The 59,412-nt window shown below is 37.6% G+C and overlaps 3 protein-coding genes and 2 pseudogenes across 3 annotated transcripts in view; 2 read left to right on the top strand and 3 right to left on the bottom strand.

The window, feature by feature from the left end:
• The window catches only part of LOC132344532 (RNA-binding motif protein, X chromosome-like), a 10,947-nt gene extending 406 nt beyond the window's left edge, over window positions 1-10,541 (bottom strand). Inside the window, exons 1-8 of the mRNA XM_059884220.1 lie at window positions 10,402-10,541; window positions 9,773-9,879; window positions 7,315-7,489; window positions 5,511-5,657; window positions 4,239-4,350; window positions 2,937-3,059; window positions 2,772-2,860; window positions 1-2,151 (exon numbers count right to left, since the gene is read on the bottom strand). The exon at window positions 1-2,151 is cut by the window's left edge and continues 406 nt beyond it. Of these exons, the coding sequence (XP_059740203.1) occupies window positions 1,847-2,151; window positions 2,772-2,860; window positions 2,937-3,059; window positions 4,239-4,350; window positions 5,511-5,657; window positions 7,315-7,489; window positions 9,773-9,879; window positions 10,402-10,510 (1,167 nt within the window). The 5' untranslated portion in view covers window positions 10,511-10,541 and the 3' untranslated portion in view covers window positions 1-1,846. The remainder of the gene's footprint in view (window positions 2,152-2,771; window positions 2,861-2,936; window positions 3,060-4,238; window positions 4,351-5,510; window positions 5,658-7,314; window positions 7,490-9,772; window positions 9,880-10,401) is intronic.
• A 4,823-nt stretch (window positions 10,542-15,364) lies between these two features.
• LOC132344563 (etoposide-induced protein 2.4 homolog) lies at window positions 15,365-16,317 on the top strand (annotated as a pseudogene).
• Window positions 16,318-23,533: 7,216 nt separating this feature from the next.
• On the bottom strand, window positions 23,534-36,888 carry LOC132344531 (RNA-binding motif protein, X chromosome-like). The gene is made up of 9 exons (XM_059884219.1): window positions 36,794-36,888; window positions 34,336-34,448; window positions 33,707-33,813; window positions 31,249-31,423; window positions 29,445-29,591; window positions 28,178-28,289; window positions 26,876-26,998; window positions 26,711-26,799; window positions 23,534-26,090 (listed from the first exon to the last, which is right to left on the bottom strand). Exons 2-9 carry the CDS (start codon window positions 34,442-34,444, stop codon window positions 25,786-25,788), a joined length of 1,167 nt encoding a protein of 388 aa, XP_059740202.1. The 5' UTR covers window positions 34,445-34,448; window positions 36,794-36,888; the 3' UTR covers window positions 23,534-25,785.
• A 2,411-nt stretch (window positions 36,889-39,299) lies between these two features.
• On the top strand, window positions 39,300-40,252 carry LOC132344562 (etoposide-induced protein 2.4 homolog; annotated as a pseudogene).
• Window positions 40,253-47,469: 7,217 nt separating this feature from the next.
• LOC132344530 (RNA-binding motif protein, X chromosome-like) lies at window positions 47,470-58,417 on the bottom strand. Its single transcript, XM_059884218.1, has 8 exons — window positions 58,278-58,417; window positions 57,649-57,755; window positions 55,191-55,365; window positions 53,387-53,533; window positions 52,114-52,225; window positions 50,812-50,934; window positions 50,647-50,735; window positions 47,470-50,026 (listed from the first exon to the last, which is right to left on the bottom strand). Exons 1-8 carry the CDS (start codon window positions 58,384-58,386, stop codon window positions 49,722-49,724), a joined length of 1,167 nt encoding a protein of 388 aa, XP_059740201.1. The 5' UTR covers window positions 58,387-58,417; the 3' UTR covers window positions 47,470-49,721.
• Between the last annotated feature and the right edge of the window lie 995 nt (window positions 58,418-59,412).

The following is a 59,412-nucleotide window of genomic DNA, read 5'->3' as shown; positions in this document are numbered from 1 at the left end:
ACAGGGAATTTTACATTTCTGGGTTAATTGCCATTTTCAAATTAAGCCAACTACAGGAACCTTCAGGTCAAACTGATTTTAAAAACAGTAACTCATTACACATAAACTGTAGAGAAATTTAGTTATAGTTGAAATTTACTTTTTATTCTCTGTACTACAGACAACAAATTCATTTTTGTCGAATGAACACTTTAACAGGACAGGCCTTTAACTTTGGTTATAATTTTCAGAGTTTACTCTTTAACATGCTCAAAAACAGAATCTTTATAGCAATGTTTGGGAGAAATTATTTTCTAGGTTGCCATTCTCATATACTCACGAATGTTGTCACTATTATAACAAGATATCCTGTCAAGGATCTTTCTGTTGCTCAAAGTTTCCAGGGTAGGTAATACAGACACTATCATAATGGATTCATAGGAAATAATTAGAAATTATGCTAGGAAGTTTATATTCTTATTCAGTCCTCACAAACACTACAGCACAACTAAATGAAAGTTATGCTTTCATAATGTCTAGCATCAAAATAGCCGTTTGAGATCTGGTTGCAATTTCAGAAGTTACCAATCTAACTACTTAAAAAATATCCTGTTCTTTCTCAGCTTTGTACTAGGATCAGTAACTTACTGCTTACTTTGTTCCTGCTTACCTGGACAGTGTTGCCTTGAACTTCATGTAAATATCAATGTCACTTTTATGCACTATCCTTTGTCTTGAAAATGTATTCAACTATGCCTTTGACTTCTAACATTTGGAACAATCCTAAGAAATTTCTTAATCTGTCTTCTGAGTTTGCCTCAAATATTGTTAATTGAACCTTTAAAAAGTAAATTTCCCCTAATTTGCTGTTACTTTAAAAGGAAATTGCAAATCTCTCCACTAATTTTGCCAATTCCATTTGTCCTGCAGCTCTTATACTTGTTTCTTAACAAAAAGTTGATGTATTATTATTGATACCTAAATCTACCTATAAAAACCCTTAACTTTCCTTATAGATAAGCCTATACTTTTGGGTTAGATCAAGTACTCCAAAATGAAGTTAAAATCATCATTACTTAAAACACTGCCTTTCCAACAAATCTAGAACTATTTACTTTCATTAAGATACATACTCAGAATACTTAACTAGTTCAATCTCAACTTAGGTACAAATTGTTTTCTTTTTAATCATGGCACTTTTGTCATTAGCCACTTGAATGGCTAAGAAAATTGATACTTAACTTTAGACTTAAACATTTTAGTCATATATCTAAATTTTCTTCTGATTTATACTATTGTTTTAAACAGTTGGACACAACATTTCAGTAAGGACGCAAACATCCCTTTCAGGTTTTTTAGAGACTTGTCAAACCTTTTATACACTGCTTTCAAAAATAGCATGTAATATTTGTTAACCTAAATAGAAAGCAGGTACAGCTTGCAATGGAGAAATACCGTATTGCTTAATTCTGAATGCATTCATGTGCAAAGACACAAAGGGAAACTTTAAGCAAACAGCACAATTCACCCTCCAAACAAGTGTTTTTATGCTTGTTTAACGCACCAGTAAAATAAACAGTGGCATTTCGCAAAACACACTCTGAAAATTTAGACATTAAATTAAAAATTTTTAACTTCTATTTTTCAATTAGCAGACAACTATGAAATTACTTTGAATAACTCTATTTTTCAACTTATCTGAATGATTCTATTTTTCAATTTATCTGAAAATTCATGGAGGGTAAAGTTTACAGCTCTTCCCTCCAAAGCCAATGCTTTTTCTTCAGCAGTACTCAAGTATGAATTAAAACAGAAACTCACACAAAATTTTCCCATGCCAACAAAACATGGTATGTGAGTATTATTTTTAGTATCTGTTTCGGCCTACTCTTTCAGATCGGTTTCCCCCATGACCTCCCCTGGAAGCCTCATAACCTGAGCTACTGTATGACTCATGAGGAGCAGGGTACACCCTATCCTTGGAGGATGGAAATCCTTGTTCTTGTCTTCCACCACGGTCACGACCACTTAAGTATGTATCACTTCGGCTGCATGAGTAACTTTTCTGCCCTCCTCCATTTCTATCTCTTGTACTGCTATAATCGTCATAGTGACGACCTCTGCCGTAACTCAGAGGTGGACCTCTTCCTGATACAGCACCGTGGGAGCCCCCTGTGAAATTAATAATTGATAAAATTATAAAATTTTCCCATTACTACTATAACATGACTATAAAGTACTAAATCTTTCAAAGGCTAGCCTTTATCTGCCTCTGTGGTGAAGATATGAACTAGTAGCCATGGTGAAGGGGCTTTCACATTTATTTAAAAAGAGCAGTATTTTTTAGCTCCAGTGGTTGAGAAGGCAATGGCAACCCACTCCAGTGTTCTTGCCTGGAGAATCCCAGGGACAGGGGAGCCTGGTGGGCTGCCATCTATGGGGTTGCACAGAGTCGGACGTGACTGAAATGACTCAGCAGCAGTTTAAAGTAAATATTAATTTTTTGGAAAAGACTAAAATTTTGAACTTCATAATGTTCCTATGCTTCATACTCTTAATAGCACTTTTGTTTTTAAAAATGTTACAGTAATTTTTGTGATTAAAAAATGTAAGCTGCCAAATTACCCTTCATATCATTTTAAATGACTGATCAAAACTAATTCAAACCAATCAATTAGGTAGAAATTACTTTTTTTTTCCCCTGAGAAATTAGAAGTAAACTTGAGTAAATGATGTAGATCTAGCATGTCAATTCTAATTCTGTCCTTTCTGAGTTGTAACTGTACTCTTACCATAACTCCTATATGAATCCCTGTAAGAGCCTCCACTTCGATGTTCAGAATAATCTCTATCACGGCTTCCACCATAGCCATCATGATCACTAAATTTAAGAGAATTAATGTTAAAGAAAAAATTTCCATAAGTTATTTGATTAGAAACAGAATTGTTTATAGTACCTATGTCCTCTAGAGGAATGATCATCCCAAGAACTTGAATGGCCGTAATCATGGTATGCATAGTCTCTAGATGGTGGAGCATAATTCTTGGTGTCTCGCGAACTTGGATCTCTGCCTGAGTAACTTAAAACAAACAAACAAAAATAAATGAAAAGAATTCATACTGAATTCATACAGACAAAAAAAGTTTTAAATTCAGAGGATCTCAATATACTTTTCTTCAAGGAAGATATATAATGATGAACAAGAATGTAAAACACTGCTTAACATCATTATTTTTTTAGGAAGAAAAAAAGTTTTTCAATCTGAATGAGACACCTACTCTGCACCTAGTAGACAGGCTAACCCTAATATAAAGCATCAGGTGTTGGTGAGCATGCAGAAATCCTGTGTGTGCACAGTAAATAGAAAGCTGTGTCAGACTCTTAGTGACCTTGTGGACTGTAGCCCACCAGGCCCCTCTATTGATGGGATTTTTCAAGCAAGAATATGGAGTAAATTGCTGTTTTCTCATCCAGGGTATCTTCCCCACCTTGGGATTGAATCTGAGTCTCTTGCGTTGGCAGGTGGGCTCTTAGCACTGCACCACCAGTGCAGTTATGGAGAAGATGAATGGTTCCTTAAAATACTGAAAATACTGTATGACCCAGGAATTCCAATTCAGAGTTTACACTCTGAATTGAAAGCAGGTACTCCAATGTTTGTACGCTTTAACCATAAAGATGGATAAACAAACAATGTTAACTATACATATAATGGTAGTTTAACCCCCACTCAAAAACTGAAGTACTGATTCATGCTTCAGCAAGGATTATCTTTGAAAACACTCACACTAATGGAAAAGCCACATATTAAAGGTCACATATTGTTAAGGCTTCCATGTGGCTCAGTTGGTAAAGCATCTGACTGCAATATGGAAGACCAGGGTCCAATCCCTCAGGAAGATCCTCTGGAGAATGGAATGGCTACCCACTACAGTATTCTGGCCTGGAGAACTCCATGGGCAGTGGGGCCTGGCAGGCTACAGTGAACGTATGATATATTCAGGATTAGGTAAATTTACAGACACATGACGTAGGTGGGTGTCTCCTAGGGACACGGGGGGATAAAAATGGGAGCAACTGCTTATAGATTTTGTTTTGGGGTGATGAAATGTTTTGGAACTGAACAGAGATAGCGGTTGCAGAATTCTGAGTAGTTTAAATGCTACTGAACTGTTCACTTTTAAAATTTTGTTAGATACATTTTACCTCAACAAAATTAACTATGACTTAAAAATTCATGTATTTTATTTTTCTTTACCTGTCTTTAGTAGCATAACCATAATCTCTTGGTGACACATAGTTATCTCTCCGAGAAGACACTGGCTGTCTACGAGGACCTCCTCTGTAATTTTCTCTCCGCAATACTGGACCTTTAATTTAAAAATGCTCACATAAGTATCTCAGAATTGAGAGTAATATTTCAAAGAAAAATTCGAAAGACTGGTGTGTCTCCTCTCTCCAAAACAATTGAAAAAAAATACTTATAAAATCCGATTCATGCACATTTAGCTTGCTTTATAAATGTAATTTCTGAACATTTTATTTCCTGACATCTTCTGCTCCCTGTACATTTTGGATAATCTTTAAATTACAAGTAATAGAATCTCTCAAACTTTGAGTAAAGTCTAATTATTTTTTTGAAACTATTTTCACAGGTTCAATCACAAAGTACTTGATTTTTTCCTAATGTTGATAAATTTAACATAAACTGCAACCTGAATTACTGACCTTTCCAAATGATAGTACTATTGAGTTCAACTACTTATTAGCAATAAAGGGCTCATTTGAAAAATGCTACCTCTTCCAAAACAGGAAAACTATTTACTGTAAATAATACTCACTTCTTGTGCTAATTCTTACTAATTCCTGGTGGTCAGACTTCTCTTGTTTTGTTTGCTCACTAGGCTAATAATCTAATGAAACTTTAGGTTTCTAAGCTTCTTTTGTATTTTGAAATCAATACCATAATACACTTAGCTTCATTAATATTCTATACATAAAAATGACAATTTGATAATGATTCAAAGTTTTTAGCTGTATCAAGAGCAAACAATGTAAAAATATGTTAAGAATCCAAACTACAGTTAATATGACAAGTTTCAGTTACTGTTTATAATTACATGAACCAGGTAGCCAATATAACATAGCTAAACTACTCTACATTCCAAATCGCTGACTCATGGGATATTAGTTTTCATGAAAATACTTGATCTTGAAACCACGTGAAAAATCCTACTAAGCAGCAAATGTTAGCAACTTCAAAAAAAAAAAAAAAAAAAAACCCAAGGAATTCTCTAGCAAGCATAGATTTAAAAGAAATGTCTTCCCCACTTCTATGTTAATCACCTACCACACATCTATAATTAGATGCTAAAGAATTATTTTTCATCCACAAATCAACTAGTGATCAACAAACATGTCCATGTAATTCTCTTTTCATTTTGCTTCTTAAAGTTAAGGATTGATTTTTAAATAGCTCACGTTTACTAACTACTCAGAAACAATAGTCTCTATATTATATAACGTTTACCTCGTCCTCTCATTCCACTACTGCTTCGCCCTTGAACAGAAGGAGCAGATCTTTTAGGAGAAGGACCTTGACATCTTGAAGATGGTCCTTTTTTAACTGGATAGGGTCCTCTTGAAGAGCTCGTGTTGAGACTATATCCATTATCACCTGTATTTCAATGCAATTTTTTAGGTAGAGTAAACATTCTTAAAGTTTAAGTTTTGCTTACTGTTTATAGATCTTTAATAAAGAACTACCATTGCCTTCAGCATTTGTATTTGTCTAAACCAATAAAACTATTTCCTCATGTGATACATCAGTTAGTACAATTCAGTCAGTTTGAAAAATTTATGAAATGATTAAAGAACCACTGCTGTGATAGTAGTCTGAAGAGAATAGAGGAGGTGGAGAAAAACCAGGATAAAATAAAATTTTAAACACACTGGGAGGAAAATAATTCATACAATTCTGGTGTCAAAAAAGCTTTTAAAAATGTAACACAATAGGTGTTATGTCAAAACAATAAAAAAAATATGCACCTAAAAGTATAAAAAACTCCTTTTATAGGAAAAAATGCAACTTCTCCAACAACCTTGGATCATTTAGTAACCTAGTACATATTTACTTGGAGTAAAAACAAAAAACCCTGCTTTTAAGTGAATCCACACAGATCTGCTTTGTTCAAGGATCAACCTTTACTGTTAATTTTTCAAGGAAAAGGCTATGTTCTGTTCAACTCTAATAGTATTTAAGAATGCATGGTAAGTAATGAAATCTTTTTATCTAACTAGAAAAATGTTTACAGATATATTCCAGTTACACTTGGGAGAGTACACTTTGCAGAATATGAGCTAGTAAACTTTTCTCATCTCCTGAGAAAATAACAGAACTGTGTGATCTTATAATGAACACACCCTGTAACAGAACTTTTAAAAATATTTTCTAAAAAATCACACATCTGGTTGTCAAAAACAGAAGTGAAATGTTTTATTTTTCAAGATTGGTTATTGTTAGTAGAGGAGACAAAGTTTGTTAGATATATGGAAGTTTATGAATGGAAAGTGCCTCCCTTCTTTCTTACCAAGTAAAAACTTCTTTGAAAATATTTCATAATACCATTTGCAGTAACTCACTGTTCTCTAACACACACAAACATGCATATGTATGTACATATATGTAATTATACATACAAAACAGAGGCTTTTACATCTGTATCAAAGACAACTTTTCCAAAATGCAAATTTTATTACAACAGAACCCAGGAACAAAAGCACCATATCAAAATGACAGTGGAGAATTGCATAGAGTTGTCTGCACATACATGCTCAAGACAAATACTACAAGGTCAGTCCAAAAATACACAATGTTCACCCCTGAACTGTGTTATCTGTTATGTAATCTTCAAAGTTCTCCAGTACTTTTTACAATACAGTAGGACTACTCTGAGAGTATATACATGTCTTTTTAATAGTTTAAATAAAGTTATTTGCCAAAATTGGAAAATTCTAATGTATGATCAACAGCAATGAATTGTGTAGAAAAACTGTTAAAGAGGCATCGATAACAATGGTAAAAAAAAAGAATAAAATTTAAGCCATTTCCCTGTAAGATGATGAACTTTTTTTGCACATAAGTAATTTTATAACTACAACAATTCTTTACAACTTAGAAATAATTCTGATTATCAATAATGGTAATTTTCTCATTTAATATATTCTTGTAGATTATTCTTCTCATTAACAATGCAATAGACATTGAGATTTACTAGATGTTCAAACTTAACAGTTTTTCAGTGCTATGGCGTCCTTGTATTTTAATACATTACCAAAGTTTCCTCCATGAGACATACGCCCTCTTGCTCCACCAGATCCTCCTCTTTCCCATCTCAGATTTCTTGGATGGCCCCTGTTTCTTGCAGGGGGTTGCAGTTTCTGTCTACCACCACTTTCAAAAGATGGTTTATTGGCTTGTTCTACTTTAATTGTTTTTCCATCCAAAAACTATAAGATTAAGTACAACATCAGTAATGTTACATAAATTTTAACTTATTATTGCAATGAATTAAATCAGTATTTTTCCCCAAAGCAAACATTTTTTTCCTGAAATGACTGTGCTCTTCAATATGATGAACATGACTTAATTGGCAATTGCCTTTCCTAAGTCATCCAACACAAAGCGTATGTATTTACTATTAGAACTTCCTGAACGGTTCTCTGGTATTAAATGATGAGTATCTCTCCTTTACCATGAAAAAGCACACATTTTTATTTTCTATAACATGCTTCATTTTAGTAAATTTTCCATTTAAAATTTCAGCTTCCCAAGGGTATGTAAAAGTATGCCTATTACTTATTCAAAATAATTGTTCCTATCATAATTATATTTTAGCATTTGTTCTATTAGACACAAACATAAATTTTCTCAATATAACTGCTGCTCTGTATTTACTCTAGTTCTAATAATTTTCTTCATTTTTCTTTTTTTAAAAATAGAACCTTTATTTGGCCATTAACATTTCTTGCCTTATACAACTGTTTTATTTTCTGTTCCCAGGGGGTTACTGACCGTAATGCTACTTCGTATTTTTCAGAAATGCTTAAATTTAATCTTCCAATATCTGCCTTAATATTTTACAGAGACCAAAAGGAGTTTTGAAAACCTAACAGGAATCATACTATATACACTCTTGTTATTTCACATTATTTTTGGAAAACAATTTTAAATCCTAAATTTCCACCAGGACTTCTGGCTGAAATGGCCTCTAGATCAATACAATCATCCTCAAAAGCCATTTTCCCCTCATCTTAGGGTCTCATTTTCTATATCTTGGTTCAAAATATTTTCCACAAATTCATGCAGTGTCTCTTTCCCAACTCAGGATTTAGCAAATATTCCTAGATATACTGAAAAAAATAGTATTCACCACCCGATGAGCTCCACCAAAATTACTACTTTATTTTCCTTAACATTTCTGCGTGTAAAATTAATGTTTCTATTTGTACGTTTTTTCCCTTCACCCAGAACGCCAGTGCTTAAGAAAATAAATATTTTGTCTCATCCACAACCATTAACCAGCTAACTAAATTCAATCAATGCCTCGCAATATAACACCTATTGAATAAAAATTACTCAAGTGTAATTTCAGATTACATGTTCCAGTGCTTGACAACTAGAACAAATAAAAAAAAAAAAAAAAGAGGAATTAGTTACCATCAAGTATTCTCAAGGAAAATTTATCTCTGTGACCCAAAGCTGAGTCAAACTTAACTTTTAGGTACTACCATATCTGAAAAATTAAAGGACAAGGGTCAACATGTGTCACATGTGTGAAATATACTAGAACCATAACTGTAGATAATAGGGAATTAATGTATTTGCACTAAGGGAATGTAGAAGTTCCAGAGATAATTTAACAACAGGATATCATGAGTACAAAAGCCTATTACCCACAATATAAAATGGGGGAGATACAGACTTCCTTTTTATTTAATGTAACAATCCACAGACGGGGCACATCCTGGAGCAAACACAGTGCTCCATAGCTAGCTAAAGAAATGGGATGGGGAGGGAAGTGGGAGGGAGATAACATTTGTATGCTTATGGCTAATTCATGCTGATACACGGCAGAAACCAACACAATACTGTAAAGCAATTCTCCAGTTTTTTAAAAAAGTTCAGCTTCTACGGGACAAATTTTTATTCCTAACACTGATACACTGAAGAGTGACTTAAATAGAAAATGCCAAGACTTAAAATACAGTATGAAATACGGGGAGAGTGCTGAAGGTTAAAACCTATTTGTATTTACACCTGAATGTTAATAGAAGACAGATTTAATCTGTTTTGTTAATGCTGGTATTAACTTCAATCTCTTCCCAACCAGAGGAACTAGTATTTATGTGACAAAAAGGAGTGAAGCCTTACAAAGCATTATACTACTGTAACAATAAAGAAATCTATGCTGCTGCTGCTAAGTCACTTCAGTCGTGTCCGACTCTGTGCGACCCCATAGACGGCAGCCCACCAGGCTCCCCTGTCCCTGGGGTTCTCCAGGCAAGAACGCTGGAGTGGGTTGCCATTTCCTTCTCCAGCGCATGAAAGTGAAAAGTGCAAGTGAAGTCACTCAGTCGTGTCAAACTCTGCAACCCCATGGACTGCAGCCCACCAGGCTCCTCCGCCCATGGGATTTTCCAGGCAAGAGTACTGGAGTGGGGTGCCATTGCCTTCTCCAAAAGAAATCTATCAATAGTGTTAAATGAAGAACATACATTATTAAGACTTACCTTTCCATTCATTTCTTTGGCAGCATCCTTTGCATCTGCGGGGCTCTCAAAAGTAATGAAAGCAAAGCCTCTCGACTTGTTTGTGTTCCGATCCTTTATCAAGAGAACTGTAATACACGTAAATCTTTTAAATTTAAAATGTCACATAAAATTGAACTTTACTATTTTCAAAATTATCACTCCTTTGACAATTTCTCATAAGACCCTTTAACATACTTGAATGTTATCAACACAGTACAAACTTTTGAAAGTTACTTAAAAACAAAAATCTATATATCGTTTTATACATGATATAAAAATATCACATAATTTGATTTTTATATATTATTCCTAGTATTCTAAAAATGAACAGTAAATCTCAATAATTCTACTATTACCATGTCTTATTCTCTTTCACATCCCAGGACCACTAGTACATTTTAAAGGCACTGTTTTCTTCCCTTTTCAGTAAGAGGAGACCCTTTCACTGACTGCCAAGTACTTGCCCAATTAAAAAAACAAAAACCTGAAACTACTCATAGTTGTCCATGGATATATATCAAGTAGACATTTGCTTTAAAGAGTTACGTATGTTGATTCTAGAGTTCGATTCAGTTCAGTCACTCAGTCATATCCGATTCTAGAGTTACCTTCCACAATGTGACCATATTTCCCAAATTCAGCTTCAAGAGACTCCTCCGTTGTTTCAGCACTGAGGCCTCCTATTAACAGTTTTCCAGGCCGATCTGCTTCCATCATTTTACTGTTAGGTGGCAAAAAATATACCAAAGAACAAATTATGAGCCAAAATGTTCCAATATCATTTAAAAAGAACTGAACTTTTAAAAATGTTTACTTAAAATACAAGGAAGCTTGTAACGCAAAAAGGAAAACAAGCCCTGACCTAATGAATGCTGTTTTTTTACAGATAACAAAAACCTGTAAGTTTAAATTACATTAGAAGGCTGCTGGAAAACTGTTTTGAGCTGCAGTGTTTAAAGAATTCACTCATTAAAACCTAAATACAGTATCTAAGTTTTATAAAATGTACATAAAATACACTAAACACATTTTCAAATTTCCCCATTTTCTCACGTTTATATTGATTACACAACAAATAATCTGTAAAATACACTTAAATTTAAAAACTTCTACAATACTAAGTCATAAAAGCCACAAGAGAATAAAATACTTTGCTGAGGAAAATTTAACCTGTGGTTACTTATTTTGGTAAACTAAGAATCATAGCTCCAGACAAAATAATGTTAACTTTTATGAACATTAAAATTTGACCATTTTCGTTAAGTTAATCAACAGTTCAACATTTGAAAACTTTAGTTTTAAGTCATATAAGTAAAATGGTTCGGTATACTGGTTAAGTTTGTCAACTACTGTCACTATCTCAGAGAAAAACTGTTTAAAAAAAAAAAGAGTGCACGTGAAACAAAATGGAGCCTGGGCTGTTACATCCAGATGCGCAATTAGCAGACTCAAGGCAAGGGAGAAAATCTGAGTTATACACCAAAGCAATATCCCATGACTAGTAGCCAGAAGCCAAGAGAGAAAAGCTGGATTAGGCACCAAAGCAACAGCCCCCACAACTAGCAGCCCCAAGCCAAGGGAGAAAAGCCAGGTTAAACACCAAAGCAATAGTCCGGTGCCCTAGCAGCCCCAAGGCAAGGAGGAAAAAAAAAAAAAAAAAAAAAGCCAAATTACACACTAGAGTAACATTCAGCCCAACTAGCAGCCCCAAGTGGAGGGAGAAAAGTCGCGTTACCCACCAAAGCAGCATTCCGCACAACTAGCAGCCCCAAGCCAACGGAGAAAAGGCGAATTACACACCAGAGCAACATTCTGCACGACTAAGCCCCCGCAACTAGCAGCCCCAAGCCAAGGGAGAAAAGCCGGTTTACACACCAAAGCAACAGTCCGGTAAACTAGCAGCCCCAAGGCAAGGGAAACAAACAAACAAACAAACAAAAAAGCCAAATTACACACTAGAGCAACATTCAGCCCAACTAGCAGCCCCAAGTGGAGGGAGAAAAGCCGCGTTACCCACCAAAGTAGCATTCCGCACAACTAGCAGCCCCAAGCCAACGGAAAAAAGCCAAACTACACACCAGAGCAACATTCTGCACAACTAGAAGACCCTAGCGGAGGGAGAAATTTCGCATTACACACCAAAGAAGCATTCCGCGCCTCTAACAGGCACCAGCCAACGGGGGAAAAAATGCATTACACACCAAAGCAACATTCTGCATGACTAGCGGTCCCAACTGGAGAAAGAAATGGCAACCCACTCCAGTATTCGTGCCTGGAGAATCCCAGGGACGGGGGAGCCTGGTGGGCTGCGGTCTATAGGGTCGCACAGAGTCAGAGACGACTGAAGCAGCGGCCCCAAGTGGACAGCAAAAAAGCCGCATTACACACCAAAGCCACATTTTGCGAGAAACCAACGCAACATTCCACATGACTAGCAGCCCCAAACCAACGGAAAAAAGCCGAACTGCACACCAAGGCAACACTGCACACGACTAGCAGCCCCAAACCAACAGGGAAAAAATGAATTACACACCGAAAGCAACCAACATCCCGCCCTAGTAGCCATAAGCTTGTGGAGAAAGATCCAGCCTTATACATCAAAGAAAAGTTACAAAGCAAAAACAGCTTTCTCAGTCCCAGGGTAGGAGTATACGCCCAGTATATCCTCCCACAGCCAACATCCAGACATTTCAAACCCCCTTCTTCATCCCACCCCCGCTCCGCCCCCACCTCGTCCATCGCATCCCCAAGCCCTCCATTCAGACAAAAGAACCCTCAAACTTCACTGGCTTTCCATTGCTACTTCAGGCACTGATTCTCCAAGGAATAAAAATTAAAGATATTTTTCAAGAAATAAACTAATAAGACTTTTCAAGATAATGTACACACACACACACACACATATATATACATACACTCAGCTATTAGGTCTTACGGGAAAAAACCTGACAGGAAAAGTCAGTCTGAGTTACCATTTTTCTCCAGTAAAAACTGACACTATACCTATAAACATGTTCTCATAAGGTATAAATCTGTTTTTTGATCTTAAAATGCCCGATTCTTTACTTTTTTTTTTGTCTCGGTCTTCCGAACACACACCACCAAAGCCCCTGAGTCGACTGCTAGCTAAACTAATTTTGAACGCAGCCCTGCCTCTTCCGTCAAGCGCATAAAGAACCGGATGTACGGCACGAGGAGACGAGCGTAAGGAACCTGGATGTATCGCGAGATGAGCCGCAGAGAAAGTAGGGCAGGAAGAAAATACAGAGGTGGAGGAGGGGTAAATGGAGACCTTTGAGGGAAAGTCTAAAAAAAAAAAAAAATAAACCAAAAATAAAAAGAGCAAAATATTCTACTAGGTTTACCAGTCGGGTTAACTTAATCACTATAAAATACAAAAGAGAACTTCTACCATCACATGTTTTCATAATTTATTGCCGTCTCATATGTCACCAATATGACCACTCTTGAGTGGCATATTCTTTAATTGTGTGATTTCCCTTTTTCTTAATACAAAAGAAAAGGATAAATAATGAAAATATTTAAACCATTTAGGAGTTAAAAGCCTTAGTGTCTTTGAAGTAAACATATTTGGAATTTTCTCATTAAGCAAATAAAGGTAATGTTTTTCACTAAAAATCCCAAAAGTAACAAAATGAAGAGATCCACTAAGGACAAACTCTGCAATTTCTGTCACCTCAGCTAATGCATGTCTATACCTGAAAGAACTCTGCTGACAGATTATTTTTCCCTATATAAAATTCTTCCTTCTAGGAATTAACATGTAAAATCATATCTAATAGAAGAAAATACACTTAACGAAGGAGAGAACTAAAACTTATTTTCCAAGGGTTTCTTTAGAATTTATCTAGTTTATATAGCCATTATATATATATATATATATATATGTATATATATATATACACATACATACATATATACACATAGTCGCTTCAGTCGTGTCTGACTCTCTGCGACTCCATAGAGGGCAGCCCACCAGGCTCTGCCATCCCTGGGATTCTCCAGGCAAGAACACTGGAATGGGTTGCCATTTCCTTCTCCAATGCGTGAAAGTGAAAAGTGAAAATTGAAAGGGAAGTCACTCAGTCGTGTCCGACTGTTAGCGACCCCATGGACTGCAGCCTACCAGGCTCCTCTGTATATGGGATTTTCCAGGCAAGAGTACTGGAGTGGGGTGCCACTGCCTTCTCCAATATGCACATATGTACATAAATATTTATACATATATGAAATTTAATATACTTATATACATATATATGTAAGTATATTAAATTTTACTATTCTTATAAAGCAATACTATAGCTCCATTTTCAGTGCTTATGTCTTATTTTAATACTGATGTCTACTAATCTTTATATTTCCCCGTTTACAAAAATACTTAGAATTTCTTAGTAAGCCATTATAAATAAGTAATATAGTGTTGACTGGTTCTTCTAAAGTAGTGATTGATCTTTCTAATATATCTTCTTTAGGTAAATCCATGGAGAAGGAAATGGCAACCCATTTTGGTATTCTTGCCTTAAGAAGCCTACGGACAGAAGAGCACTGGGGCACTGGCGAGCCCCAGTCCATGGGGTCTCAAAGAATGGGACAAGACTGAGCAAACATACTGTAGGTAAATGGAGCTTCTGTGATGACTCAGTGGAAAAGAATCTTCCTCCAATACAGAAGACCTGAGTTTGATCCCTGGCTCAGAATGATCCCCTGAAGAAGGAAATGTCAACCCTCTCCAGTATTCTTGCCCAGAGAAGTCCATGGACAGAGGAGCCTGGCAGGTTACAGGCCATGGAGTTGCAAAGAGTCAGAGACAACTAAGCAGTCAAGAACATGTAGGTGAACAACTCAGCAGTGAAATCATGCACCAAAGGTAAACACACCTTAATATATTTGTATAAGATATAGTTTAGAAAATCGTTTTTAATGTAATGCTTACCAGTCTATTAGTATTAATGTCTTACTACAGAACCATTCTAATAGAATATGTCTATATTACTATATTCTTACTTGAAAGTTTTCCTATGGCTCTATTAGTATTAGTTACCTTTTTTCATTTCACCAGGTAAAATGGGCCCTTTGTTTTCATATCTCTTTTGGAAAGTAAATGCCATTGATGGATTTTACTGATATTGCAGTAACTAATGTTACAAAAATTAAAACACGTAAGCAGTTACAGTCAACTAATAATCAGATGATAATCAGTTCAAATAAAGAATTACTACATTAACCAATGAGAGTACACATTTGAAAAGCATTACTGGAAATAAAGCATTATGATCGCTGCCATGAGAACATGCTCCAGTGATTTAAAAAATGATTCATACACATGACAGTGATTTGTCACTTTCTGTACACTTATCAGAATAAATCAGCCATTTATTGTGATACAAAAATGTACACTGCAGTGCAGACACAGTGTCCCCTGCCCTGGGAATGCCTGGGTAGGAACTGGTGGCCAGGAGTGGAGTAGCTCAAAGGAGCCAGAGGCCAGTGGTGGATAAGGGTTGCAGCTGGAGCCAGAGCCAAGATAGAGAAGCTACTGAGTCCTTCATGATGAAATATTTGGGGAAACCTCTTTCTCTCCTTTCTGTAGTTGATAGTTTGGACAGTGAAGTGATGGCTGAATGTCACAACCTTTCTGCAGGACCTTGCCAGGGAAATCAGACTCTGTCTTGGGAATTTGTACCGTCTCAAAGTTGGATGCTCAAATTCAACAAAAGAGGGAGGAGTAGCATCAAAAAAGGGCAAGCAGTATCCTGGCTCAGGGGGAAGCCCAGAGCACAGAGAGGAAGCAGGAAAGTGAGCCAAATGTTGTTGGGAGAACTTTTCACTGCTGCACTTGTGATGCTGGAGTTTTCTGATTCAGTCTCCTCTTGTTTTATGGACTTTTCAGTCCTGTGCTTCAGTCAGTAGTGGCCCATATTATTGGTAATCCATCTCTACATGGAGATTTTTGGTCATAGCTGAAGTTCTTCAGCTCAGTGATCTCTCTTTGTGCTCCCCCACTTCATTCTCATCAATGTTGTGAACATGATTTGGTTCCAGGATTTAGCTGACCTGGCATTTGAGAGGTCAAGGAGGGAACCTCACCCATTCGCTAACAGCAGAGTAACTGCTGACATGCTCTTTAGCCTTTCACTGCAGTCTCTCTTCCTCCTCCAGGGTATGTTTGTCAGCCTCTTTACCATTCATTTTGGCCAGTTGCTTAGTCTCCTGCATACATCCCTTCTCTATTCACTTCCGTACCCATTATGTTGCTTTGAAAATCGTTGGTATTGCTTTGAAAATCATTGGTTCAATAAAGGAACTGGAATGCCCCAGCAGTATCAACATAGAAAGAAACTGCCCTTACTACTTTGGATTTGGTTTACCCCTGGATTTCCATTGTAAGATGGCAATGCACTCTCCTGCATTGTGGCTGCCTCTTCTCTATCCTCTTTCTTTTGGTTGCCTTGCTCCACCTGTCAAACTCGCACTGGTCATCTGTTTTGCATAAGCTAATGTAAACCTTTTTGGGCTACTTTCTCACATTAACCCACCGTCACCATCTCCCACTGAGGCCAAAGTCTGTTCTTTATATGTCTGTTTCTTCTTTGCTGCCCAGCACCACCTACAAGGTCCTCAACTCCATATATTTGTGTTAACGGACAGTGTTTGTCTTTCTCTTTCTGACTTACTTCACGCAGTATAGCAGGCTCCACGTTCATTCCATCTCATTAGAACTGACATGGATGCGTTCCGTGTTAGAGCTGTGTAAGACACCGCTGTGTATGTGTACTCCAACTTCCTTATCCCTTCATCTGCTGATGGACACATAGGCTGCTTCCACGTCCTAGCTATTGTAAATAGTTCTACGCTGAAGACTGGGATACCCGTTTTTTACTATGTGCTTCTAGGGCATGTAAACGTTCACAGACACGCCCCCCTGGGAACTGACTTGAAAGAATCAAGCTGTCTTTAGTGTTTTCGGGGAGGGTAAGTGTACATATCTCTGTCTCTCTCTGTTTTGCAAGGAACCCCCTCCCCCCAGCTTTTGAGACACTTACGATGGTGTGCCCCCCTTCACCTAAAATAGAAAACCGAAGAAGCTGCTTCACGTGAAGACCAATGGCCAGCATAGTTCTCTTGGACGGGAAAGTAGTGAAGAGTGGTCTGGTGCTGAAGTGGATCGAGAGTGAGACACCAGTAAACCTGAATTAATTGCAAAGGAAAAATAAAAAGCATCAGCTGCATGTGGGCGCGTATTGTTTGGGCAGGTCCTCAGGACAAACACTTCAGCTGCATGTAGGAGAGTCAGTCCACCGCGTGGGAATTACCAGTCCGTGGAGATTCGTAGAGGGGGCTAAGTCATATGTTGGGGTTGTGTCAGGGGGTGCAGTTCTTCCCGTGGGGTGGGGGTTGGGGAGGATGGAGAAGGAAGACGAGGGGCCCATTGACTGTGGGTCTGGCAGTTTTACAAGGGAAATGTGGATGTTCGTGGAAAGGGTCTGGTGAACAAGGGCCAGAGATTGAAACAGTGGAACGCAATTCTGTTGGAAGGTGGTGGCCCGGGTATCCTCTCTGTTGCCTATCATCAGACACTTGAATAAGAGTACAGAACAAGGGAAAAGCCTTAACATTGAACTCGCTATGAACCTCGAAGGCCACATGTGTATGAGTGTGTATATGAGTGCACGGTCAGCTTTGCTGAGAGTCCGCTTCCCAGAGCTGGGGTTCCAGGTAACATCTTAGGGGATCGTGTATAAGGTATATGGAGGGGGGCTGTGGCCTAGGGAGAAAGTGAGGGGTGGGAAGGCAGTGAGGATATTAGTTTCTGGCAAAAGTGACCAGGGGAAAAGAGAAAATGCAAGGAATCAGATAAAGGAAAACAGATCCCATCGTAGATGTTAGAGCTCATGTGAACTCTGTTATTTTTTCCAGGAACTCAGCTTCGGTACAGCGTGTCCAGGGGCAGAAGTGAGGGGAAAGAGGCTGTTAGGGCGAGCCTACGCAGCCATGTGCTCTGTGTCCCATGCTGCTACTGCTGCTGCTGCTGCTGCTGCTGCTGCTGCTGCTGCTGCAGCTCAGGGGTCAATATCCCTTTTTCCAGGAAGGCTTAAGGCCTTTGCCCAAGGCCCTCTGCCAGGCCAAGCTGTAGGAAAAACATTTTTCTCACCAGCCCTGTGGTGACCGTTTCTCTTCCTTGCGGGACGGCTCAGCACAGAATGTTTTCAACCACAAGGGAGCTGTCCTTCATCTAGGGCTTTGCCACTACTGTGTGGGCCAAGGGCCAGTGGGAACACCTGGAGCATATGGAGCTCACTGAAGGACTGGTCAGCACTTAGGGTGGTCCTTCTGAAGTAGATGACTGCTTTCTGGAATCGCGTCCACCTCTGGATTGAGCAAAAGACAGACTGGCACAAATGGAGTAGGCAGAGTTCGTCTGTCCCCCCACTGTTGTCCTCTCATCCCAGATAGAAGGGCTCCACCGTGGGCATGCCTGAGGGTGATGTCCCACATGACGTTCTGTCCCACATGAAGTTCTCACTCTACAACTTTTCTCCCTGAAGCAGCACCTCTTTTGAGGGCAAAGGGTAAAGTTCACAGGTTTTATGGATGTCCTCTTCACGGTGCCCTGCATGAGATCTCCTGCCCAGGGCCAGCTTTTGCATTTGAGCATGTACACCCCAGCTTTGCCCCTTCTACAGAGACGCATCTACAGCGCTAGAAGGCAAGGCTTGGCCGTCTCTGGGTGCTTTCTGAACAAGCAGCCCAGGAGACACTGGAAACAGGTCTTCTTACTCTCTGAATCTGTAAACGTCCAAGAATCCGTGGGGCTCCGGCAGGCTGGTACCTGTCTTTCCCAGCCCTAGTTCAAAACAAAACAAAGCAGAAACTATGGTGTGATAACTCTACAGCGGGTGTGAGATGGCATACTGGGGCATGGTTTTCGGGACCTTAGACTGGGCTCATTCTAGGGACTGCATGGCATTTACCCACATTCAGAAGTTTCCGTAAGGCATTGCAAAGAAGTTAAAGACAAGAAAAGTTTAGGACAGGGTCCCCCAGGGCCTAATATTTCCTGCCAGTGCTTCAGGACCAGGGCTGGCTTTAGCTCTAACCTGTCCTCGAGTGGAGTGCAGAGATAGTCTTCGTTGACTGGATGGATGGTCATCCTCTGGAGACTTGCCGTGACTTGTGTCCCAGGCTCTCTAGGGCTTTCACTTGGGCCCTAAAGGCTAGGTGCTCTTAGAGTTGACTGCACACTTGGATGTGTCGTGTAAGGTTTTCCTCCACCGAATAGCAGCTGCCAACTATCAACACCCCTTGAGAGTCCAGTGTGGACTGAGGCATTCTGTGCTCCAGGCAATCTAGTCAGACAGGTTTTAGATAGTTGGTCATTTTCAGGAACTGATTTCATGATCCCAATCCCTGCATCTCATGATTAGAAAAGCATTAAATCCCTTGGTAGTGACATCAGCTCTTTGACTACCGGAAAATCTTTTGTAAACTGAATATTTAATTGTATTGAACTCCCCTTCACCAGGGGCTTCCCTGGTGGCTCACTGCTTGCAATGCAAGAGACCTGGATTTGATCCCTGGGTCAGGAAGATCCCCTGGGTCAGGAAATGGTAAGCCACTCCAGAGAATTCCATGGACAGAGAAACTGCAGGTTACAGTCTATGGAGTCACAGAGTCTGACATGCCTGAACAATTAACACTTTCACTCTCCCCGTTACCAAAATATAACATATTGATCTCTCCTGACCCACCTCTTTGGAGCAGTCTCTCAGAGCTATCTGAGGTGCTGTCTCCTGCACTGCAGTCCTGATTTTGTTACAAATACAACCTGTAATTTTCAAGTTGTGCATCTTTGTAGTTGACAGAAATCTGAGTCTTACTTACTCATGAACAAAATTAAATGTTAAGTTGTATAGCTAAAATTCTGTTTTGTGGCATAAATGTATTTTTCAGTGACTACCATGTAGTTACTTTTTAGCATGTGAGATGAGTGCCATTGTGTGGTAGTTTGAGCATTCCTTGGCATTGCCTTTCTTTGGGATTGGAAAGAAAACTGACCTTCTCCAGTCCCGTGGCCAGTGCTGAGGTTTTCCAGTAGTCTTGTATGGATGTGAGAACTGGACTGTGAAAAAACTGAGCCCCCAAGAATTGATGCTTTTGAACTGTGGTGTTGGAGAAGACTCTTGAGAGTCCCGTGGACTGCAAGGAGATCCAACCAGTCCTGGGTGTTCTTTGGAAGGAATGATGGTGAAGCTTAAACTCCAGTACTTTGGCCACCTCATGCGACGACTTGACTCATTGGAAAAGACTCTGATGCTGGGAGGGATTGGGGGCAGGAGGAAAAGGGGACAATAGAGGATGAGATGGCTGGATTGCATCACGGACTCAGTGGATGTGGGTTTGGGTGAACCCCGGGAGCTGGTGATGGACAGGGAGGTGTGGCCTGCTGCAATTCATGGGGTCGCAGAGTCCGACATGACTGAGCGACTAAACTGAACTGAACCATGCAATTAAATGACAGTAAAACTAAGGAGGTTTTAGTTGTTACAACAGGCAGATAGCTATGAGAACAGAAATGGAGACAGCGGCCATGTGGCAGGAAATTATTCGTCCTGTAAACAGCAGGGGTCCACAGGTAGACAAAAGCAGGAATGTCCAGACTGACAGGAATTCACACGTTTTCAATGATAAGTGTCCCAAAGCCAGCAAAGAAATGTGGGGAATGGAAGGAATCTCATTCACATGTCAAGTGAAAGTGAGGTGAAGTCGCTCAGTTGTGTCTGACTCTTCGTGACCCCATGGACTGCAGCCCACCAGGCTCCCCTGTCCCTGGGATTCTCCAGGCAAGAATACTGGAGTGGGTTGCCATTTCCTTCTCCAATATTCACATGTAACATATTGCTTATTTTGCTTTCATTACAAAAAGGTTAGCCTTGCAAAAAAGAAATACTAGATCATGCATCAACACCATGACACTTCTGATTTAAGCTAAATAAAGACAATGGTCCCTCCTCCCCTCAGGAGACTGGAGCTGGGATGAAAATCAGGGAAAGGACCTCCAAAATCCTTCCCCCTTTTGGTTTGTATGCCCTTCATAGCTGGTTTACCAAAGAAGTGCTGAGTAGCACCTCCTCACCTATCTGCCTATTCTCCCTCTAAGGACAAACCCTTGCTTAACTAAAACACTCATTTTACTTAACTTCCTATCTTGAAATTCTCTTTGCAATAAGGCAAGAACCTTAAACTCACTGGGAACAAGATTATTTATTCATGAAGAAGGAACAAATATAGCTTAACAACTAGTAGGAAACTTTTTTTTTCATTAATAGGAGAGACTGATTTACCTTAGAAGTCACCAAATTGAGAGTATCTTTAGAGGTAAAAGCAAAAGTATCTTTAACAACTTAGCAGAAATTACAACAATTCAAAGTTTAACGGAGTATTACTCAGCCATGAAAAAGAATACATTTGAATCAGTTCTAATGAGGTGGATGAAACTGGAGCCTATTATACAGAGTGAAGTAAGCCAGAAAGAAAAACACCAATACAGTATACTAATGCATATATATGGAATTTAGAAAGATGGTAACAATAACCCTGTGTTTGGCAAAACTAATACAATTATGTAAAGTTTAAAAATAAAATAAAATTTAAAAAAAAAAAAAGAAAGAAAGAAACAGTGATGTATAGAACAGTCTTATGGACTCTGTGGGAGAGGGAGAAGGTGGGAAGATATGGGAGAATGGCATTGAAACATGTATAATATCACGAATGAAACAAGTCGCAAGTCCAGGTTCGATGCACGATACTGGATGCTTGGGGCTGGCGCACTGGGATGACCCAGAGGGATGGTATGGGGAGGGAGGAGGGAGGAAGGTTCAGGATGGAGAACACATGTATACCTGTAGCGGATTCATCTCGATATTTGGCAAAACTAATACAATGTTGTAAAGTTTAAAAAAAAAAAAAGAAGTTAACAGTTAGGACTGGACAAGGAACAGACTGGTTCCAAATCAGGAAAGGAGTATGTCAAGGCTGTATACTGTCATTCTGCTTAATTTATATACTGAGTACATCATATGAAATGTCAGATAAGCTGGAGTCAAAAGATTACTGAGAGAAGTATCAATAATCTCAGATGACACCACCCTTATGGCAGAAAGCAAAGAGGAATTCAAGAGCCTCATAATGAACATGAAAGAGGAGAGTGAAAAAGCTGGCCTAACATTCAACATTCAAAAAGCGAAGATCATGGCATCTGGTCCCACAAGCTTCATGGCAAATAGATGAGGAAAATATGCAAACAGTGACAAGCTTTACTTTCTTGGGCTCCAAAAACAACTGCAGATGGTGACTGTATCCATGAAATTAAAAGACAGTTGCTCTTTGGAAGGAAAGATATGATAAACAGCATATGATAGATAGGTATGATGGACAGCATACTAAAAAGAAGGGACATTACTTTGTTGACAAAGGTCCATCTAGTCAAAGTTACTTTTCCAGTAGTCATGTATGGATGTGAGAGTAAGACCATAAAGAAGGCTGAGTGCCAAAGAATTGATGCTTTTGAGCTATGGTGTTGGAGAAGACTCTTGAGAGTCCCTTGGACTGCAAGGACATCCAACCAGTCCATCCTAAACCACATCAGTCCTGGGTGTTCACTGGAAGGACTGATGATGAACTTGAAACTCCAATACTTCGGCCACCTGATGTGAAGAGCTGACTCAACTGAAAAGACCCTGATGCTAGGAAATACTGAGGGCAGGAGAAGGGGACAACAGAGGAAGAGATGGTAGGATGCCATCAGTGACTTGATGGATATGAGTTTGAGCAAGCTCTGGGAGTGGGTGATAGATAGGAAAGCCTGGTGTGCTGCAGTCCATAGGATTGCGGAGTGGAACATGACTCAGCGACTGAGCTGAACTGAAAGTTTAATTCCTCGGAGTGGAAGAAGAAAACAGGGATACAGACCAAATAATAAAAGTGTGTCCTTAAATGATGGCCAGCTTATGCAGGAAATTGAATACTGTAAGTTATTTTTAATAAAATATCACTTAAATTAAAGAACTTTAAACAAAAAGAACACCCATTTATTAATTGCAATACACATAAAATTTCATTCAAAACCTAAGCATTAAACATTACTTTAGGAATGCAGCTAACAGGGCTTCCAGGTGGCTAACTCTTAAAGAATCTGCCACCGAAAAAAATCCAGCAAAACCAAACACAAGTAAACAGGAAAATGTCATTAACAACTGATGTAATAAGGGCCTTTAGTGAGAATCTGTCAGGTTCTAAATAGAGTCTGAATATAATGAAAGATGGGCGGGAAATTCTAAAACATTAAAGTCACTTTTGCCCTAATTCATTGATAAATGTAAAGCAATGTCAGTCAAAACTCCAATGGCTTATGGAACTATATAAAGGAAACAGCCAGAAAAATAAAAGATAAAATTGAACAATAATAGAGGTACTTCCGAAGTAATGTGCTACATGGCAATACATAGCAGAAAATTTCATTAAGAGAAGTAGAAACAAGAGCTGAGAAAAAGATGTGCATACTTTTTAACTTTTATGCTAGTTTTTACTGGAAAAATTGGTGTTTCACTAAGAAATGAAAATAATTCTATCATATATCACAGTAAGAAAAAAAAATAATAGAGTAGGTATAAAAAGCCAAACTAACACTTTTAGAAAGCTATGTAACACTTTAATTTCAAGATAAAAATTCCTAACACAAAGTACTAAAAGTTTACAATACATACAGAACTAATGAAAAATCACAAATGGAAAGTTTTCTCTAACACAAAAACATCAAATAAAAACAAGCAACATACAAGAAGATAACCCCTTTAAGTCAAGACAGTTTCAAGGACTTTTTCCCACTTTTAGATGATTTAAAATTCATAGTTACTAAACACTAAACAAATTATGCCTTTATATTCAGCATACACAGCAAAGCCTGGGATACAGAGTTCTATATCAACATACAGAAGAAGAATACTTCGTTGTGCAGGTTTTTTAACACTGTTTCTAAAGCAACTTGATATTCTTTATTACTAAAAACCAGTTTAATGGCTAGGGTCAACAGAAAGGTACAACATTTCTTACATCAGGAGCATTTTCAACAGGGAATTTTACATTTCTGGGTTAATTGCCATTTTCAAATTAAGCCAACTACAGGAACCTTCAGGTCAAACTGATTTTAAAAACAGTAACTCATTACACATAAACTGTAGAGAAATTTAGTTATAGTTGAAATTTACTTTTTATTCTCTGTACTACAGACAACAAATTCATTTTTGTCGAATGAACACTTTAACAGGACAGGCCTTTAACTTTGGTTATAATTTTCAGAGTTTACTCTTTAACATGCTCAAAAACAGAATCTTTATAGCAATGTTTGGGAGAAATTATTTTCTAGGTTGCCATTCTCATATACTCACGAATGTTGTCACTATTATAACAAGATATCCTGTCAAGGATCTTTCTGTTGCTCAAAGTTTCCAGGGTAGGTAATACAGACACTATCATAATGGATTCATAGGAAATAATTAGAAATTATGCTAGGAAGTTTATATTCTTATTCAGTCCTCACAAACACTACAGCACAACTAAATGAAAGTTATGCTTTCATAATGTCTAGCATCAAAATAGCCGTTTGAGATCTGGTTGCAATTTCAGAAGTTACCAATCTAACTACTTAAAAAATATCCTGTTCTTTCTCAGCTTTGTACTAGGATCAGTAACTTACTGCTTACTTTGTTCCTGCTTACCTGGACAGTGTTGCCTTGAACTTCATGTAAATATCAATGTCACTTTTATGCACTATCCTTTGTCTTGAAAATGTATTCAACTATGCCTTTGACTTCTAACATTTGGAACAATCCTAAGAAATTTCTTAATCTGTCTTCTGAGTTTGCCTCAAATATTGTTAATTGAACCTTTAAAAAGTAAATTTCCCCTAATTTGCTGTTACTTTAAAAGGAAATTGCAAATCTCTCCACTAATTTTGCCAATTCCATTTGTCCTGCAGCTCTTATACTTGTTTCTTAACAAAAAGTTGATGTATTATTATTGATACCTAAATCTACCTATAAAAACCCTTAACTTTCCTTATAGATAAGCCTATACTTTTGGGTTAGATCAAGTACTCCAAAATGAAGTTAAAATCATCATTACTTAAAACACTGCCTTTCCAACAAATCTAGAACTATTTACTTTCATTAAGATACATACTCAGAATACTTAACTAGTTCAATCTCAACTTAGGTACAAATTGTTTTCTTTTTAATCATGGCACTTTTGTCATTAGCCACTTGAATGGCTAAGAAAATTGATACTTAACTTTAGACTTAAACATTTTAGTCATATATCTAAATTTTCTTCTGATTTATACTATTGTTTTAAACAGTTGGACACAACATTTCAGTAAGGACGCAAACATCCCTTTCAGGTTTTTTAGAGACTTGTCAAACCTTTTATACACTGCTTTCAAAAATAGCATGTAATATTTGTTAACCTAAATAGAAAGCAGGTACAGCTTGCAATGGAGAAATACCGTATTGCTTAATTCTGAATGCATTCATGTGCAAAGACACAAAGGGAAACTTTAAGCAAACAGCACAATTCACCCTCCAAACAAGTGTTTTTATGCTTGTTTAACGCACCAGTAAAATAAACAGTGGCATTTCGCAAAACACACTCTGAAAATTTAGACATTAAATTAAAAATTTTTAACTTCTATTTTTCAATTAGCAGACAACTATGAAATTACTTTGAATAACTCTATTTTTCAACTTATCTGAATGATTCTATTTTTCAATTTATCTGAAAATTCATGGAGGGTAAAGTTTACAGCTCTTCCCTCCAAAGCCAATGCTTTTTCTTCAGCAGTACTCAAGTATGAATTAAAACAGAAACTCACACAAAATTTTCCCATGCCAACAAAACATGGTATGTGAGTATTATTTTTAGTATCTGTTTCGGCCTACTCTTTCAGATCGGTTTCCCCCATGACCTCCCCTGGAAGCCTCATAACCTGAGCTACTGTATGACTCATGAGGAGCAGGGTACACCCTATCCTTGGAGGATGGAAATCCTTGTTCTTGTCTTCCACCACGGTCACGACCACTTAAGTATGTATCACTTCGGCTGCATGAGTAACTTTTCTGCCCTCCTCCATTTCTATCTCTTGTACTGCTATAATCGTCATAGTGACGACCTCTGCCGTAACTCAGAGGTGGACCTCTTCCTGATACAGCACCGTGGGAGCCCCCTGTGAAATTAATAATTGATAAAATTATAAAATTTTCCCATTACTACTATAACATGACTATAAAGTACTAAATCTTTCAAAGGCTAGCCTTTATCTGCCTCTGTGGTGAAGATATGAACTAGTAGCCATGGTGAAGGGGCTTTCACATTTATTTAAAAAGAGCAGTATTTTTTAGCTCCAGTGGTTGAGAAGGCAATGGCAACCCACTCCAGTGTTCTTGCCTGGAGAATCCCAGGGACAGGGGAGCCTGGTGGGCTGCCATCTATGGGGTTGCACAGAGTCGGACGTGACTGAAATGACTCAGCAGCAGTTTAAAGTAAATATTAATTTTTTGGAAAAGACTAAAATTTTGAACTTCATAATGTTCCTATGCTTCATACTCTTAATAGCACTTTTGTTTTTAAAAATGTTACAGTAATTTTTGTGATTAAAAAATGTAAGCTGCCAAATTACCCTTCATATCATTTTAAATGACTGATCAAAACTAATTCAAACCAATCAATTAGGTAGAAATTACTTTTTTTTTCCCCTGAGAAATTAGAAGTAAACTTGAGTAAATGATGTAGATCTAGCATGTCAATTCTAATTCTGTCCTTTCTGAGTTGTAACTGTACTCTTACCATAACTCCTATATGAATCCCTGTAAGAGCCTCCACTTCGATGTTCAGAATAATCTCTATCACGGCTTCCACCATAGCCATCATGATCACTAAATTTAAGAGAATTAATGTTAAAGAAAAAATTTCCATAAGTTATTTGATTAGAAACAGAATTGTTTATAGTACCTATGTCCTCTAGAGGAATGATCATCCCAAGAACTTGAATGGCCGTAATCATGGTATGCATAGTCTCTAGATGGTGGAGCATAATTCTTGGTGTCTCGCGAACTTGGATCTCTGCCTGAGTAACTTAAAACAAACAAACAAAAATAAATGAAAAGAATTCATACTGAATTCATACAGACAAAAAAAGTTTTAAATTCAGAGGATCTCAATATACTTTTCTTCAAGGAAGATATATAATGATGAACAAGAATGTAAAACACTGCTTAACATCATTATTTTTTTAGGAAGAAAAAAAGTTTTTCAATCTGAATGAGACACCTACTCTGCACCTAGTAGACAGGCTAACCCTAATATAAAGCATCAGGTGTTGGTGAGCATGCAGAAATCCTGTGTGTGCACAGTAAATAGAAAGCTGTGTCAGACTCTTAGTGACCTTGTGGACTGTAGCCCACCAGGCCCCTCTATTGATGGGATTTTTCAAGCAAGAATATGGAGTAAATTGCTGTTTTCTCATCCAGGGTATCTTCCCCACCTTGGGATTGAATCTGAGTCTCTTGCATTGGCAGGTGGGCTCTTAGCACTGCACCACCAGTGCAGTTATGGAGAAGATGAATGGTTCCTTAAAATACTGAAAATACTGTATGACCCAGGAATTCCAATTCAGAGTTTACACTCTGAATTGAAAGCAGGTACTCCAATGTTTGTACGCTTTAACCATAAAGATGGATAAACAAACAATGTTAACTATACATATAATGGTAGTTTAACCCCCACTCAAAAACTGAAGTACTGATTCATGCTTCAGCAAGGATTATCTTTGAAAACACTCACACTAATGGAAAAGCCACATATTAAAGGTCACATATTGTTAAGGCTTCCATGTGGCTCAGTTGGTAAAGCATCTGACTGCAATATGGAAGACCAGGGTCCAATCCCTCAGGAAGATCCTCTGGAGAATGGAATGGCTACCCACTACAGTATTCTGGCCTGGAGAACTCCATGGGCAGTGGGGCCTGGCAGGCTACAGTGAACGTATGATATATTCAGGATTAGGTAAATTTACAGACACATGACGTAGGTGGGTGTCTCCTAGGGACACGGGGGGATAAAAATGGGAGCAACTGCTTATAGATTTTGTTTTGGGGTGATGAAATGTTTTGGAACTGAACAGAGATAGCGGTTGCAGAATTCTGAGTAGTTTAAATGCTACTGAACTGTTCACTTTTAAAATTTTGTTAGATACATTTTACCTCAACAAAATTAACTATGACTTAAAAATTCATGTATTTTATTTTTCTTTACCTGTCTTTAGTAGCATAACCATAATCTCTTGGTGACACATAGTTATCTCTCCGAGAAGACACTGGCTGTCTACGAGGACCTCCTCTGTAATTTTCTCTCCGCAATACTGGACCTTTAATTTAAAAATGCTCACATAAGTATCTCAGAATTGAGAGTAATATTTCAAAGAAAAATTCGAAAGACTGGTGTGTCTCCTCTCTCCAAAACAATTGAAAAAAAATACTTATAAAATCCGATTCATGCACATTTAGCTTGCTTTATAAATGTAATTTCTGAACATTTTATTTCCTGACATCTTCTGCTCCCTGTACATTTTGGATAATCTTTAAATTACAAGTAATAGAATCTCTCAAACTTTGAGTAAAGTCTAATTATTTTTTTGAAACTATTTTCACAGGTTCAATCACAAAGTACTTGATTTTTTCCTAATGTTGATAAATTTAACATAAACTGCAACCTGAATTACTGACCTTTCCAAATGATAGTACTATTGAGTTCAACTACTTATTAGCAATAAAGGGCTCATTTGAAAAATGCTACCTCTTCCAAAACAGGAAAACTATTTACTGTAAATAATACTCACTTCTTGTGCTAATTCTTACTAATTCCTGGTGGTCAGACTTCTCTTGTTTTGTTTGCTCACTAGGCTAATAATCTAATGAAACTTTAGGTTTCTAAGCTTCTTTTGTATTTTGAAATCAATACCATAATACACTTAGCTTCATTAATATTCTATACATAAAAATGACAATTTGATAATGATTCAAAGTTTTTAGCTGTATCAAGAGCAAACAATGTAAAAATATGTTAAGAATCCAAACTACAGTTAATATGACAAGTTTCAGTTACTGTTTATAATTACATGAACCAGGTAGCCAATATAACATAGCTAAACTACTCTACATTCCAAATCGCTGACTCATGGGATATTAGTTTTCATGAAAATACTTGATCTTGAAACCACGTGAAAAATCCTACTAAGCAGCAAATGTTAGCAACTTCAAAAAAAAAAAAAAAACCCAAGGAATTCTCTAGCAAGCATAGATTTAAAAGAAATGTCTTCCCCACTTCTATGTTAATCACCTACCACACATCTATAATTAGATGCTAAAGAATTATTTTTCATCCACAAATCAACTAGTGATCAACAAACATGTCCATGTAATTCTCTTTTCATTTTGCTTCTTAAAGTTAAGGATTGATTTTTAAATAGCTCACGTTTACTAACTACTCAGAAACAATAGTCTCTATATTATATAACGTTTACCTCGTCCTCTCATTCCACTACTGCTTCGCCCTTGAACAGAAGGAGCAGATCTTTTAGGAGAAGGACCTTGACATCTTGAAGATGGTCCTTTTTTAACTGGATAGGGTCCTCTTGAAGAGCTCGTGTTGAGACTATATCCATTATCACCTGTATTTCAATGCAATTTTTTAGGTAGAGTAAACATTCTTAAAGTTTAAGTTTTGCTTACTGTTTATAGATCTTTAATAAAGAACTACCATTGCCTTCAGCATTTGTATTTGTCTAAACCAATAAAACTATTTCCTCATGTGATACATCAGTTAGTACAATTCAGTCAGTTTGAAAAATTTATGAAATGATTAAAGAACCACTGCTGTGATAGTAGTCTGAAGAGAATAGAGGAGGTGGAGAAAAACCAGGATAAAATAAAATTTTAAACACACTGGGAGGAAAATAATTCATACAATTCTGGTGTCAAAAAAGCTTTTAAAAATGTAACACAATAGGTGTTATGTCAAAACAATAAAAAAAATATGCACCTAAAAGTATAAAAAACTCCTTTTATAGGAAAAAATGCAACTTCTCCAACAACCTTGGATCATTTAGTAACCTAGTACATATTTACTTGGAGTAAAAACAAAAAACCCTGCTTTTAAGTGAATCCACACAGATCTGCTTTGTTCAAGGATCAACCTTTACTGTTAATTTTTCAAGGAAAAGGCTATGTTCTGTTCAACTCTAATAGTATTTAAGAATGCATGGTAAGTAATGAAATCTTTTTATCTAACTAGAAAAATGTTTACAGATATATTCCAGTTACACTTGGGAGAGTACACTTTGCAGAATATGAGCTAGTAAACTTTTCTCATCTCCTGAGAAAATAACAGAACTGTGTGATCTTATAATGAACACACCCTGTAACAGAACTTTTAAAAATATTTTCTAAAAAATCACACATCTGGTTGTCAAAAACAGAAGTGAAATGTTTTATTTTTCAAGATTGGTTATTGTTAGTAGAGGAGACAAAGTTTGTTAGATATATGGAAGTTTATGAATGGAAAGTGCCTCCCTTCTTTCTTACCAAGTAAAAACTTCTTTGAAAATATTTCATAATACCATTTGCAGTAACTCACTGTTCTCTAACACACACAAACATGCATATGTATGTACATATATGTAATTATACATACAAAACAGAGGCTTTTACATCTGTATCAAAGACAACTTTTCCAAAATGCAAATTTTATTACAACAGAACCCAGGAACAAAAGCACCATATCAAAATGACAGTGGAGAATTGCATAGAGTTGTCTGCACATACATGCTCAAGACAAATACTACAAGGTCAGTCCAAAAATACACAATGTTCACCCCTGAACTGTGTTATCTGTTATGTAATCTTCAAAGTTCTCCAGTACTTTTTACAATACAGTAGGACTACTCTGAGAGTATATACATGTCTTTTTAATAGTTTAAATAAAGTTATTTGCCAAAATTGGAAAATTCTAATGTATGATCAACAGCAATGAATTGTGTAGAAAAACTGTTAAAGAGGCATCGATAACAATGGTAAAAAAAAAGAATAAAATTTAAGCCATTTCCCTGTAAGATGATGAACTTTTTTTGCACATAAGTAATTTTATAACTACAACAATTCTTTACAACTTAGAAATAATTCTGATTATCAATAATGGTAATTTTCTCATTTAATATATTCTTGTAGATTATTCTTCTCATTAACAATGCAATAGACATTGAGATTTACTAGATGTTCAAACTTAACAGTTTTTCAGTGCTATGGCGTCCTTGTATTTTAATACATTACCAAAGTTTCCTCCATGAGACATACGCCCTCTTGCTCCACCAGATCCTCCTCTTTCCCATCTCAGATTTCTTGGATGGCCCCTGTTTCTTGCAGGGGGTTGCAGTTTCTGTCTACCACCACTTTCAAAAGATGGTTTATTGGCTTGTTCTACTTTAATTGTTTTTCCATCCAAAAACTATAAGATTAAGTACAACATCAGTAATGTTACATAAATTTTAACTTATTATTGCAATGAATTAAATCAGTATTTTTCCCCAAAGCAAACATTTTTTTCCTGAAATGACTGTGCTCTTCAATATGATGAACAAGACTTAATTGGCAATTGCCTTTCCTAAGTCATCCAACACAAAGCGTATGTATTTACTATTAGAACTTCCTGAACGGTTCTCTGGTATTAAATGATGAGTATCTCTCCTTTACCATGAAAAAGCACACATTTTTATTTTCTATAACATGCTTCATTTTAGTAAATTTTCCATTTAAAATTTCAGCTTCCCAAGGGTATGTAAAAGTATGCCTATTACTTATTCAAAATAATTGTTCCTATCATAATTATATTTTAGCATTTGTTCTATTAGACACAAACATAAATTTTCTCAATATAACTGCTGCTCTGTATTTACTCTAGTTCTAATAATTTTCTTCATTTTTCTTTTTTTAAAAATAGAACCTTTATTTGGCCATTAACATTTCTTGCCTTATACAACTGTTTTATTTTCTGTTCCCAGGGGGTTACTGACCGTAATGCTACTTCGTATTTTTCAGAAATGCTTAAATTTAATCTTCCAATATCTGCCTTAATATTTTACAGAGACCAAAAGGAGTTTTGAAAACCTAATAGGAATCATACTATATACACTCTTGTTATTTCACATTATTTTTGGAAAACAATTTTAAATCCTAAATTTCCACCAGGACTTCTGGCTGAAATGGCCTCTAGATCAATACAATCATCCTCAAAAGCCATTTTCCCCTCATCTTAGGGTCTCATTTTCTATATCTTGGTTCAAAATATTTTCCACAAATTCATGCAGTGTCTCTTTCCCAACTCAGGATTTAGCAAATATTCCTAGATATACTGAAAAAAACAGTATTCACCACCCGATGAGCTCCACCAAAATTACTACTTTATTTTCCTTAACATTTCTGCGTGTAAAATTAATGTTTCTATTTGTACGTTTTTTCCCTTCACCCAGAACGCCAGTGCTTAAGAAAATAAATATTTTGTCTCATCCACAACCATTAACCAGCTAACTAAATTCAATCAATGCCTCGCAATATAACACCTATTGAATAAAAATTACTCAAGTGTAATTTCAGATTACATGTTCCAGTGCTTGACAACTAGAACAAATAAAAAAAAAAAAAAAAGAGGAATTAGTTACCATCAAGTATTCTCAAGGAAAATTTATCTCTGTGACCCAAAGCTGAGTCAAACTTAACTTTTAGGTACTACCATATCTGAAAAATTAAAGGACAAGGGTCAACATGTGTCACATGTGTGAAATATACTAGAACCATAACTGTAGATAATAGGGAATTAATGTATTTGCACTAAGGGAATGTAGAAGTTCCAGAGATAATTTAACAACAGGATATCATGAGTACAAAAGCCTATTACCCACAATATAAAATGGGGGAGATACAGACTTCCTTTTTATTTAATGTAACAATCCACAGACGGGGCACATCCTGGAGCAAACACAGTGCTCCATAGCTAGCTAAAGAAATGGGATGGGGAGGGAAGTGGGAGGGAGATAACATTTGTATGCTTATGGCTAATTCATGCTGATACACGGCAGAAACCAACACAATACTGTAAAGCAATTCTCCAGTTTTTTAAAAAAGTTCAGCTTCTACGGGACAAATTTTTATTCCTAACACTGATACACTGAAGAGTGACTTAAATAGAAAATGCCAAGACTTAAAATACAGTATGAAATACGGGGAGAGTGCTGAAGGTTAAAACCTATTTGTATTTACACCTGAATGTTAATAGAAGACAGATTTAATCTGTTTTGTTAATGCTGGTATTAACTTCAATCTCTTCCCAACCAGAGGAACTAGTATTTATGTGACAAAAAGGAGTGAAGCCTTACAAAGCATTATACTACTGTAACAATAAAGAAATCTATGCTGCTGCTGCTAAGTCACTTCAGTCGTGTCCGACTCTGTGCGACCCCATAGACGGCAGCCCACCAGGCTCCCCTGTCCCTGGGGTTCTCCAGGCAAGAACGCTGGAGTGGGTTGCCATTTCCTTCTCCAGCGCATGAAAGTGAAAAGTGCAAGTGAAGTCACTCAGTCGTGTCAAACTCTGCAACCCCATGGACTGCAGCCCACCAGGCTCCTCCGCCCATGGGATTTTCCAGGCAAGAGTACTGGAGTGGGGTGCCATTGCCTTCTCCAAAAGAAATCTATCAATAGTGTTAAATGAAGAACATACATTATTAAGACTTACCTTTCCATTCATTTCTTTGGCAGCATCCTTTGCATCTGCGGGGCTCTCAAAAGTAATGAAAGCAAAGCCTCTCGACTTGTTTGTGTTCCGATCCTTTATCAAGAGAACTGTAATACACGTAAATCTTTTAAATTTAAAATGTCACATAAAATTGAACTTTACTATTTTCAAAATTATCACTCCTTTGACAATTTCTCATAAGACCCTTTAACATACTTGAATGTTATCAACACAGTACAAACTTTTGAAAGTTACTTAAAAACAAAAATCTATATATCGTTTTATACATGATATAAAAATATCACATAATTTGATTTTTATATATTATTCCTAGTATTCTAAAAATGAACAGTAAATCTCAATAATTCTACTATTACCATGTCTTATTCTCTTTCACATCCCAGGACCACTAGTACATTTTAAAGGCACTGTTTTCTTCCCTTTTCAGTAAGAGGAGACCCTTTCACTGACTGCCAAGTACTTGCCCAATTAAAAAAACAAAAACCTGAAACTACTCATAGTTGTCCATGGATATATATCAAGTAGACATTTGCTTTAAAGAGTTACGTATGTTGATTCTAGAGTTCGATTCAGTTCAGTCACTCAGTCATATCCGATTCTAGAGTTACCTTCCACAATGTGACCATATTTCCCAAATTCAGCTTCAAGAGACTCCTCCGTTGTTTCAGCACTGAGGCCTCCTATTAACAGTTTTCCAGGCCGATCTGCTTCCATCATTTTACTGTTAGGTGGCAAAAAATATACCAAAGAACAAATTATGAGCCAAAATGTTCCAATATCATTTAAAAAGAACTGAACTTTTAAAAATGTTTACTTAAAATACAAGGAAGCTTGTAACGCAAAAAGGAAAACAAGCCCTGACCTAATGAATGCTGTTTTTTTACAGATAACAAAAACCTGTAAGTTTAAATTACATTAGAAGGCTGCTGGAAAACTGTTTTGAGCTGCAGTGTTTAAAGAATTCACTCATTAAAACCTAAATACAGTATCTAAGTTTTATAAAATGTACATAAAATACACTAAACACATTTTCAAATTTCCCCATTTTCTCACGTTTATATTGATTACACAACAAATAATCTGTAAAATACACTTAAATTTAAAAACTTCTACAATACTAAGTCATAAAAGCCACAAGAGAATAAAATACTTTGCTGAGGAAAATTTAACCTGTGGTTACTTATTTTGGTAAACTAAGAATCATAGCTCCAGACAAAATAATGTTAACTTTTATGAACATTAAAATTTGACCATTTTCGTTAAGTTAATCAACAGTTCAACATTTGAAAACTTTAGTTTTAAGTCATATAAGTAAAATGGTTCGGTATACTGGTTAAGTTTGTCAACTACTGTCACTATCTCAGAGAAAAACTGTTTAAAAAAAAAAAGAGTGCACGTGAAACAAAATGGAGCCTGGGCTGTTACATCCAGATGCGCAATTAGCAGACTCAAGGCAAGGGAGAAAATCTGAGTTATACACCAAAGCAATATCCCATGACTAGTAGCCAGAAGCCAAGAGAGAAAAGCTGGATTAGGCACCAAAGCAACAGCCCCCACAACTAGCAGCCCCAAGCCAAGGGAGAAAAGCCAGGTTAAACACCAAAGCAATAGTCCGGTGCCCTAGCAGCCCCAAGGCAAGGAGGAAAAAAAAAAAAAAAAAAAAAGCCAAATTACACACTAGAGTAACATTCAGCCCAACTAGCAGCCCCAAGTGGAGGGAGAAAAGTCGCGTTACCCACCAAAGCAGCATTCCGCACAACTAGCAGCCCCAAGCCAACGGAGAAAAGGCGAATTACACACCAGAGCAACATTCTGCACGACTAAGCCCCCGCAACTAGCAGCCCCAAGCCAAGGGAGAAAAGCCGGTTTACACACCAAAGCAACAGTCCGGTAAACTAGCAGCCCCAAGGCAAGGGAAACAAACAAACAAACAAACAAAAAAGCCAAATTACACACTAGAGCAACATTCAGCCCAACTAGCAGCCCCAAGTGGAGGGAGAAAAGCCGCGTTACCCACCAAAGTAGCATTCCGCACAACTAGCAGCCCCAAGCCAACGGAAAAAAGCCAAACTACACACCAGAGCAACATTCTGCACAACTAGAAGACCCTAGCGGAGGGAGAAATTTCGCATTACACACCAAAGAAGCATTCCGCGCCTCTAACAGGCACCAGCCAACGGGGGAAAAAATGCATTACACACCAAAGCAACATTCTGCATGACTAGCGGTCCCAACTGGAGAAAGAAATGGCAACCCACTCCAGTATTCGTGCCTGGAGAATCCCAGGGACGGGGGAGCCTGGTGGGCTGCAGTCTATAGGGTCGCACAGAGTCAGAGACGACTGAAGCAGCGGCCCCAAGTGGACAGCAAAAAAGCCGCATTACACACCAAAGCCACATTTTGCGAGAAACCAACGCAACATTCCACATGACTAGCAGCCCCAAACCAACGGAAAAAAGCCGAACTGCACACCAAGGCAACACTGCACACGACTAGCAGCCCCAAACCAACAGGGAAAAAATGAATTACACACCGAAAGCAACCAACATCCCGCCCTAGTAGCCATAAGCTTGTGGAGAAAGATCCAGCCTTATACATCAAAGAAAAGTTACAAAGCAAAAACAGCTTTCTCAGTCCCAGGGTAGGAGTATACGCCCAGTATATCCTCCCACAGCCAACATCCAGACATTTCAAACCCCCTTCTTCATCCCACCCCCGCTCCGCCCCCACCTCGTCCATCGCATCCCCAAGCCCTCCATTCAGACAAAAGAACCCTCAAACTTCACTGGCTTTCCATTGCTACTTCAGGCACTGATTCTCCAAGGAATAAAAATTAAAGATATTTTTCAAGAAATAAACTAATAAGACTTTTCAAGATAATGTACACACACACACACACACATATATATACATACACTCAGCTATTAGGTCTTACGGGAAAAAACCTGACAGGAAAAGTCAGTCTGAGTTACCATTTTTCTCCAGTAAAAACTGACACTATACCTATAAACATGTTCTCATAAGGTATAAATCTGTTTTTTGATCTTAAAATGCCCAATTCTTTACTTTTTTTTTTTGTCTCGGTCTTCCGAACACACACCACCAAAGCCCCTGAGTCGACTGCTAGCTAAACTAATTTTGAACGCAGCCCTGCCTCTTCCGTCAAGCGCATAAAGAACCGGATGTACGGCACGAGGAGACGAGCGTAAGGAACCTGGATGTATCGCGAGATGAGCCGCAGAGAAAGTAGGGCAGGAAGAAAATACAGAGGTGGAGGAGGGGTAAATGGAGACCTTTGAGGGAAAGTCTAAAAAAAAAAAAAAATAAACCAAAAATAAAAAGAGCAAAATATTCTACTAGGTTTACCAGTCGGGTTAACTTAATCACTATAAAATACAAAAGAGAACTTCTACCATCACATGTTTTCATAATTTATTGCCGTCTCATATGTCACCAATATGACCACTCTTGAGTGGCATATTCTTTAATTGTGTGATTTCCCTTTTTCTTAATACAAAAGAAAAGGATAAATAATGAAAATATTTAAACCATTTAGGAGTTAAAAGCCTTAGTGTCTTTGAAGTAAACATATTTGGAATTTTCTCATTAAGCAAATAAAGGTAATGTTTTTCACTAAAAATCCCAAAAGTAACAAAATGAAGAGATCCACTAAGGACAAACTCTGCAATTTCTGTCACCTCAGCTAATGCATGTCTATACCTGAAAGAACTCTGCTGACAGATTATTTTTCCCTATATAAAATTCTTCCTTCTAGGAATTAACATGTAAAATCATATCTAATAGAAGAAAATACACTTAACGAAGGAGAGAACTAAAACTTATTTTCCAAGGGTTTCTTTAGAATTTATCTAGTTTATATAGCCATTATATATATATATATATATATATGTATATATATATATACACATACATACATATATACACATAGTCGCTTCAGTCGTGTCTGACTCTCTGCGACTCCATAGAGGGCAGCCCACCAGGCTCTGCCATCCCTGGGATTCTCCAGGCAAGAACACTGGAATGGGTTGCCATTTCCTTCTCCAATGCGTGAAAGTGAAAAGTGAAAATTGAAAGGGAAGTCACTCAGTCGTGTCCGACTGTTAGCGACCCCATGGACTGCAGCCTACCAGGCTCCTCTGTATATGGGATTTTCCAGGCAAGAGTACTGGAGTGGGGTGCCACTGCCTTCTCCAATATGCACATATGTACATAAATATTTATACATATATGAAATTTAATATACTTATATACATATATATGTAAGTATATTAAATTTTACTATTCTTATAAAGCAATACTATAGCTCCATTTTCAGTGCTTATGTCTTATTTTAATACTGATGTCTACTAATCTTTATATTTCCCCGTTTACAAAAATACTTAGAATTTCTTAGTAAGCCATTATAAATAAGTAATATAGTGTTGACTGGTTCTTCTAAAGTAGTGATTGATCTTTCTAATATATCTTCTTTAGGTAAATCCATGGAGAAGGAAATGGCAACCCATTTTGGTATTCTTGCCTTAAGAAGCCTACGGACAGAAGAGCACTGGGGCACTGGCGAGCCCCAGTCCATGGGGTCTCAAAGAATGGGACAAGACTGAGCAAACATACTGTAGGTAAATGGAGCTTCTGTGATGACTCAGTGGAAAAGAATCTTCCTCCAATACAGAAGACCTGAGTTTGATCCCTGGCTCAGAATGATCCCCTGAAGAAGGAAATGTCAACCCTCTCCAGTATTCTTGCCCAGAGAAGTCCATGGACAGAGGAGCCTGGCAGGTTACAGGCCATGGAGTTGCAAAGAGTCAGAGACAACTAAGCAGTCAAGAACATGTAGGTGAACAACTCAGCAGTGAAATCATGCACCAAAGGTAAACACACCTTAATATATTTGTATAAGATATAGTTTAGAAAATCGTTTTTAATGTAATGCTTACCAGTCTATTAGTATTAATGTCTTACTACAGAACCATTCTAATAGAATATGTCTATATTACTATATTCTTACTTGAAAGTTTTCCTATGGCTCTATTAGTATTAGTTACCTTTTTTCATTTCACCAGGTAAAATGGGCCCTTTGTTTTCATATCTCTTTTGGAAAGTAAATGCCATTGATGGATTTTACTGATATTGCAGTAACTAATGTTACAAAAATTAAAACACGTAAGCAGTTACAGTCAACTAATAATCAGATGATAATCAGTTCAAATAAAGAATTACTACATTAACCAATGAGAGTACACATTTGAAAAGCATTACTGGAAATAAAGCATTATGATCGCTGCCATGAGAACATGCTCCAGTGATTTAAAAAATGATTCATACACATGACAGTGATTTGTCACTTTCTGTACACTTATCAGAATAAATCAGCCATTTATTGTGATACAAAAATGTACACTGCAGTGCAGACACAGTGTCCCCTGCCCTGGGAATGCCTGGGTAGGAACTGGTGGCCAGGAGTGGAGTAGCTCAAAGGAGCCAGAGGCCAGTGGTGGATAAGGGTTGCAGCTGGAGCCAGAGCCAAGATAGAGAAGCTACTGAGTCCTTCATGATGAAATATTTGGGGAAACCTCTTTCTCTCCTTTCTGTAGTTGATAGTTTGGACAGTGAAGTGATGGCTGAATGTCACAACCTTTCTGCAGGACCTTGCCAGGGAAATCAGACTCTGTCTTGGGAATTTGTACCGTCTCAAAGTTGGATGCTCAAATTCAACAAAAGAGGGAGGAGTAGCATCAAAAAAGGGCAAGCAGTATCCTGGCTCAGGGGGAAGCCCAGAGCACAGAGAGGAAGCAGGAAAGTGAGCCAAATGTTGTTGGGAGAACTTTTCACTGCTGCACTTGTGATGCTGGAGTTTTCTGATTCAGTCTCCTCTTGTTTTATGGACTTTTCAGTCCTGTGCTTCAGTCAGTAGTGGCCCATATTATTGGTAATCCATCTCTACATGGAGATTTTTGGTCATAGCTGAAGTTCTTCAGCTCAGTGATCTCTCTTTGTGCTCCCCCACTTCATTCTCATCAATGTTGTGAACATGATTTGGTTCCAGGATTTAGCTGACCTGGCATTTGAGAGGTCAAGGAGGGAACCTCACCCATTCGCTAACAGCAGAGTAACTGCTGACATGCTCTTTAGCCTTTCACTGCAGTCTCTCTTCCTCCTCCAGGGTATGTTTGTCAGCCTCTTTACCATTCATTTTGGCCAGTTGCTTAGTCTCCTGCATACATCCCTTCTCTATTCACTTCCGTACCCATTATGTTGCTTTGAAAATCGTTGGTATTGCTTTGAAAATCATTGGTTCAATAAAGGAACTGGAATGCCCCAGCAGTATCAACATAGAAAGAAACTGCCCTTACTACTTTGGATTTGGTTTACCCCTGGATTTCCATTGTAAGATGGCAATGCACTCTCCTGCATTGTGGCTGCCTCTTCTCTATCCTCTTTCTTTTGGTTGCCTTGCTCCACCTGTCAAACTCGCACTGGTCATCTGTTTTGCATAAGCTAATGTAAACCTTTTTGGGCTACTTTCTCACATTAACCCACCGTCACCATCTCCCACTGAGGCCAAAGTCTGTTCTTTATATGTCTGTTTCTTCTTTGCTGCCCAGCACCACCTACAAGGTCCTCAACTCCATATATTTGTGTTAACGGACAGTGTTTGTCTTTCTCTTTCTGACTTACTTCACGCAGTATAGCAGGCTCCACGTTCATTCCATCTCATTAGAACTGACATGGATGCGTTCCGTGTTAGAGCTGTGTAAGACACCGCTGTGTATGTGTACTCCAACTTCCTTATCCCTTCATCTGCTGATGGACACATAGGCTGCTTCCACGTCCTAGCTATTGTAAATAGTTCTACGCTGAAGACTGGGATACCCGTTTTTTACTATGTGCTTCTAGGGCATGTAAACGTTCACAGACACGCCCCCCTGGGAACTGACTTGAAAGAATCAAGCTGTCTTTAGTGTTTTCGGGGAGGGTAAGTGTACATATCTCTGTCTCTCTCTGTTTTGCAAGGAACCCCCTCCCCCCAGCTTTTGAGACACTTACGATGGTGTGCCCCCCTTCACCTAAAATAGAAAACCGAAGAAGCTGCTTCACGTGAAGACCAATGGCCAGCATAGTTCTCTTGGACGGGAAAGTAGTGAAGAGTGGTCTGGTGCTGAAGTGGATCGAGAGTGAGACACCAGTAAACCTGAATTAATTGCAAAGGAAAAATAAAAAGCATCAGCTGCATGTGGGCGCGTATTGTTTGGGCAGGTCCTCAGGACAAACACTTCAGCTGCATGTAGGAGAGTCAGTCCACCGCGTGGGAATTACCAGTCCGTGGAGATTCGTAGAGGGGGCTAAGTCATATGTTGGGGTTGTGTCAGGGGGTGCAGTTCTTCCCGTGGGGTGGGGGTTGGGGAGGATGGAGAAGGAAGACGAGGGGCCCATTGACTGTGGGTCTGGCAGTTTTACAAGGGAAATGTGGATGTTCGTGGAAAGGGTCTGGTGAACAAGGGCCAGAGATTGAAACAGTGGAACGCAATTCTGTTGGAAGGTGGTGGCCCGGGTATCCTCTCTGTTGCCTATCATCAGACACTTGAATAAGAGTACAGAACAAGGGAAAAGCCTTAACATTGAACTCGCTATGAACCTCGAAGGCCACATGTGTATGAGTGTGTATATGAGTGCACGGTCAGCTTTGCTGAGAGTCCGCTTCCCAGAGCTGGGGTTCCAGGTAACATCTTAGGGGATCGTGTATAAGGTATATGGAGGGGGGCTGTGGCCTAGGGAGAAAGTGAGGGGTGGGAAGGCAGTGAGGATATTAGTTTCTGGCAAAAGTGACCAGGGGAAAAGAGAAAATGCAAGGAATCAGATAAAGGAAAACAGATCCCATCGTAGATGTTAGAGCTCATGTGAACTCTGTTATTTTTTCCAGGAACTCAGCTTCGGTACAGCGTGTCCAGGGGCAGAAGTGAGGGGAAAGAGGCTGTTAGGGCGAGCCTACGCAGCCATGTGCTCTGTGTCCCATGCTGCTACTGCTGCTGCTGCTGCTGCTGCTGCTGCTGCTGCAGCTCAGGGGTCAATATCCCTTTTTCCAGGAAGGCTTAAGGCCTTTGCCCAAGGCCCTCTGCCAGGCCAAGCTGTAGGAAAAACATTTTTCTCACCAGCCCTGTGGTGACCGTTTCTCTTCCTTGCGGGACGGCTCAGCACAGAATGTTTTCAACCACAAGGGAGCTGTCCTTCATCTAGGGCTTTGCCACTACTGTGTGGGCCAAGGGCCAGTGGGAACACCTGGAGCATATGGAGCTCACTGAAGGACTGGTCAGCACTTAGGGTGGTCCTTCTGAAGTAGATGACTGCTTTCTGGAATCGCGTCCACCTCTGGATTGAGCAAAAGACAGACTGGCACAAATGGAGTAGGCAGAGTTCGTCTGTCCCCCCACTGTTGTCCTCTCATCCCAGATAGAAGGGCTCCACCGTGGGCATGCCTGAGGGTGATGTCCCACATGACGTTCTGTCCCACATGAAGTTCTCACTCTACAACTTTTCTCCCTGAAGCAGCACCTCTTTTGAGGGCAAAGGGTAAAGTTCACAGGTTTTATGGATGTCCTCTTCACGGTGCCCTGCATGAGATCTCCTGCCCAGGGCCAGCTTTTGCATTTGAGCATGTACACCCCAGCTTTGCCCCTTCTACAGAGACGCATCTACAGCGCTAGAAGGCAAGGCTTGGCCGTCTCTGGGTGCTTTCTGAACAAGCAGCCCAGGAGACACTGGAAACAGGTCTTCTTACTCTCTGAATCTGTAAACGTCCAAGAATCCGTGGGGCTCCGGCAGGCTGGTACCTGTCTTTCCCAGCCCTAGTTCAAAACAAAACAAAGCAGAAACTATGGTGTGATAACTCTACAGCGGGTGTGAGATGGCATACTGGGGCATGGTTTTCGGGACCTTAGACTGGGCTCATTCTAGGGACTGCATGGCATTTACCCACATTCAGAAGTTTCCGTAAGGCATTGCAAAGAAGTTAAAGACAAGAAAAGTTTAGGACAGGGTCCCCCAGGGCCTAATATTTCCTGCCAGTGCTTCAGGACCAGGGCTGGCTTTAGCTCTAACCTGTCCTCGAGTGGAGTGCAGAGATAGTCTTCGTTGACTGGATGGATGGTCATCCTCTGGAGACTTGCCGTGACTTGTGTCCCAGGCTCTCTAGGGCTTTCACTTGGGCCCTAAAGGCTAGGTGCTCTTAGAGTTGACTGCACACTTGGATGTGTCGTGTAAGGTTTTCCTCCACCGAATAGCAGCTGCCAACTATCAACACCCCTTGAGAGTCCAGTGTGGACTGAGGCATTCTGTGCTCCAGGCAATCTAGTCAGACAGGTTTTAGATAGTTGGTCATTTTCAGGAACTGATTTCATGATCCCAATCCCTGCATCTCATGATTAGAAAAGCATTAAATCCCTTGGTAGTGACATCAGCTCTTTGACTACCGGAAAATCTTTTGTAAACTGAATATTTAATTGTATTGAACTCCCCTTCACCAGGGGCTTCCCTGGTGGCTCACTGCTTGCAATGCAAGAGACCTGGATTTGATCCCTGGGTCAGGAAGATCCCCTGGGTCAGGAAATGGTAAGCCACTCCAGAGAATTCCATGGACAGAGAAACTGCAGGTTACAGTCTATGGAGTCACAGAGTCTGACATGCCTGAACAATTAACACTTTCACTCTCCCCGTTACCAAAATATAACATATTGATCTCTCCTGACCCACCTCTTTGGAGCAGTCTCTCAGAGCTATCTGAGGTGCTGTCTCCTGCACTGCAGTCCTGATTTTGTTACAAATACAACCTGTAATTTTCAAGTTGTGCATCTTTGTAGTTGACAGAAATCTGAGTCTTACTTACTCATGAACAAAATTAAATGTTAAGTTGTATAGCTAAAATTCTGTTTTGTGGCATAAATGTATTTTTCAGTGACTACCATGTAGTTACTTTTTAGCATGTGAGATGAGTGCCATTGTGTGGTAGTTTGAGCATTCCTTGGCATTGCCTTTCTTTGGGATTGGAAAGAAAACTGACCTTCTCCAGTCCCGTGGCCAGTGCTGAGGTTTTCCAGTAGTCTTGTATGGATGTGAGAACTGGACTGTGAAAAAACTGAGCCCCCAAGAATTGATGCTTTTGAACTGTGGTGTTGGAGAAGACTCTTGAGAGTCCCGTGGACTGCAAGGAGATCCAACCAGTCCTGGGTGTTCTTTGGAAGGAATGATGGTGAAGCTTAAACTCCAGTACTTTGGCCACCTCATGCGACGACTTGACTCATTGGAAAAGACTCTGATGCTGGGAGGGATTGGGGGCAGGAGGAAAAGGGGACAATAGAGGATGAGATGGCTGGATTGCATCACGGACTCAGTGGATGTGGGTTTGGGTGAACCCCGGGAGCTGGTGATGGACAGGGAGGTGTGGCCTGCTGCAATTCATGGGGTCGCAGAGTCCGACATGACTGAGCGACTAAACTGAACTGAACCATGCAATTAAATGACAGTAAAACTAAGGAGGTTTTAGTTGTTACAACAGGCAGATAGCTATGAGAACAGAAATGGAGACAGCGGCCATGTGGCAGGAAATTATTCGTCCTGTAAACAGCAGGGGTCCACAGGTAGACAAAAGCAGGAATGTCCAGACTGACAGGAATTCACACGTTTTCAATGATAAGTGTCCCAAAGCCAGCAAAGAAATGTGGGGAATGGAAGGAATCTCATTCACATGTCAAGTGAAAGTGAGGTGAAGTCGCTCAGTTGTGTCTGACTCTTCGTGACCCCATGGACTGCAGCCCACCAGGCTCCCCTGTCCCTGGGATTCTCCAGGCAAGAATACTGGAGTGGGTTGCCATTTCCTTCTCCAATATTCACATGTAACATATTGCTTATTTTGCTTTCATTACAAAAAGGTTAGCCTTGCAAAAAAGAAATACTAGATCATGCATCAACACCATGACACTTCTGATTTAAGCTAAATAAAGACAATGGTCCCTCCTCCCCTCAGGAGACTGGAGCTGGGATGAAAATCAGGGAAAGGACCTCCAAAATCCTTCCCCCTTTTGGTTTGTATGCCCTTCATAGCTGGTTTACCAAAGAAGTGCTGAGTAGCACCTCCTCACCTATCTGCCTATTCTCCCTCTAAGGACAAACCCTTGCTTAACTAAAACACTCATTTTACTTAACTTCCTATCTTGAAATTCTCTTTGCAATAAGGCAAGAACCTTAAACTCACTGGGAACAAGATTATTTATTCATGAAGAAGGAACAAATATAGCTTAACAACTAGTAGGAAACTTTTTTTTTCATTAATAGGAGAGACTGATTTACCTTAGAAGTCACCAAATTGAGAGTATCTTTAGAGGTAAAAGCAAAAGTATCTTTAACAACTTAGCAGAAATTACAACAATTCAAAGTTTAACGGAGTATTACTCAGCCATGAAAAAGAATACATTTGAATCAGTTCTAATGAGGTGGATGAAACTGGAGCCTATTATACAGAGTGAAGTAAGCCAGAAAGAAAAACACCAATACAGTATACTAATGCATATATATGGAATTTAGAAAGATGGTAACAATAACCCTGTGTTTGGCAAAACTAATACAATTATGTAAAGTTTAAAAATAAAATAAAATTTAAAAAAAAAAAAAGAAAGAAAGAAACAGTGATGTATAGAACAGTCTTATGGACTCTGTGGGAGAGGGAGAAGGTGGGAAGATATGGGAGAATGGCATTGAAACATGTATAATATCACGAATGAAACAAGTCGCAAGTCCAGGTTCGATGCACGATACTGGATGCTTGGGGCTGGCGCACTGGGATGACCCAGAGGGATGGTATGGGGAGGGAGGAGGGAGGAAGGTTCAGGATGGAGAACACATGTATACCTGTAGCGGATTCATCTCGATATTTGGCAAAACTAATACAATGTTGTAAAGTTTAAAAAAAAAAAAAAAAAAAAGAAGTTAACAGTTAGGACTGGACAAGGAACAGACTGGTTCCAAATCAGGAAAGGAGTATGTCAAGGCTGTATACTGTCATTCTGCTTAATTTATATACTGAGTACATCATATGAAATGTCAGATAAGCTGGAGTCAAAAGATTACTGAGAGAAGTATCAATAATCTCAGATGACACCACCCTTATGGCAGAAAGCAAAGAGGAATTCAAGAGCCTCATAATGAACATGAAAGAGGAGAGTGAAAAAGCTGGCCTAACATTCAACATTCAAAAAGCGAAGATCATGGCATCTGGTCCCACAAGCTTCATGGCAAATAGATGAGGAAAATATGCAAACAGTGACAAGCTTTACTTTCTTGGGCTCCAAAAACAACTGCAGATGGTGACTGTATCCATGAAATTAAAAGACAGTTGCTCTTTGGAAGGAAAGATATGATAAACAGCATATGATAGATAGGTATGATGGACAGCATACTAAAAAGAAGGGACATTACTTTGTTGACAAAGGTCCATCTAGTCAAAGTTACTTTTCCAGTAGTCATGTATGGATGTGAGAGTAAGACCATAAAGAAGGCTGAGTGCCAAAGAATTGATGCTTTTGAGCTATGGTGTTGGAGAAGACTCTTGAGAGTCCCTTGGACTGCAAGGACATCCAACCAGTCCATCCTAAACCACATCAGTCCTGGGTGTTCACTGGAAGGACTGATGATGAACTTGAAACTCCAATACTTCGGCCACCTGATGTGAAGAGCTGACTCAACTGAAAAGACCCTGATGCTAGGAAATACTGAGGGCAGGAGAAGGGGACAACAGAGGAAGAGATGGTAGGATGCCATCAGTGACTTGATGGATATGAGTTTGAGCAAGCTCTGGGAGTGGGTGATAGATAGGAAAGCCTGGTGTGCTGCAGTCCATAGGATTGCGGAGTGGAACATGACTCAGCGACTGAGCTGAACTGAAAGTTTAATTCCTCGGAGTGGAAGAAGAAAACAGGGATACAGACCAAATAATAAAAGTGTGTCCTTAAATGATGGCCAGCTTATGCAGGAAATTGAATACTGTAAGTTATTTTTAATAAAATATCACTTAAATTAAAGAACTTTAAACAAAAAGAACACCCATTTATTAATTGCAATACACATAAAATTTCATTCAAAACCTAAGCATTAAACATTACTTTAGGAATGCAGCTAACAGGGCTTCCAGGTGGCTAACTCTTAAAGAATCTGCCACCGAAAAAAATCCAGCAAAACCAAACACAAGTAAACAGGAAAATGTCATTAACAACTGATGTAATAAGGGCCTTTAGTGAGAATCTGTCAGGTTCTAAATAGAGTCTGAATATAATGAAAGATGGGCGGGAAATTCTAAAACATTAAAGTCACTTTTGCCCTAATTCATTGATAAATGTAAAGCAATGTCAGTCAAAACTCCAATGGCTTATGGAACTATATAAAGGAAACAGCCAGAAAAATAAAAGATAAAATTGAACAATAATAGAGGTACTTCCGAAGTAATGTGCTACATGGCAATACATAGCAGAAAATTTCATTAAGAGAAGTAGAAACAAGAGCTGAGAAAAAGATGTGCATACTTTTTAACTTTTATGCTAGTTTTTACTGGAAAAATTGGTGTTTCACTAAGAAATGAAAATAATTCTATCATATATCACAGTAAGAAAAAAAAATAATAGAGTAGGTATAAAAAGCCAAACTAACACTTTTAGAAAGCTATGTAACACTTTAATTTCAAGATAAAAATTCCTAACACAAAGTACTAAAAGTTTACAATACATACAGAACTAATGAAAAATCACAAATGGAAAGTTTTCTCTAACACAAAAACATCAAATAAAAACAAGCAACATACAAGAAGATAACCCCTTTAAGTCAAGACAGTTTCAAGGACTTTTTCCCACTTTTAGATGATTTAAAATTCATAGTTACTAAACACTAAACAAATTATGCCTTTATATTCAGCATACACAGCAAAGCCTGGGATACAGAGTTCTATATCAACATACAGAAGAAGAATACTTCGTTGTGCAGGTTTTTTAACACTGTTTCTAAAGCAACTTGATATTCTTTATTACTAAAAACCAGTTTAATGGCTAGGGTCAACAGAAAGGTACAACATTTCTTACATCAGGAGCATTTTCAACAGGGAATTTTACATTTCTGGGTTAATTGCCATTTTCAAATTAAGCCAACTACAGGAACCTTCAGGTCAAACTGATTTTAAAAACAGTAACTCATTACACATAAACTGTAGAGAAATTTAGTTATAGTTGAAATTTACTTTTTATTCTCTGTACTACAGACAACAAATTCATTTTTGTCGAATGAACACTTTAACAGGACAGGCCTTTAACTTTGGTTATAATTTTCAGAGTTTACTCTTTAACATGCTCAAAAACAGAATCTTTATAGCAATGTTTGGGAGAAATTATTTTCTAGGTTGCCATTCTCATATACTCACGAATGTTGTCACTATTATAACAAGATATCCTGTCAAGGATCTTTCTGTTGCTCAAAGTTTCCAGGGTAGGTAATACAGACACTATCATAATGGATTCATAGGAAATAATTAGAAATTATGCTAGGAAGTTTATATTCTTATTCAGTCCTCACAAACACTACAGCACAACTAAATGAAAGTTATGCTTTCATAATGTCTAGCATCAAAATAGCCGTTTGAGATCTGGTTGCAATTTCAGAAGTTACCAATCTAACTACTTAAAAAATATCCTGTTCTTTCTCAGCTTTGTACTAGGATCAGTAACTTACTGCTTACTTTGTTCCTGCTTACCTGGACAGTGTTGCCTTGAACTTCATGTAAATATCAATGTCACTTTTATGCACTATCCTTTGTCTTGAAAATGTATTCAACTATGCCTTTGACTTCTAACATTTGGAACAATCCTAAGAAATTTCTTAATCTGTCTTCTGAGTTTGCCTCAAATATTGTTAATTGAACCTTTAAAAAGTAAATTTCCCCTAATTTGCTGTTACTTTAAAAGGAAATTGCAAATCTCTCCACTAATTTTGCCAATTCCATTTGTCCTGCAGCTCTTATACTTGTTTCTTAACAAAAAGTTGATGTATTATTATTGATACCTAAATCTACCTATAAAAACCCTTAACTTTCCTTATAGATAAGCCTATACTTTTGGGTTAGATCAAGTACTCCAAAATGAAGTTAAAATCATCATTACTTAAAACACTGCCTTTCCAACAAATCTAGAACTATTTACTTTCATTAAGATACATACTCAGAATACTTAACTAGTTCAATCTCAACTTAGGTACAAATTGTTTTCTTTTTAATCATGGCACTTTTGTCATTAGCCACTTGAATGGCTAAGAAAATTGATACTTAACTTTAGACTTAAACATTTTAGTCATATATCTAAATTTTCTTCTGATTTATACTATTGTTTTAAACAGTTGGACACAACATTTCAGTAAGGACGCAAACATCCCTTTCAGGTTTTTTAGAGACTTGTCAAACCTTTTATACACTGCTTTCAAAAATAGCATGTAATATTTGTTAACCTAAATAGAAAGCAGGTACAGCTTGCAATGGAGAAATACCGTATTGCTTAATTCTGAATGCATTCATGTGCAAAGACACAAAGGGAAACTTTAAGCAAACAGCACAATTCACCCTCCAAACAAGTGTTTTTATGCTTGTTTAACGCACCAGTAAAATAAACAGTGGCATTTCGCAAAACACACTCTGAAAATTTAGACATTAAATTAAAAATTTTTAACTTCTATTTTTCAATTAGCAGACAACTATGAAATTACTTTGAATAACTCTATTTTTCAACTTATCTGAATGATTCTATTTTTCAATTTATCTGAAAATTCATGGAGGGTAAAGTTTACAGCTCTTCCCTCCAAAGCCAATGCTTTTTCTTCAGCAGTACTCAAGTATGAATTAAAACAGAAACTCACACAAAATTTTCCCATGCCAACAAAACATGGTATGTGAGTATTATTTTTAGTATCTGTTTCGGCCTACTCTTTCAGATCGGTTTCCCCCATGACCTCCCCTGGAAGCCTCATAACCTGAGCTACTGTATGACTCATGAGGAGCAGGGTACACCCTATCCTTGGAGGATGGAAATCCTTGTTCTTGTCTTCCACCACGGTCACGACCACTTAAGTATGTATCACTTCGGCTGCATGAGTAACTTTTCTGCCCTCCTCCATTTCTATCTCTTGTACTGCTATAATCGTCATAGTGACGACCTCTGCCGTAACTCAGAGGTGGACCTCTTCCTGATACAGCACCGTGGGAGCCCCCTGTGAAATTAATAATTGATAAAATTATAAAATTTTCCCATTACTACTATAACATGACTATAAAGTACTAAATCTTTCAAAGGCTAGCCTTTATCTGCCTCTGTGGTGAAGATATGAACTAGTAGCCATGGTGAAGGGGCTTTCACATTTATTTAAAAAGAGCAGTATTTTTTAGCTCCAGTGGTTGAGAAGGCAATGGCAACCCACTCCAGTGTTCTTGCCTGGAGAATCCCAGGGACAGGGGAGCCTGGTGGGCTGCCATCTATGGGGTTGCACAGAGTCGGACGTGACTGAAATGACTCAGCAGCAGTTTAAAGTAAATATTAATTTTTTGGAAAAGACTAAAATTTTGAACTTCATAATGTTCCTATGCTTCATACTCTTAATAGCACTTTTGTTTTTAAAAATGTTACAGTAATTTTTGTGATTAAAAAATGTAAGCTGCCAAATTACCCTTCATATCATTTTAAATGACTGATCAAAACTAATTCAAACCAATCAATTAGGTAGAAATTACTTTTTTTTTCCCCTGAGAAATTAGAAGTAAACTTGAGTAAATGATGTAGATCTAGCATGTCAATTCTAATTCTGTCCTTTCTGAGTTGTAACTGTACTCTTACCATAACTCCTATATGAATCCCTGTAAGAGCCTCCACTTCGATGTTCAGAATAATCTCTATCACGGCTTCCACCATAGCCATCATGATCACTAAATTTAAGAGAATTAATGTTAAAGAAAAAATTTCCATAAGTTATTTGATTAGAAACAGAATTGTTTATAGTACCTATGTCCTCTAGAGGAATGATCATCCCAAGAACTTGAATGGCCGTAATCATGGTATGCATAGTCTCTAGATGGTGGAGCATAATTCTTGGTGTCTCGCGAACTTGGATCTCTGCCTGAGTAACTTAAAACAAACAAACAAAAATAAATGAAAAGAATTCATACTGAATTCATACAGACAAAAAAAGTTTTAAATTCAGAGGATCTCAATATACTTTTCTTCAAGGAAGATATATAATGATGAACAAGAATGTAAAACACTGCTTAACATCATTATTTTTTTAGGAAGAAAAAAAGTTTTTCAATCTGAATGAGACACCTACTCTGCACCTAGTAGACAGGCTAACCCTAATATAAAGCATCAGGTGTTGGTGAGCATGCAGAAATCCTGTGTGTGCACAGTAAATAGAAAGCTGTGTCAGACTCTTAGTGACCTTGTGGACTGTAGCCCACCAGGCCCCTCTATTGATGGGATTTTTCAAGCAAGAATATGGAGTAAATTGCTGTTTTCTCATCCAGGGTATCTTCCCCACCTTGGGATTGAATCTGAGTCTCTTGCGTTGGCAGGTGGGCTCTTAGCACTGCACCACCAGTGCAGTTATGGAGAAGATGAATGGTTCCTTAAAATACTGAAAATACTGTATGACCCAGGAATTCCAATTCAGAGTTTACACTCTGAATTGAAAGCAGGTACTCCAATGTTTGTACGCTTTAACCATAAAGATGGATAAACAAACAATGTTAACTATACATATAATGGTAGTTTAACCCCCACTCAAAAACTGAAGTACTGATTCATGCTTCAGCAAGGATTATCTTTGAAAACACTCACACTAATGGAAAAGCCACATATTAAAGGTCACATATTGTTAAGGCTTCCATGTGGCTCAGTTGGTAAAGCATCTGACTGCAATATGGAAGACCAGGGTCCAATCCCTCAGGAAGATCCTCTGGAGAATGGAATGGCTACCCACTACAGTATTCTGGCCTGGAGAACTCCATGGGCAGTGGGGCCTGGCAGGCTACAGTGAACGTATGATATATTCAGGATTAGGTAAATTTACAGACACATGACGTAGGTGGGTGTCTCCTAGGGACACGGGGGGATAAAAATGGGAGCAACTGCTTATAGATTTTGTTTTGGGGTGATGAAATGTTTTGGAACTGAACAGAGATAGCGGTTGCAGAATTCTGAGTAGTTTAAATGCTACTGAACTGTTCACTTTTAAAATTTTGTTAGATACATTTTACCTCAACAAAATTAACTATGACTTAAAAATTCATGTATTTTATTTTTCTTTACCTGTCTTTAGTAGCATAACCATAATCTCTTGGTGACACATAGTTATCTCTCCGAGAAGACACTGGCTGTCTACGAGGACCTCCTCTGTAATTTTCTCTCCGCAATACTGGACCTTTAATTTAAAAATGCTCACATAAGTATCTCAGAATTGAGAGTAATATTTCAAAGAAAAATTCGAAAGACTGGTGTGTCTCCTCTCTCCAAAACAATTGAAAAAAAATACTTATAAAATCCGATTCATGCACATTTAGCTTGCTTTATAAATGTAATTTCTGAACATTTTATTTCCTGACATCTTCTGCTCCCTGTACATTTTGGATAATCTTTAAATTACAAGTAATAGAATCTCTCAAACTTTGAGTAAAGTCTAATTATTTTTTTGAAACTATTTTCACAGGTTCAATCACAAAGTACTTGATTTTTTCCTAATGTTGATAAATTTAACATAAACTGCAACCTGAATTACTGACCTTTCCAAATGATAGTACTATTGAGTTCAACTACTTATTAGCAATAAAGGGCTCATTTGAAAAATGCTACCTCTTCCAAAACAGGAAAACTATTTACTGTAAATAATACTCACTTCTTGTGCTAATTCTTACTAATTCCTGGTGGTCAGACTTCTCTTGTTTTGTTTGCTCACTAGGCTAATAATCTAATGAAACTTTAGGTTTCTAAGCTTCTTTTGTATTTTGAAATCAATACCATAATACACTTAGCTTCATTAATATTCTATACATAAAAATGACAATTTGATAATGATTCAAAGTTTTTAGCTGTATCAAGAGCAAACAATGTAAAAATATGTTAAGAATCCAAACTACAGTTAATATGACAAGTTTCAGTTACTGTTTATAATTACATGAACCAGGTAGCCAATATAACATAGCTAAACTACTCTACATTCCAAATCGCTGACTCATGGGATATTAGTTTTCATGAAAATACTTGATCTTGAAACCACGTGAAAAATCCTACTAAGCAGCAAATGTTAGCAACTTCAAAAAAAAAAAAAAAAAAAAAACCCAAGGAATTCTCTAGCAAGCATAGATTTAAAAGAAATGTCTTCCCCACTTCTATGTTAATCACCTACCACACATCTATAATTAGATGCTAAAGAATTATTTTTCATCCACAAATCAACTAGTGATCAACAAACATGTCCATGTAATTCTCTTTTCATTTTGCTTCTTAAAGTTAAGGATTGATTTTTAAATAGCTCACGTTTACTAACTACTCAGAAACAATAGTCTCTATATTATATAACGTTTACCTCGTCCTCTCATTCCACTACTGCTTCGCCCTTGAACAGAAGGAGCAGATCTTTTAGGAGAAGGACCTTGACATCTTGAAGATGGTCCTTTTTTAACTGGATAGGGTCCTCTTGAAGAGCTCGTGTTGAGACTATATCCATTATCACCTGTATTTCAATGCAATTTTTTAGGTAGAGTAAACATTCTTAAAGTTTAAGTTTTGCTTACTGTTTATAGATCTTTAATAAAGAACTACCATTGCCTTCAGCATTTGTATTTGTCTAAACCAATAAAACTATTTCCTCATGTGATACATCAGTTAGTACAATTCAGTCAGTTTGAAAAATTTATGAAATGATTAAAGAACCACTGCTGTGATAGTAGTCTGAAGAGAATAGAGGAGGTGGAGAAAAACCAGGATAAAATAAAATTTTAAACACACTGGGAGGAAAATAATTCATACAATTCTGGTGTCAAAAAAGCTTTTAAAAATGTAACACAATAGGTGTTATGTCAAAACAATAAAAAAAATATGCACCTAAAAGTATAAAAAACTCCTTTTATAGGAAAAAATGCAACTTCTCCAACAACCTTGGATCATTTAGTAACCTAGTACATATTTACTTGGAGTAAAAACAAAAAACCCTGCTTTTAAGTGAATCCACACAGATCTGCTTTGTTCAAGGATCAACCTTTACTGTTAATTTTTCAAGGAAAAGGCTATGTTCTGTTCAACTCTAATAGTATTTAAGAATGCATGGTAAGTAATGAAATCTTTTTATCTAACTAGAAAAATGTTTACAGATATATTCCAGTTACACTTGGGAGAGTACACTTTGCAGAATATGAGCTAGTAAACTTTTCTCATCTCCTGAGAAAATAACAGAACTGTGTGATCTTATAATGAACACACCCTGTAACAGAACTTTTAAAAATATTTTCTAAAAAATCACACATCTGGTTGTCAAAAACAGAAGTGAAATGTTTTATTTTTCAAGATTGGTTATTGTTAGTAGAGGAGACAAAGTTTGTTAGATATATGGAAGTTTATGAATGGAAAGTGCCTCCCTTCTTTCTTACCAAGTAAAAACTTCTTTGAAAATATTTCATAATACCATTTGCAGTAACTCACTGTTCTCTAACACACACAAACATGCATATGTATGTACATATATGTAATTATACATACAAAACAGAGGCTTTTACATCTGTATCAAAGACAACTTTTCCAAAATGCAAATTTTATTACAACAGAACCCAGGAACAAAAGCACCATATCAAAATGACAGTGGAGAATTGCATAGAGTTGTCTGCACATACATGCTCAAGACAAATACTACAAGGTCAGTCCAAAAATACACAATGTTCACCCCTGAACTGTGTTATCTGTTATGTAATCTTCAAAGTTCTCCAGTACTTTTTACAATACAGTAGGACTACTCTGAGAGTATATACATGTCTTTTTAATAGTTTAAATAAAGTTATTTGCCAAAATTGGAAAATTCTAATGTATGATCAACAGCAATGAATTGTGTAGAAAAACTGTTAAAGAGGCATCGATAACAATGGTAAAAAAAAAGAATAAAATTTAAGCCATTTCCCTGTAAGATGATGAACTTTTTTTGCACATAAGTAATTTTATAACTACAACAATTCTTTACAACTTAGAAATAATTCTGATTATCAATAATGGTAATTTTCTCATTTAATATATTCTTGTAGATTATTCTTCTCATTAACAATGCAATAGACATTGAGATTTACTAGATGTTCAAACTTAACAGTTTTTCAGTGCTATGGCGTCCTTGTATTTTAATACATTACCAAAGTTTCCTCCATGAGACATACGCCCTCTTGCTCCACCAGATCCTCCTCTTTCCCATCTCAGATTTCTTGGATGGCCCCTGTTTCTTGCAGGGGGTTGCAGTTTCTGTCTACCACCACTTTCAAAAGATGGTTTATTGGCTTGTTCTACTTTAATTGTTTTTCCATCCAAAAACTATAAGATTAAGTACAACATCAGTAATGTTACATAAATTTTAACTTATTATTGCAATGAATTAAATCAGTATTTTTCCCCAAAGCAAACATTTTTTTCCTGAAATGACTGTGCTCTTCAATATGATGAACATGACTTAATTGGCAATTGCCTTTCCTAAGTCATCCAACACAAAGCGTATGTATTTACTATTAGAACTTCCTGAACGGTTCTCTGGTATTAAATGATGAGTATCTCTCCTTTACCATGAAAAAGCACACATTTTTATTTTCTATAACATGCTTCATTTTAGTAAATTTTCCATTTAAAATTTCAGCTTCCCAAGGGTATGTAAAAGTATGCCTATTACTTATTCAAAATAATTGTTCCTATCATAATTATATTTTAGCATTTGTTCTATTAGACACAAACATAAATTTTCTCAATATAACTGCTGCTCTGTATTTACTCTAGTTCTAATAATTTTCTTCATTTTTCTTTTTTTAAAAATAGAACCTTTATTTGGCCATTAACATTTCTTGCCTTATACAACTGTTTTATTTTCTGTTCCCAGGGGGTTACTGACCGTAATGCTACTTCGTATTTTTCAGAAATGCTTAAATTTAATCTTCCAATATCTGCCTTAATATTTTACAGAGACCAAAAGGAGTTTTGAAAACCTAACAGGAATCATACTATATACACTCTTGTTATTTCACATTATTTTTGGAAAACAATTTTAAATCCTAAATTTCCACCAGGACTTCTGGCTGAAATGGCCTCTAGATCAATACAATCATCCTCAAAAGCCATTTTCCCCTCATCTTAGGGTCTCATTTTCTATATCTTGGTTCAAAATATTTTCCACAAATTCATGCAGTGTCTCTTTCCCAACTCAGGATTTAGCAAATATTCCTAGATATACTGAAAAAAATAGTATTCACCACCCGATGAGCTCCACCAAAATTACTACTTTATTTTCCTTAACATTTCTGCGTGTAAAATTAATGTTTCTATTTGTACGTTTTTTCCCTTCACCCAGAACGCCAGTGCTTAAGAAAATAAATATTTTGTCTCATCCACAACCATTAACCAGCTAACTAAATTCAATCAATGCCTCGCAATATAACACCTATTGAATAAAAATTACTCAAGTGTAATTTCAGATTACATGTTCCAGTGCTTGACAACTAGAACAAATAAAAAAAAAAAAAAAAGAGGAATTAGTTACCATCAAGTATTCTCAAGGAAAATTTATCTCTGTGACCCAAAGCTGAGTCAAACTTAACTTTTAGGTACTACCATATCTGAAAAATTAAAGGACAAGGGTCAACATGTGTCACATGTGTGAAATATACTAGAACCATAACTGTAGATAATAGGGAATTAATGTATTTGCACTAAGGGAATGTAGAAGTTCCAGAGATAATTTAACAACAGGATATCATGAGTACAAAAGCCTATTACCCACAATATAAAATGGGGGAGATACAGACTTCCTTTTTATTTAATGTAACAATCCACAGACGGGGCACATCCTGGAGCAAACACAGTGCTCCATAGCTAGCTAAAGAAATGGGATGGGGAGGGAAGTGGGAGGGAGATAACATTTGTATGCTTATGGCTAATTCATGCTGATACACGGCAGAAACCAACACAATACTGTAAAGCAATTCTCCAGTTTTTTAAAAAAGTTCAGCTTCTACGGGACAAATTTTTATTCCTAACACTGATACACTGAAGAGTGACTTAAATAGAAAATGCCAAGACTTAAAATACAGTATGAAATACGGGGAGAGTGCTGAAGGTTAAAACCTATTTGTATTTACACCTGAATGTTAATAGAAGACAGATTTAATCTGTTTTGTTAATGCTGGTATTAACTTCAATCTCTTCCCAACCAGAGGAACTAGTATTTATGTGACAAAAAGGAGTGAAGCCTTACAAAGCATTATACTACTGTAACAATAAAGAAATCTATGCTGCTGCTGCTAAGTCACTTCAGTCGTGTCCGACTCTGTGCGACCCCATAGACGGCAGCCCACCAGGCTCCCCTGTCCCTGGGGTTCTCCAGGCAAGAACGCTGGAGTGGGTTGCCATTTCCTTCTCCAGCGCATGAAAGTGAAAAGTGCAAGTGAAGTCACTCAGTCGTGTCAAACTCTGCAACCCCATGGACTGCAGCCCACCAGGCTCCTCCGCCCATGGGATTTTCCAGGCAAGAGTACTGGAGTGGGGTGCCATTGCCTTCTCCAAAAGAAATCTATCAATAGTGTTAAATGAAGAACATACATTATTAAGACTTACCTTTCCATTCATTTCTTTGGCAGCATCCTTTGCATCTGCGGGGCTCTCAAAAGTAATGAAAGCAAAGCCTCTCGACTTGTTTGTGTTCCGATCCTTTATCAAGAGAACTGTAATACACGTAAATCTTTTAAATTTAAAATGTCACATAAAATTGAACTTTACTATTTTCAAAATTATCACTCCTTTGACAATTTCTCATAAGACCCTTTAACATACTTGAATGTTATCAACACAGTACAAACTTTTGAAAGTTACTTAAAAACAAAAATCTATATATCGTTTTATACATGATATAAAAATATCACATAATTTGATTTTTATATATTATTCCTAGTATTCTAAAAATGAACAGTAAATCTCAATAATTCTACTATTACCATGTCTTATTCTCTTTCACATCCCAGGACCACTAGTACATTTTAAAGGCACTGTTTTCTTCCCTTTTCAGTAAGAGGAGACCCTTTCACTGACTGCCAAGTACTTGCCCAATTAAAAAAACAAAAACCTGAAACTACTCATAGTTGTCCATGGATATATATCAAGTAGACATTTGCTTTAAAGAGTTACGTATGTTGATTCTAGAGTTCGATTCAGTTCAGTCACTCAGTCATATCCGATTCTAGAGTTACCTTCCACAATGTGACCATATTTCCCAAATTCAGCTTCAAGAGACTCCTCCGTTGTTTCAGCACTGAGGCCTCCTATTAACAGTTTTCCAGGCCGATCTGCTTCCATCATTTTACTGTTAGGTGGCAAAAAATATACCAAAGAACAAATTATGAGCCAAAATGTTCCAATATCATTTAAAAAGAACTGAACTTTTAAAAATGTTTACTTAAAATACAAGGAAGCTTGTAACGCAAAAAGGAAAACAAGCCCTGACCTAATGAATGCTGTTTTTTTACAGATAACAAAAACCTGTAAGTTTAAATTACATTAGAAGGCTGCTGGAAAACTGTTTTGAGCTGCAGTGTTTAAAGAATTCACTCATTAAAACCTAAATACAGTATCTAAGTTTTATAAAATGTACATAAAATACACTAAACACATTTTCAAATTTCCCCATTTTCTCACGTTTATATTGATTACACAACAAATAATCTGTAAAATACACTTAAATTTAAAAACTTCTACAATACTAAGTCATAAAAGCCACAAGAGAATAAAATACTTTGCTGAGGAAAATTTAACCTGTGGTTACTTATTTTGGTAAACTAAGAATCATAGCTCCAGACAAAATAATGTTAACTTTTATGAACATTAAAATTTGACCATTTTCGTTAAGTTAATCAACAGTTCAACATTTGAAAACTTTAGTTTTAAGTCATATAAGTAAAATGGTTCGGTATACTGGTTAAGTTTGTCAACTACTGTCACTATCTCAGAGAAAAACTGTTTAAAAAAAAAAAGAGTGCACGTGAAACAAAATGGAGCCTGGGCTGTTACATCCAGATGCGCAATTAGCAGACTCAAGGCAAGGGAGAAAATCTGAGTTATACACCAAAGCAATATCCCATGACTAGTAGCCAGAAGCCAAGAGAGAAAAGCTGGATTAGGCACCAAAGCAACAGCCCCCACAACTAGCAGCCCCAAGCCAAGGGAGAAAAGCCAGGTTAAACACCAAAGCAATAGTCCGGTGCCCTAGCAGCCCCAAGGCAAGGAGGAAAAAAAAAAAAAAAAAAAAGCCAAATTACACACTAGAGTAACATTCAGCCCAACTAGCAGCCCCAAGTGGAGGGAGAAAAGTCGCGTTACCCACCAAAG

The sequence above is a fragment of the Bos taurus genome, chromosome Y (assembly GCF_002263795.3).
Source record: "Bos taurus isolate L1 Dominette 01449 registration number 42190680 breed Hereford chromosome Y, ARS-UCD2.0, whole genome shotgun sequence".
In the NCBI taxonomy this organism is placed as follows: domain Eukaryota; kingdom Metazoa; phylum Chordata; class Mammalia; order Artiodactyla; family Bovidae; genus Bos; species Bos taurus.
The sequence above is the reverse complement of the archived record's forward strand: the minus strand, read 5'-3'. Positions and strand labels throughout refer to the sequence as shown.

Bases quoted from the DNA above. Each gene is read 5' to 3' on its own strand.
- LOC132344530 (XM_059884218.1), bottom strand. From the start codon at position 58,386: ATGATGGAAGCAGATCGGCCTGGAAAACTGTTAATAGGAGGCCTCAGT. The intron at 57,756-58,277 runs GTAACTCTAGAA...CGTGTATTACAG, and splicing joins ATATGGTCACATTGTGGAAG to TTCTCTTGATAAAGGATCGG. The intron at 55,366-57,648 runs GTAAGTCTTAAT...TTAATCTTATAG, and splicing joins CCAAAGAAATGAATGGAAAG to TTTTTGGATGGAAAAACAAT.
- LOC132344531 (XM_059884219.1), bottom strand. From the start codon at position 34,444: ATGATGGAAGCAGATCGGCCTGGAAAACTGTTAATAGGAGGCCTCAGT. The intron at 26,800-26,875 runs GTACTATAAACA...TCTTAAATTTAG, and splicing joins CATTCCTCTAGAGGACATAG to TGATCATGATGGCTATGGTG. The intron at 26,091-26,710 runs GTAAGAGTACAG...TTAATTTCACAG, and splicing joins GGATTCATATAGGAGTTATG to GGGGCTCCCACGGTGCTGTA.